Raw genomic sequence first — 72,089 nt, 5'->3', positions numbered from 1 at the left:
TAAATTAACTTCACCTATTTTTGCATAAACTTCGTGCAACACCTATTCCCTTCTCAATCTCCCTGCTCACACCCCATCCATAGTATTGCATCCATAGCATTGTGCTCTAAATTAGTTCAAATGTATTCTCTATGGCTTGTCAAGTTGATCGTGTTAGTGCACTTATTTGTGCACTTTTTTTTATCAATCATGTGATCAGTGTGTCAGTGAGTCTATTGAGCCCTTGGAAGTTGAAGACGGAAGACACATGGAGACAACAAGGGGTGAAAAATAAATAAATCATGAGTTGCCTTTGTGATACTAACCGTAAGCCCAAAACAACCCTAACCTTTAAAGAATCATTCCCAAATAGGTAAACCTTTAATTGGCCATCCCTTTGCCTTAGGAGTTCATTTAAAACATGATAAATAGGCTAAAAAGGCTAAAAGAGGTTCAAAGCTATTGTAAACTAAATTTTCCAAAATAGCAAACTTTCGAGCAAAGCTCCATCGATCGAAGGACGAGCTTGATCAATCGAAGGATGAGCTTGATCGATCAAGGATGACTAAAACTATCCAGTGAGTTTTCTAGCCTATTTCAATGAAGTTAGATCGATTGAAGGCCCTCGGTCGATTAATCGAACATGTCATTTTCTAACCATTTTATAGCCGTTGCAAATTGATTTATATATAAAAGCCATTCGAGTTTGGGGCATGTGGATGAATTTTTGCTACCATTAGAGCTTAGATGATTCCCCACTCATATCTTTCATCCTAAGCCTCTAAATTTATGCAATTCAAGTCATCTTCTTAAGCTTTACCACTCAAGTGAGGATTCCAACCTCCATTATGAAGATGCACTTGATCTCTACCATTTTTTACATATTAGACACTAAGTTTATAGGTATATCCTTGTTTATATCCTCTAGAATACCCATCTAAGTGAATCCCTATTAAGAACCAAATATAATCTTTAGTTGTAAGAGATTCAACCCAACTCTCACCACCTTGGTCATCTCATTGGGGCATCATATGCAAGACGGTTAATCATAAAAGTTGAAGCATCCACTTGAACAATCGTGGAAGTAAATAAGAAGCTGATTCAAGTATGTGAGAGCATTGAATAAGTATATCAAGTAGGCGTTACAACGGGGCTCAATTCGACAAGTAACTTGTTAATTATATAGTCAATACACTCCTTCCTTATGTAGGATTGAGTGTAGATTTTGTAACCAAAACTTCAATAGGTCCTTGTGTAAGACTGAATTCACCGGACACAGGTGTGTACATATTAATCTCCATTAGGAGCCTTCGGTGAAAGTGTACATAGGGCCTTGGATTAGGACCATTACTGGTTTTTTATTAGCCAATAGAAAACCAAATAAGTCTCCGTAGGAGCTACCAACATGGGTGGAAATGTGTTCTTTCGACACTGGAGTGTACGTGTAAGTTATAGAAACCATTGTAAAGGTTAAAGGTAAACCACACTTAAAATCTTCAATAGTGAAATACTAGTATACTTGAGGAGAGTGTGTCCATCAGGAGTGTAGGCAAGTAGCCTAACCACTATATATGCTTGTGTTAGTAATTGTCATTTGAGCAAATTTTTATTCATGCTTATAAGTTTAATTGGTTAAAGTATATGAATGCTTGAATGGATTGAATGATAGGCATCTAATTGATCTCATACACACAAGATTACTGTCTCCCTTATAGATTATTTTCTTATAGTGTTTCATCTTTTGTAGTCTAGGACCCACTTAGTTTGAAAGCCTAAGTGTCATTTACCTTCCTAGTTTAAATTGATAAATCATTTTAATTAGGCAAGAATTTTTAAGTAGTCCTATTCACCCCCCTCCCTATAGGACTTAGCCATAATTTTAAGCTACATTAAGCTTCCATGTGCCATGGTAGACAATCCATATAGTTTCAGATCGGACCATGCCTACTAAATACTTAGAGTGACTTGTTATCACTTTGGCAAGTGGGAGAGTTAAGGTGGATTTATCTTACCTAAACTACAACTTGTCATAGGTGTTGCACATAAGACTACTTCACATACACGACATTGTATAACTCCGCATATGTAGCATTGCATACATAGCACGCAATACCCAATATGTTCAAATGTATACTCTGTGGCTTGACAAGATAATCGGACCCTACCCATAAAAAATTTGGACTAGTTGGTTATCGCTTTGGCAAGTGGGAAAGTCAACGCAAATTTATCTAGCATAAGCTACAAGTTGTCATACGCGTTGCACCTAACATGGCATTACACACACTTTGCAACACTAGTGCTTAATAATCAATCATAATCCTTAATAGTCCATTTGATCCTGTGAAGTAGAGATCATATATTTGTATGGGTAGAGTGGGAACCTAACCCCTTCTCTCTTTATAATCGTAGTCCCTTACATGAAATCTTCAGTCACAGATCAAGGAGTCATTTTAGGACTGAGATCCTTTGGATTCTCACTCCTAATATTTCTATAAGGTCTAGCTAACTATGGGAAACGAATAACTGGATAGTAGCAACTCCAATCAAATATAACACCCTTCTTACATAAGCAAAAAGCCTTTAAAAAGGCCCACATGAGTTTGGTCCACCTGGGATCCAAAATCCATAGAATGGCGACTCCACTAAGGATGTGTTAGTCCCACTAGTTGCGACCCAAGTTGAAAAACATGATATCGCAAATCTTTAAGGATCAACAGTTCACCTGCGATTGCATTTACATTTAGTATTCATTCTAAATCCCAAAAAGCCCAAAAGGGGCACCTATTCGAGTCGGACGTCCTCGAACCAAAACCTTCTTCTACAACCCTGTCCGTACCCGATCCTGGGCAACCAGGGCGGATCACAAAGAAGTTCATCCCTTTACCGCCCTCGAATTGCCAGAAGTCCACCCTCCCTTATAGCAATAAGTAGAATTGACACCAACATCATGCATCCAAGACCTAGCATGAAGCATAAAGGCAATGCAAGAAACAACAAAGGTGCTCCTTCGAATTGTGCAAGCCACCTCAGCCAACAACCATGTTGGCTTAGCTCAGCAACAACAATCACCAGCTCTAGTTTTCCTTCTGACATCCAATTCAATTAAACAAAACTGTCGGATTCTGCACAGGACTTCTAACGCCAGTTAGTGTAATCCTCGACTATGGGCATTTCTTTTAATATCCTCTCATAAATTGTAGTCAATTTCTAAACAATCCCATGGTAGGGTTTCAAGTCAACTGCCAACCAATCCCACGGTTGAGATTTTTAATCAGTTTCCAGTAACAACAACTTCCTTGACTGGAAGCCAAGACAAGCACTGGCGAATGCCCACAATGGGGTCAGTGTTGAGTCCAATTCAATCAACAAGTAGTGGCAAATACCCACCAAGGGAGCCACTTCCCAATGTCTCAACCTCCTCCAACCAGGAGTGCTTTTCAATTCTAGCAATTTCCTGCAGTTGGAAACATAATCACTTTTCAATAAGCTCCCCCTCACGAGAGCCATAAGGTCGAAGAAGTCAACCACTTTGCCGAATAAGCGGAGTAGGCCTTACCCCGAGAAACGTTGGTTTCTCAAACGAGCCGAACAGAAATGAAAGAGTTGCGGGAGCAACTGCAGATAATGTAAAACCAACTTCAATGACAACAAGGGATAGAATTACCCTCGATAAAGTTTAAAGACCCTTGTCCCTTTCCAGATGCATGAGTGCCTCAAAACTTTGAGATATCCAAGTTCAAGTGACAGACGGTGGCAGCGACTACCCCACGTCACACCTCAAGGCCTTCTGTTGGGAGCTAAATGCAATGGTGGGGAATGACGAAACTTGTAAGTGCTAAGATGTTGAGCACACTTTAGTTGTCAAATTTTATAAAAACAAAACAACTTGATAAAAGATCTTCAAGAACGGCCTATGTCAAGAGAAGATCAAGCTCAATATCAAGAGAAGATTAAGCGCAAGATGGATCTATTTCAAGGGAAGATTAAGCTCAAGACGAATCTATATTCAAGAGAAGATTAAGCTCAAGATCGGCTAATGTTCAAGAAAAGATCAAGCTCAAGTTCAAGATGAAGTCTGAGACTAAGTTCAAGTCAAAGAAGAACAAATATTTGATATATCTCAGGTGGTATAAAACCCTAGAAAGACCTTAGGACAAGGTGCTTTCAAAATATTTAAATTTTGGGTTTTTATGCTTATTTTTTCTGGAATTCGCCCAGCCTAATATTTGGTTCGGCTAGCCCAACTTCAAGCAGGAATCAACAACTAATTTTTGTTGCAAATTAGGCTAGCCCAAGTTTTGGTACGACTAGCCCGAGAAAGTTCGAGTCAATTCCAACAACCTCATCTTTTGGAAATTGGCCAGCCAAAGGGCAAATTCGGCTAGTCGAACTATGCTATTCGGCCAGCCAAAGTTGACCTCGGCCCAACCAAACTTTGGATAAATCTTATCCTACACAATCCGAAACCCGTTGAACTGAATCCAATCTGCTTAGGCTAGCCGAAGTTCCAACTTATTTGCCTATAAATTAAATTATCCTCTCATTCCAAATTACACAAGTTAATTATCAAAATCCTTCCATAAGAGAGAGAAGCTCAAGCTATTAGCAAACTATTGAATGGTATTTATAATTTAATTTATATAGATTTTTTTAATTCCCTTTATCTCAGATCTTTCAAGTTTGATTCTAAAGAGAGTAAACTATACTCATCTTTTGAGATCTAAGAGAATTGATTTAAGTAGACTTTGGGTTTAACTTAATTAAAATCAATAGAACCCTAGACCCTTTCTATTTGACTAAACAAGGAACAATCTACATTCAAGAAAGAGGTTCTTCGGCTACAATCATTTGATACGTCTTCTACGGTGAAAATAAGTATACCTTCTAAACTCTTTTAGGTTTTTCTAAGATAGCCTGTTAAAATCTCAGTTAAGGTTTTGTCCGAGATAACCTATAAAATCTCAGTTTGGTTTTGATTGTGATAACTCGTGAAAATCACAAGAATTATATAAGGTTGTTAAGGTGAACCTGAGAATACCTTTTCATAGTGAAAACCAAAATTACGAGGGAAGTAATTTTGGGAGTGGAGTAGGTGTGGCTGATTTAAAGCACCGAACCACTATAATCCTTTATGCCAAGTGGTGAATGCCTTCTATTTTATTTGTAGTGGATTGACGGTATTTAATTTCAGTTGAGTCGTGAATGTTGTAATACTTTATATTTACTCTTGTAAGTTTGACGTTTTGATTTTAAAGAAATTCGTGAAATAAGGTTGTCCTACGAATTATTTGGAATCAACGTTTCAATACTTAAGTAATTAAGATCTTTTCTTTATTTACATATTTAACATTTATTTCGATTATTTGGCATTATCCTATTCACCCCCCTTCTAGGACATCTTAAGCTCTCCTTTTCAAGTGTTATCGGAGAGGGTTGCTCTTTTTTTTTTTTTTGGATTTACCTCCTTGAGCTAGATCCAGAGCTTTATTATGTTAAATTTCGATAGCTTGTCCATTACCAGGCCACCTCCTTTTGATGGATCTAACTATTCATATTAGAAAGCCAGGATGTGGATTTTTTTCAAATCCTTAGATGAAAGTATGTAGCAAGCCATTGTATCTAAATGGATCCCTCTGATGGAAGTAGTAGCCGATGATGGAACTATATTAATTAAAGAGACTGCATTTATTTTTTGGACTATAGTTCAGAAAAGTGAAAGCAGTGTAAATGCAAAGGCCTTAAATGATATAACTTGTACTCTATCGCCTGATGAATTCAAAAGAATTATTTCTTGCGATATAGCTAAATAAGCATGAGATATTCTCGAAATGACACATGAAGGAACTACTATAGTCAAAAAAATTTAAAATTCGAATCTTCACAAACAAATTTGAGGAGATCCGTATGGAAGAAAATGAGTCTTTTATGGACTTCTATACAAAATTGAATGACATAGTAAATTCCATGTGGGGTCTTGGAAATAGAATACCTGAAAGCAAGGTTTGCACAAAAATATTGCGATCACTACCTGATAAGTTTAATTCAAAGATTGCTGCTATACAGGAGTTAAGGGATACAAATGTTATGAAAGTTAAGGAGTTAGTTGGTTCTCTTCAAACTTATGAGCTGAATTTCAAAGCTCCTAAAGTTAAGTCCATTGCTCTTAAATCTTCTAAATCTAATTCAAAAGAAACTAACGCAAATTCTAATTTTGAAGAAAACAAAGATATTATGGTAATATTAGCAAAGAAATTTTATAGAATTTTCAAAAATAAGAAAAGAACAAATTTTCAAAAATCATTTGATAAAAGAAAAGGAAAATCAAAATTTTGAAAATCTAAAACAAAAGACAGTCAATGTTTCAACTACTATGAATATGGGCACTTAGCTTCTAAATGTCCTAAAAAGGATAAATCTAAAAGAAAAGGCATGATAGCTACTTGGGATGAGTCGTCGACGTCTGAAACTAACTCTGAATCTGATGAATCAGACCAAGAAAATGGAAACGATGTGAAAGCCTATATGACAATAGCAAAAGTCACTTCTTCAGACAGCTGTGATATGTCTGACTATGAAACTCTAAAAAGTGACCCTGAAAATAAGGATGATCTTTACGATGCTTATAATGCCTTATACAGAGAGAGTTGTAAAATAGCTGTTAAATTGAAATTTTAAAAAGAAAATTATGCTAAACTAAAATTAGAACTTGAAAAACTTGTTTTAGAAAAATCTCATTTTTTCAATTGTTTTGAAAAAATAAAATTAGATTTGAGTTTTAAGTCTTCTGAATTGTAAAAACTTAAAACAGAAAATGAGAAACTAAAACTTGAAATTTTTTACTTTCAGAGTTCAAAGGACACTTGAAAATATGCCCTTGGTGACCAAAAACTTAAAAAACTGTTAAACTTATCGAGGCAATATGGTGACAAGTTTGATCTGGGTTATATTAAAAATAACTCTTTAAAAACCAAGGATTCTGCTCCTATCTTTGTAAGAGGAAAAACTTTAAACTCTAAAGGAAAGACTCAGAGAGATTTTAACTGTATAAGGAATGACTTCAAAAACTCAAAACATTTTCAAGTCTCTAAAATAAATGATAATACCATCAGCTATAAATATAGAAAGAATAATAAACCTCCCTTAGCTAAAAATAAATAAATTGTGGACTTGCTTAAAGAGCTATTGAAATCCAACTCGGATAAGACAAGAGTATATAGAAAAAGGAGATATTCTAACTTCCAAATACAGCAAAAAACAAGAGATCCTCCTAAACCTAGAATCGTAAAGAAATAGGTTTCAAAGGTTAAGTGTCTTGTCGCTCATGCAGCTTTCAAAGCTATTTGCCATTTAGGATGGTACCTGGATAATGGATGTTCGAGACACATGACAGGTGATAAGGCGATATTCTCAAACATCAACAAAGTAAATGGCGGCTTAGTTACATTCAGAGATAGAAGCAACTACAAGATTATTGGCCAAGGTAATGTACAACTTCATAACTTGCCTCTCTTTGAAAATGTGCTATATGTTGAATGATTAAAACATAATCTTTTAAGTATATCTCAGATTTGTGATAATAAGCATAGTGTAAAATTTTCAGATCACGGATGTGAGATTATAAATGAGAAAGGAAATGTAATATTAAATGGTCGCAGAACATCTGAAAATTGATATATAATTGATAACTCTTACTCAACAAACCATTCATGTTACATGGTCCAAACAGATGAGACTGAACTATGGCATAAACATCTTGGACATGTAAACTATAGATATCTATATAAATTAAGCAAAAGCGAACACTTATATGGCCTACCAAAACTAAAAAAGATAGAAAAAGTTTGTAACGCATATCAAATTGGCAAATAAATTAGGAGTAGTCACAAGAAAGTGAAATCCTTAGCCACGGCTAGACCTCCTGAACTTCTCCATATGGATTTAGTCGGAATAACTAAAACGGAGAGTAGAGGCGAAAAGAAATATTTTCTGATTGTAGTTGATGACTACACTAGATATACTTGGGTAGTCTTTTTGAGAGAAAAATCAGATATTCTTGATGAGGTCAGAAAAATTTAAAACGTATCTAGATTAAAAAAGAGTTATCTGTGGTCAAAATTAGAAGTGATCATGGTACCGAATTCAAAAATATCAATTTTGAGAAGTACTGCAATGATAATGTTATATCGCATGAATTCTCTGCTCCGAAAACACCTCAACAAAATGGAATTGTTGAAAGAAAAAATAGAATTCTTCAAGAGACGGCTAGTGTAATGCTAAATGGCATGAATCTACTAAAAAATATATGGGTTGAAGTTGTTACTACTACATGCTAATAAACCATGTTTATATTAGAAAAGCTAAAAACAAAACAGCGTATGAATTATGATTTATTAAAAAGGCTATAGTTAAATATTTTTAAACTTTTGGAAGCAAATGTCTTATTTTATCTGACCGAGAAAATTTGGAAAAATTTAAAGCTAAGAATGATGAGAAAATATTTCTAGGCTATGCTCTAAATAGTCGAATATATTGTGTTCTTAACAAAAGAACTGGGGTAATACAAGAATCTATAAATGTTGTGATAGATGATCAACATATCACACCCAGTCGTCCTATTGAGGATGATGATGATAATGTCAATGTGATTAATATACCTGATTCTTCATCTAAATTGGACAAGACTGAGTTAAGGTTAGTTAAAGACTATTCGACTAATCAAATACTCGATAACCCTCACACTGGCATTCAGACAAGAAGACAACTAGAAAATATATGTAATCATGTTTGTTTTACTTCCCAAATTGAATTAGGCAATGTGAATGAAGCACTTACTGATGAAAGTTGGATTAATGTCATGTAAGAAGAACTAAATTAATTCATTAGAAATGATGTATGGTATTTGGTTGGATTAATGTCATGTAAGAAGAACTAAATTAATTCATTAGAAATGATGTATGGTATTTGGTTGGATTAATGTCATGTAAGAAGAACTAAATTAATTCATTAGAAATGATGTATTGTATTTGGTTAGATTAATGTCATGTAAGAAGAACTAAATTAATTCATTAGAAATGATGTATGGTATTTGGTTTTCAGACCTACTAATAAACATGTGATTGGAACCAAGTTAATTTTTAAGAATAAAACTGATGAAATAGGAAACATTATCAGAAATAAGGCATGACTGGTTTTATAAGGGTATACTCAAATAGAAGGTATTGATTACGATAAAACCTTTGCACCAGTTGCAGGCCTTAAATCAATCAGGTTATTTATTTCCATTGCATGTAATAAAAAATTTTAAATTTATCAAATGGATGTCAAAAGTGTATTTTTAAACAGTGACTTGAATGAGGAAGTATATGTTGAATAACCAAAGGGTTTTGAAGATCCCAAACTTCTAAATCATATTTACCGTATTAAAAAGACTCTTAATGAGTTGAAACAAACTCCCAGAGCATGGTATGAAAAATTGACTAAATTTTTACTTAGTCATAATTTTGTTATGGCCAGTGTTAATAAAAATCTATTCGTCAAGAAATATAATGATTATATCCTGATAGTTCAAATCTATGTTGACGATATTATTTATGGATCTATGTACGCTAACTTATCTATTGAGTTTACAAATCTAATGAAATTCAAGTTTGAAATGATTATGGTTGGTAAACTAAATTATTTCCTTGGATTACAAGTTAAACAACTTGAATTCGACCAATGCATCTTCCAAACTTGTTAGTAAGTGATTTCTTTTCAAATTTTTTCTAGTATTTAGTGGTCTTTTGCTAGAAAAACATATTTGAGTAGTTATTTCATCATTTGAAACCCTATTTGTTGTGGGTTTTGATCCAAATCTGATCTACTTATTTTCTTTGATATTTTTCTTATGCAAATTTCTATGGAATATAGATCTAAGAAAACGGGTCATAAGAATCGTGCCGGTTCATCGTCTAGATCAACCCATCTTGGCATACGGACCCTACGGTTGCAGAGAATGATCCGGACTATGTTTGGGATTTCCGCACAAAAGATATCATCATTGAAAAATCTATTAACTTAGACTACATTGCTCGATTTAGTCTTGTTCCTATTCTCTTAGAGGTTGGATGGGAACGCATCTTGGGTTGGGGTGGAATGGCATATCAATGCTAACTGATTATGAAATTATGTAAGATACAATGACTTTATATTGCGATAATTCAAGTGCAATTAATTTCTCTAAAAATTCAATTCAACATTCTCGTACGAAACATATCAACATACGATACCATTATATTCGAAAATTAGTTAAAGACAAGCCTATCATGCTGGAATGCATTCAAACAGAGAAGCAGCTTGTAGATATACTGACTAAGCCACTTGACAAATCTAAATTGTCAAACTTGAAGCATGATATTGAATTATATATCATTAAGTAATTATTTTATTTCTTTTTATGCACTTACATTTATGTTTATTTTTAATAATGAAATGCATTAATTGAAAATAAAATGTTAATAAGAAAATTAAATGTCAAAAAATCACAATTTTTGAGATTTTTAGACTAGCCGAGCACATGCTCGGGCTAGCCGAAAATCGTGCGGATTTGACTCTAAATGGGTAAATCCCCAAATTTCTTTCATTCTTTCTCTTCTTCCTCGGCTAGTCGGTGTGTCATTCGACCAATGCATCTTCCAAACTTGTTAGTAAGTGATTTCTTTTCAAATTTTTTCTAGTATTTAGTGGTCTTTTGCTAGAAAAACATATTTGAGTAGTTATTTCATCATTTGAAACCCTATTTGTTGTGGGTTTTGATCCAAATCTGATCTACTTATTTTCTTTGATATTTTTCTTATGCAAATTTCTATGGAATATAGATCTAAGAAAACGGGTCATAAGAATCGTGCCGGTTCATCGTCTAGATCAACCCATCTTGGCATACGGACCCTACGGTTGCAGAGAATGATCCGGACTATGTTTGGGATTTCCGCACAAAAGATATCATCATTGAAAAATCTATTAACTTAGACTACATTGCTCGATTTAGTCTTGTTCCTATTCTCTTAGAGGTTGGATGGGAACGCATCTTGGGTTGGGGTGGAATGGCATATCGATCTATTATGCAGGGCATGTATGCGTTCATTTGTGATGTCTCACTTGAGAATTTATCATTCTCAATAAAATTTGTTGAAGGGACATTCACAATAACATCGCAAGTTATTTCAGCATTAATGGAGATAGTTTGTACGGATGATGCAATACCTATTGCCACATTATCAGAGAAAATGTCGAATTCGGAAAAATAAACCATCACATGTAAACTATGTCGCTTTAATGTAGAATGACGATCGGGTAATGCCCTCCTCGCAAACCAAATGCTCCTAAAATACTATGTTTTGCATCGAATTTTCACATCCAATGTTTTTCCTTGAGCCAGGTATAAAACAGATCTTACTCCCTTCATGGTTAGAGTTTTTCCCTTCGCTGTTTCTGGTATGCATGTCTGTCTGTCGTCCCTAGTATGTTACATCATCATTCAGTTTCGCTTACATCCCAAGCACAGTTCAATTCTATTTGCTCATCTTATGACTTGCCTTGCATTTCATTACAATATTCAAATTCCTTCATTTCAGGCACCAGAATTCGAACTCCCATTTAATAACTCCAATCTGAATATGATGACCATCAAACCTCTTCCTGGCCAAAATGAAGAAAAAGAGGAAGCACAGCCAGCTGCATACACCACCATGGAAGACATCATTAATGAGTTGGATGATGATTCAGATGATCCAGTTGTTTCCGACTACCAGCCCTCTCAGGTTAATGAACGACTTAAAGCACTAGAGGAGAAAGTGGAAGCCTTGCATGTATCGCAAGCCTCATTGGCACAAACCCAGAAGTCTACAATGAAGTACTTTCATCGCATCACCCAGAGTTTTGTTGAGGGTCAAATATTGCATATTAGACCCCAGTTATTACCTGATTTTACGAACATAATATTATTTAACGTCCTCTTTTAATCATGTTTTTATTGCAAGGTGAATTTAAGAGCTTGGACTGAAAAAGGGTACTAAAGGGATGTATTTGATGCTCACAAATTACCATGGCAAGGGACGGATCTTAGGGGACCGAGATTGAAGAATTCACATGCCAAAGATCCGAGAAAATCGAGTGATTCATGATAAAGAGACCTGAAAGTCGCCCTGAATGCAAGATCATAGGGTTCCCACCATCCGTTTGGCTCGAAACTTTACATCTGGCCTAAGGACCCTAAATTAACCCTACACGTCAAAATTCAGTCCTTGGATCCCTATGAAAGTGGCCCAACGGATAGATTAGCCCATAAATCACTAATTTGGGGCCCACCTGATATCTAGATATGTTTCAATTTTGGTATCAATCCCTTAAATCGGATGAGAGGGATGATGGACGAAGCAGATTTCTCATAAGCATCATAGTGGACCCCACATGGGGGCACGAGAGTGCACCCGATCCGTTTCTCCTTACACACAGCGTCCATAATTAACGGATGCTGTGATGATCAGTGGCCCACCATCGGGGCCCACATGGCCAATCCAGACCGTCCATTCGACTCAGGGGGTGGGGCCGACCGTACTCATGCTCTCCTTTTGGTCCCATGCATGCCTACACACGCAGATCGCCATCAAACGAAGGATGAACGATGGGGTGATTTGATACAGTGAGCCAACCAAAATCACTCTTTTCCAATCAAAATTTCACCAGGAATCCAATGAACGAGGTGGATTTCTCTGAAAACATCACTGTGGGGCCCACCGAACACGTCGGTGCAGGTTTTTTTCGCAACTTTCCCACATCTGAAAAATCGGACATTGCGAGGAGTTGTATGGCCCAGATCACGATCGGATCTCTGATCCAAACTGTTCAAAAGTCTGAAAAGGGGGTCTTTACCCTAACCATGAAGAAAAATCAAACTGTGGGATAATTTTTTGCCCAAAATTCCAAGCCAAACACAACTCGATTTTGCATTTCGTGGCTGCACATGCCGCCTTCTGTTGCGCAAGGAGTTCTCCACCAACTCCCAGCCTTCCAACCACCGCCCTTCATGCCTATAAGAGGAGGAGGAGAAACGTGGAGAGATTCATTCATCTGGGGACGTGAGCAAGGAGAAGAAAGAGAAGAGAGAAAGGGAGATCGTGGTTGGCCATCCATCTTCCTTCCTCTTTGGTTTGCTTTGTTTATGTTTTTCCTTTAAGAGTCTTTAGCGTCATCATGTCGATGACAAGCTAAACCTCTTAGCTAGGGCTAAGAGGTGAAGCTTGTAGTGTGATGGGGCATTTTCTACGGCTTTAATTCATGTTCAATGAACTCTCTTGGATTATAGTTTGATTATAAGGAATGTTTTTAGTTATTTATGGTTTATTGTGACTGAAATTACAATGGATCTGCGATAGCTTTGATCATGTCCTTTTCATTATTATGAGTGTGAAGTTATGAAGCCATGTTGTTCACCATCATCTCATGGACATGGTTGGATGATGGAATCCTTACTAACGTTCATAACTCTCTCAGATTGGATATGGATTGGTTAAATTTTGTTGTTTACTTTGTCACATAGGCATGGTTTTGTGATGGAATTAATTTTAATTCTCATAACTCTCATCTCTTGAAAACTGGATTAAAGGAAGTTCAGATTTGATTTTTAATGTTATATCCTCCAACTAGATGAAGATGGGACTCTGATTCCAGTTGCATCATTGAATCAAGCATAGATCTCCCCGATCTTTACAAGTGGATCCTTGACACCCTAGTTTCCCACATTTAAATTTACAAGTTTTAGTTACTTAAATCAAAATTACTTTCTCAATTATTCCAGATTTAGATTTCATCTTTTTCTAGTTCTAAGTTCTAGTTACTTTCAGAATATGTACAAGGTGCAATCCCTATGGATTCGACCTTAGTCTTACCTAGATTATTACTATATCCAACCATACACTTGGGGTTGTGAACAAGTTCGAGCTAACATGATCCATTGATGCCTGCTCCTTCCTCTGGGTCAGATTGAACTAGATTTTCTTTCTTTTTTCAAACCAATCATGGTTCTATAACTTAACTATATTTTCTCTCTTAGTAGTTGGATGATTTCACTGACACTTAAACTTTAATCACCTTCATATTCTTTCCCTTATGATTTATTGTTATTAGCACTTTCATACGTTTTCCCTTATGATTTACTGTTATTAACACTTTCATATGCTTAATACTATTCTCTTTCTACATGTTCCTTAGTATTGGAAATTATTTCATATGCTTAATTCTACATGCTTCTAGGTATTGATAATTTCATATGATTTGTGAGAATTATCTTATTCTGCCTTTGTCAACTTGTGACAAAAGGGGGGCGAGTAGTTATCAATGCTATTATTACTATGTTTATATGGGGGAAATTGAATAGAATGAGTGAGAATTATATGGAAGGAATGGCATGAATGCTAAGTATATGGAATGCTATGTATGATATGTGTATGGAATGCCATATATCTATATATATATATATATATATATATATATATATATATATATATATATATATATATATATATATATATATATATCACGGCGGGGCCCACAAATATAAACCAGTTCTTTTGAAGATTATAAGAAGATCCTTTACAAGACTTACTTTTGATTTCAAGACTTCAGTGATTACATATTTGTAATGATAATTATTTTTTCACGAAATTGACAAAGGGGGAGATTGTAAGTGTTAATATGTTGAGCACACTTTAATTGTCAAATTTTGAAAAGACAAAAAACCTAATAAAAGATCTTCAAGAATGGCCTATGTCAAGAGAAGATCAAGCTCAAGATAAAGAGAAGATCAAGCTCAAGACGGATCTATATTCAAGAGAAGAATAAGCTTAAGATCAGCTAATGTTCAAGAAAAGATCAAGCTCAAGCTCAAGATAAAGTTTGAGAATAAGTTCTAATTATCGTCCTTCTATTTTTTTATGAGTGTTTATCTGCTCTGAAGCATCGAATGGGTCTCTACACAGAGCACATTACGTCCATGATATAATAATTGAATCACTAGTTGTGATACCTTTACACATCACTTGCATCAAAGAGAATATAAACTAAATCATGAAAGTTCTGAAATATTAAGACACATGCCCAAGCCTTATAGGTAAATAGCACAAGGCTAATAAAGAGGAGAGTGGTAATGGACAACTCAATAAAGAGGAGAGTAGGAATGGCTAATTCAACAAAGAGGAGAGTGGCAATGGCCAACTCAATAAAGAAGAGAGTAACAAGGGCTAACTCAACAAATTAATAAAGGTAAGGGCAAGGCCTGTATCCATCGTCCCATATAAATTCATAAAGATCACTCGTAATTAACCTCATACCATAATTTCAAAGGATAAATAACAGTTGGTAGTAAATTAAACAATTGCAAAGAGAAAATCATGAGAACAAATGAACGGCATGATAATTCATATCGACTTAAATTAATGTAAGCGTAAAGAAATAACTCAAACCTTTCAATCTCGATCTCTCCCTAACATTGTTAGTTTTGTGTCATCATGTTCCAATTCTAGCATATTTAATATGATGCATTAAGTTAGGCCATTATAGTACCCAACTTAACATGGTTAGGATCATTCTTAAGTCATGATTCAGGCTAGGATCAGAATGAACTTAGAATGAACTTCTGATTTAATTGATCCGCAAGATTCTTCAGTTCGACCAAGCCCCACTTTAACAGCTCGGATTGGTCAACTTTAAACCTATTAATACAATGCCTTAATCTTCATAAGAAACTAGGGATTTGGATGATCTTACTTACCAATTACAGGTCTCGAACCTGTGCGTGATCCTTCACAACACTCCCTAGCAGCCGATTCCTCTCCTTCTCTTTTGGAAGGGTCGTTTTCCTTCTATCTCTCTCTTTCTCTTGTTGGAACTTATTTGCCTGAACCCATCTTTATTCCTTCTTCTCTCTCATTTCCTTCTTTCTTTCTCTGTTGTGTGCTTCCCTTAGCAAAAGATGGTTGGCTTTATAGGATTTTGCTTGGTTCTAAGAAGTTTTTGCGTGATTTGTACGCCAGACAGGTTGTGCGAGAGAAAGGAGGTGCGAGTGGCACATCTTCATGGAAATCAGTGGAATGTCGATCCTTCTGTTCCTTTTCTTCCTTTTTTGTCAAAGGGATCCGACATCTCCTCACCAAGGTTTGGATGGTTCAGATCGGAGCTAGGCATCCGGTCTCCTGTGCGTGAGGGTTTGGAACGCATCTATTTCCTTCGCTAGCATTATTTGCTGAATGAGTTTGTCTAACCAATTGTCATGGGATTCTCCTGGCTTCCCTGGGATTCTAGGTTGGAGTTGGAACTCTTAGTGTTAGAGAATGAACGACCCATATCTGGTGGATTTGACGTGGCCAGATCTCCTAGACAAAGGAAGTTTCCCTGTTCAAGTTTCTTTTTGACGGTGTAATAGTGTTTAACTCTACTCGTCTTGAGGATGAATGGGCCCATTGGTTTGGCTTTTGTGGTGTGATCCAACTCGGCCATTAGTCTTATCTCGTCAATTTAGGGCATGGGTTCAAGTTTGGAGTGGATTCGTTGATCAGGTGGCCCACACATAGAGTAGGAAGGTGGGGTGAAACCCATCATTTTGTCCCGTTTCGTCATTGTTGTTACAGCATGCAAGAAGGTGTCGACCTTGATTGTTAGCTGGTTTAGGTGGGGTCTACTCATGATGTCCTTTGTGAGATCTACTCCGTTCATTGGTTTGGCAGGGTCATGTTAGGCCAGGGGCTAGAATATGGGGTGGATCCAAGATTTGGGTGGACCACACTATTAGTCCACGTAGGGACTGCGTTCACCGTTAAATCAATAAGTCAATTACGACGTGAACTTCTTGGTTTTATTTTCATGTGATAGGTGGGGTCCACTATGGCGATCTTTCGAAAATCCGCTCCTTTCACCGACTTTAGCTCGCTGTGTGGGCCCACAGGCCCAAGTTTGAAGTAGATTCGAGCTCTAGGTGGACCGCAGGATTGGATAATACTTAGAATAATGTTCACTGTTAAACCTTTATAGTTAAACAGTGCAATGGATTTGGCATCCCTTAATTACAAAATTTCCATCTATTCCTTGACCATCTTCTGACGTCCGTTATGTCAGAGTGTACCGTCCAAATGCCCTAAGATTTGGCGGGTACCCTTTATTTTTCATGCTCTTTCTATGGTTCAAGTTTGGGCCCCAATCTCCAAAGGATGTCCAAGATGCTTTTTTAAATGGCTAACACACTCTGTACTTCAGAACAGTGGTTGTACACGTCTAATTGAAACATTACCTAGTGGTTTGGACACATGACCTAAGATCTTCATAATGACTGGATTATCCTAATTTTTTAATGGCCTGTTTGGGGATCCAAATGCAATGGACAGTCAGATGACATGCTAAAAATATGAAGACTTGATGGTTGGTACTCTAACAGTGTATATAAGTATATGTACGATCAGTTTTATAAACGGAAAAACACAAGGCAGGTTTCTGGAGTGATTAAGGGGTAGGGCATGTATATCATTATATTCAAGTGTCTTGTTAACATGTGTAAGTTTCTCGGATTGTATTTTTGATGGTAGGTTAAGCATATTCATAGGTGATGAAAAAAATGAATGGATTAGAATCTCAACTTGATAAGTGTACGAGCAGATGTAAAGATCAAGTAGTTAGTTTACTACGATTGGGTCATCCAAAATCAAAGTGGATGGTCAGATGTCTTTACCTAGCAGTGCATATTTGACTAAGTGGTTGGTTATGATGAACACGCGAGGATACTTAGGTATATGATGGTCCTGCCATAAAATCAATGGTCGGATGACTTGATCCATGGACGAAGATCGTTCCCAGCGGTCAAATTCATGTTGTAGAATAGATGTAAGGTTAGGATATTTAGATTGGTATCATATACATGCACATATTTAATTAAATTTCATGATAACACTCGAGAACTTTCAATACTCGAGTATTGAAAAGTTCAAGGTGTTACACATACGATCAGAAAAATGTACCCCTAATCTTATAAGGGGCACCTCTGGCACCTCCCTTCGCGACAGAACTAGTGGTCCTCCAAGGGGCACATATCATTCATCCTTCTTCGTTTCCCCCATCCAAACAAGGGCACCAAGTAAAAGTCAGAGTTGGGAGCCTATGGTCCTAGAAGGTGCATTCTCTGACTTCGAGTCTGTCATCCTATAAGGGGTAGCACTGGCTCCCGAACTAGTAATCCTACAAGGGGTAGCACCGGCTCCTGAACTAGTAATCCTAGAAGGGGCCTTCTTGTTACACCCCTGTAAATACCCCACCCAAGCTAGCAACTTAATGAAGCATGGTCCTTAAGAACTAAACCTAAACCCTAAACCCTACCTAAAACATAAGCTATTTCTAAGCCTAAGCCAAACCCTGGTTGAACCCTAGCCATTATCTAAGTCAAGCTATTACCTAAGTCGATCCATACCCAAGCCGAGCCATACCTGAGTTGTTTCCAAGCCAAAACCTCAAACCTCAGCCTTTATCCACTCTCCAGGCAAGAACGAGCCAACTAGATGAGTTTCGAAGAAGAATAGTAAGATGCAGTAATCCAATTACCGCCTCCTCTTAAAAAATGTGCCCTAAAGAGAGGCGGTAATTCGATTACTGATGTTTTATTTAAACCAACACGATTTAAATGATATTTAAACTCGCAAGTATACGAATCAGATGCAGATACGGTACGTATTACGAGATCGTTCCCACGAGGACTGGTCGTCACAATTTAAATCTATGATTCTCCTTAACTAATCCAACAAATAATGGAATGAATTACTAAGCACAATTTTATGAAAAAACAATTAATTAAGAACAGGGAAGAAAATTCAATCAGAGAGAGAACACTAGGACTTTCGAATCCACCCCTAATTATCCTAACCCTTGTTTTGTCTGTTGATTCACCTTGATCTAGATTGATACCACTTAAATAGAGAAAGCACAATCTGTGTCGTTAATCGGGCATACAAACTGTCTAATTCCTTTAAGCAATGCCATGAATGACATATCCCATATCCTTGGTCGGGTACATGGAATGTACATTCATTAAAGCACCCTGTTTCTTCCTCTATAGGAAACTTGTTCTTGATCAGACACAAGCACCTATAATAAGCATCCAAACAACATCCATATATATACTTTAATCAAGTTCATAGATGGAGAAGTATAGAATTTAAACCCATAAAGCCCACTTAAAGAAAGAAACAAATTAATTGAAATTCAAAGTAAATCAACCAATACAAGAGCTAATCAAATTAGGGGCTTCATCTCAGCCCTAGCTGAGAGATTAGTGACCCATAAAATCCATAAAAAATATTAAATAAAATTCATAAAAGAAACGTCAAACCAAACAATCTCTCTCTCTCTTCTTTCTTCTCTTTCTTCTCTTTCTTCTCTCCCTTGCTCCAGATCTGGAATCCCCTGGTTCTGAATGCCTTTCCCACGTCCAAAACTCCCCTTTTATAGCTGCTGGATGGCTGGAGTCGGTGGCAGAGTCGTAGAAGGACTCGAAGTGCAATTTTTTACAGCCGTGATCGGTGGGCCCCACAGAGGCATTTTCTGGAAAATCTACCCCGTCCATTGGGTTCAGGACGAAATTTCAGTCAAGAATAGGTGGTTTTGAAGGTCCATTAGCGCGGCCCACAGAAGAAATCTCAAAAAAACTCAGTTTTGAACGTCCCGGGGCAGTCTACTTTTGGCTTCTGTACCGCACACGTGTGTACGCATGGGCGAGGAATGTCAACATGGTTTTGAAGCTTTCGAATCCTTCTACACGATGGACGGATCAGATCTTCCATCTGATCGAAGATGGTGGGCCACAACCGCCCGGAAGTCAGCTCTTCGCGGACGTGCGTAAGCCTTCGCACGTCCGGCGCTGCGATGCTCGGTGGGCCCCACATAAGCATTTTCGGGGAAATCCACCCCGTCCATTGGATAGAGGACGAGATTTCGTTCAAAGATGGATGGTTTTGAACTTGCGTGGACGCGGCCCAAAGAAGGAATCATGTTGTTTTCATTCTGGACGTCATGGGGCAGCTTGCTTGTGTCCTCTGTACCGAACACGTGTGCACATATGGGAGTGGAACATCAGCATGGTTTTGTAGTTCTCGAACCCATCTACACGATGGACGGCTCGGATCGGCCGTACGTGTTACCGGTGGGGCCCACAGCGGTCCGTAAAAAATGCCTTTCCGCCTGTTGCGGCGTTGGAAACGGAAAATTCCGTTTTTTTGAAGGGATGAAGTCGGGTCAGCGCTGCTGACCGACTTATGCTCGTTCGGTGCACATGCAGTGCACATGTGCACCATGCACATGTCACCCAAGGTGGGGTCCACTGTGATACTTTTGAGAAATCTGCACTGTCCATCCTTTTTATCATATTATTTCCACCGTCAGGACCAAAATTAATGTATATCCAGATATCCAGCGGGCCCCACTTAATGAATTAAGGGGCTGATCTGGCCGTTAGACCACTTCCCGAGATCTTCAATGGCTGAAATTTAATATGTACGGTTAAATTATGGTCCCCATCACGTGTATGAAGTTTCGAGTTGATCGGATGGCGGGAAACATGTGATCTTGCATTCTGGACCATTTTCGAACCCCTTTTGCCTTCCTTTCCTCAATCCCAGGCGTGTAAAATCTTCACTATTGGTTTTCTGGAGTCCATCCCCTGCTCTGGTAATTTTGGAGTACCAAATCCATGTTCTTAACATCATCTTTCAGTTAACGCTCCTGACTTCATCCTGTAACAAAAATACAATTAAAATACTCCATTAAGCATTATCATATACATAAAATCTGGTAATTACTGGGGTCTGATATGCAATATTTGACCCTGATCAATTACCGTCAACAGTAATTCAATTATCGCCTCCACTCAAAAGATCTGCCCAGAGCTACAGTTGTGGCTCCCCTCGAAAGTCAATTATGCTAAACCTATTTGACCTTGGAGTTCCTACTATTTATCATTTTACCAAGCCATTAACTCATAAGAAAGTGTCATGTCGCATCTCCCTTCCCTCCACCAATCTTAAACTGTCACATTATCATTTACCCTCCATGATCCTTAGAATTACCAAAAAACCATCCCAAGGGGCTATAAATACCCCTCCTCTCTTTATTTCACATCAACACCTACCAACCAACAAAGAGAAGGAGAGAGAGAGAGAGAGAGAGAGAGAGAGAGAGAGAGAGAGAGCCTGAGTTCTCAAGATCCCATCTTTTTCAGCCCTCCCTCTAGCCTCATCCAGCCATCTCTTAGCCTCTCAGTCTCACTTAGGTCAATCCTTCCAACTATGATACACCTAAACCTCCAAGCCATATTAAGTGCAAGCCAAAGATCGTGTCATTATCACTAGCATTTATACTTCATTAGTCACATCATTACTTTCCTTCTCAACCCCCATGCTTCCCTAGGTTGCTATTGAATTTATGCTCTATGACTTTCTAGAACTCCAGACCCTGTCACATCAAAAACTCATGGGAGCCTAGTCCTCTTACACAATATTCTAAGTTATGCTCTATGACTTTTTGGAACTCAGTACCCTATCACATCAGAAACTCATGGTAGTATAGTCCTCTTACACAATATTCTGAGCATCATCACATCTCCTCTTAACCGCATTTCTCCTCTAGACATTCTCTAGACGTATGCCCTATGGCTTGCCAGAATTCCAGACCCTGCCACATTAGAAATCCGAGTCCGCCCAGTCTCATTTTAATGCTTTACATCCTACCATGATCCCCTAAGATCAGTTTATGACACAAAGTAGAGACCTTATACCTGTATGGGACATAGAGGGTGCTTAACACCTTCCCTCTTTGTAATTGATGTCCCTTACTCAGAATCCCAGGTCGCAGATCAGAAGTCAACTTAAAGAAAGAAAGGCCCCGGATTCTTTGGCTTTTATAGATTCTCCAGGTTCTAGCCAACTGCGGGATTTTTAAACCACTTGGCTAGTGGCGACTCCAAGTTTATTGCATCATCAATCCAAATCAGCCCATACAACCTTAAACCAAAGATAATCAGTGTGGGTGTCAATTTCTAGCGTTCATAAAATGGAGAGTTTATTGGGGATTTGCTAGCTCACACTAGTTGAAACCCAAATTGAAAAAGTGTGATAATCCAATCTTAGGGGATATTCTACATACAAACATTTGCATTCATACTTGGTATTTTTAAAAAAAGAAAAAAAGATGAGCATTGATCTTCGTCTTACACACATTCAAGGCTTTTGCTTACGCCATGGTTACCTGGTCTAGAGTTGCCATGGAAAACTAAGAAGAAGAAACCATTACGCCTAGAAGGCATGCCCCGGATCACCTGAACTCATGGCTGGTAATACCGTAACTACCGCATCCATGGACGATATGTCCCAAAATCTTAAAGCTTTGCAAGACCTTCTTGCCCAATATATTCAAAGAGGGGCTACCCAAACTATACAGGTATCATCGCCTAGTGCCCCAATCATCTCAACTTTTCATCATCCTCCCCACAACAGGAGTCACCTTCAAGGCCAATTTTTTTACAGCTAAGAATCCTTTCCAGTAGCATCTCACTAATGAGAACTGCTACCAAAATCAACCTCCCTCCACCAGGAATCCCAGCCAATTCCAACATCCTCTTCCTAGTGGGAGATTTAATCAATTCCAAAGGGAAAAACCCCTCCCATTTGGTCCCTTCAAAATTAAAGAGCTCCGAGAGCAATTACGAGAAACGGAGAGGAAGTTACGGAAGCAGCGGGGGGTGGAACTTCCATCCACCAAGTTCAAGGATCTTTGTTATTTCCCTGATGCAAAGATATGTCAAGACTTAAAGGCACCACAATTCAAAAGATATGATGGTACAAGTGTCCTATGGACCACTTAAGAGTATTCTGTGAAGAGCTTAATAATGTGGTAAGTAACGATGGAGCGTTGATCCATTTGTTTTAAAAATCCTTAAAAGGTGATATGTTAGATTGGTATACGTCATTAGACTACCATCAAATTAAAACTTGGGAACAACTTTCTCAAGCATTCATTGATCGCTTCATATACAATCTTAATGTAGCGCCCAGAAGGGCGGATCTTGCTGACTTAAAGCAAAGGAATGATAAGTCATTATCAACTTACGTTGGATGGTGGTGAGCCATGGTCGCCAAAATGAAAATACCCATTAATGATGAGGAGCAAATCTCCATGATTATCCACTCGGCAAACCCGAGTATCTCTGGATACCTCGTCTCGTATCCATATGCCAACTTTACCCAACTCGTCCGCGCTGGTGAACAAGTCGAAGCTAGAATAAGGGCTGGGATGATCTCTCCTTGGTGACTTCATCATGCTTCCTCGATACAGGAGATAGTGGATGGAAGTCTTACTGGATATGAGAACAGTAACGGAAGTGTTCTTAACCTCCATCTAACATAAGAAGACAATCTTGTCGCCTCTACCCAAGGCACTCCATTCGCCCCTCAAGAGGGGCAATGACAACAACAGCATCAAAGGGCAATTCCTCAGTACCCCAACTAGGGTTAGCATATGGGGATGGCCCGAGAGCCTAAGCAGTTCACATCAATAACCCAAACTTACAGCGAGATACTAGCTACGCTAGTCCAAAAGCAAATACTTACCCCACTATTGCCTAGGCCCTAACCAAACCTTCCACCACCAAACTATAATGAGAATGAGTATTGTGCATACCACCAATCCCGACGCCACATAACGGACCGTTGCATCACCCTAAAGCATGCAGTCCAAGATTTAATTGACAACCAAAGGATTGTGGTTACCTCTCCCAGTATTGTCACCACTAACTACTCAATCCAGAATCCCCTGCCACTACATCAAGTAAGCCCCAGCTCATCGGGCACCCCCACCACCAATATTATTCAGAGAGAATCACCTTACCATCTAGTCCAATCTATCAATGCAATCATCATTAGCCCAACACCAATACTCCTGATTTTGCAAGGGGCACACCCAACCAGTCCAATCTATGCGCCCTTAAATATGCAAGAGGTATCTCCAACCAATCCAATCTTTATGCCCCCAAGTCTATAAGAGGCACGCCCAGTCAGTCCAGTCCATACATCCTCTGTTTTACAAGGGGCACCATCTACCTATCCGCCTCCTACTCCAATTGTCATGCTCCAAGGAAATCCCCTTCCCCGATCAACATGTCGCATCCCATGACAAAATCAGGGCCCAGCTTTAATCATGCGGTGACTTTTTAGAAAGGATAAATATTCTGCTACTTAAAGGGATTTTCCTAGCTCTACTGATTCTTTGATCCTTCAAGAGAAGAGTTTAAGACAGGTGATTCCCACCTCTAGGAGACAGGTCGAGGAAGAGATTGAAGTCAAGATTCTGATTAGTCCTAAAACATCAACCATCACTTTTCATATCTTCAACATCACAACTTCATTTCATCTCCTCCCTGATCAATCTTGGATCCACAGAGTCGAAACTATCTCTTCAACTCTTCACCAAAAGGTCAAGTACATTTTCAAAGACAAGGCATTGACCATTCTTGATGATCCCAAACAAATTTTCCTAATAGAAGCAACCAACCATGAAGCATTACATATCCCAATTATAGACATACAATACTCCGGTGAGGACATCCCATACCATAGTCTCGAGATTGAGACTGTGAATTACATTCCTCTTGCATGTCCCATCGGATCAAACTATGTCTTCCCTCTAGTTGAGTGCCAACCTTTTTATTATCAGCTCAAATATCAAGAGAATGCAAGCATGAGAAGATTAGAATATCATCCTTCTATTGGTGAGATACCAAATCACAAATGTATCAAGGGAGGGCAAAGTCAGGAAGAGGAGGACGATCCCTTCAGCCACACATCAATCAATTCATCAAAGAAGGGATCATCTATTTGGTTGGCAAGCTGGGATCCACCATAGAGGATCAAATGAGTGGAATGAGCCTAAATGAGCTTTTTGAAGAGGACTCAGGAAAGAGGCAAGAATTACCCCTAATTGACTGGACCACGGTCTGGGTCCCACATGAGCTGGAAGAATCCAAAGAATTGCAATGCATTAGGGATGAGCTGAGAAAAATGACATCCAATACTAACTTAGAGCCCAATCCCGAATACATCATGACATTTGGACACGACGATAAGGGTCCACCTACTGACCCCTCTGGCCCTGCCTCCTAAGGGGAGGGAGTGCAGGGCAGTAGCTAGTTCGCAGTCCCCATGATAGGACAATAAAAGCAAATAGTTCTTAGCTCCCTGAGCTGAATTAGGCAAACCTTGGTTCACATCGTTGTCTTGCTCGGGTCCCTTAAAAAAAAAAAAAAAAACCTTAAAAAATCAGAAAATTCAAAATACCAAAAAAAAAAAAAAAAATCCAAATATTTCCAAAATACCAAAAATCTAGATAATTCAAAAGTGCCAAAAAATTCAGATATTTGCCTAAATCCAAAAACAACGAAAATTTCTCAAAACACCAAAAATCTTTCAAAAATCACAAGTAATATTGTGTCAAGTTTGTTCGTTAAATTGTTTGAGTATGAAGTCAACTTATATGATTTCGATCTAGATTTAGACTTTAAACTCATGGTTTTGAATGAAACCATAATGGGAAAAATGATGATCCAACTCTTGAGCCAGATGATTTCCTCAAGAAGTTCGAAACAAAGGCTAATGTTGTTGCAGATTATATCAAAATTGTGAACTTAGGATCCCTCAAGCTCCTTAAAAAATTACGCATTAAGAGATCCTCGCCTCTTGAATACAAGCAAGGGATGACAGAATTCTTGAGGCTAGGGCTATCCAACATTGCATTCTCCTATGAAGCCTTATCCAGAGCTAATGAAGAGTTACTCATACACCACCTTTTATGAAGCCGCAAGTCAAGCCCATCAAGCAGAAGCTGTCGAGATCATGTCTGAAGTCCACGATGGAGTAGGCGGCTTGTGCATAAATGAAGAACTTGTGACTAGACTATTACTGATGAATGATGGAGACGAACTATTGTAGCATAGTAGGAAGTGCTTCAAGTATTTGAAGCTTGCATAACAGATCCATGTGCATACTTCAATTCTTTATAACCTGGCAAACTCTAGCCCTTTATTATTGTGGAGTGTTTACACCGTTGGAAGAGTGAACCCAAAGACATTTGATGGTCATGAGTACATTCTCGTGGCAAACAAAAGTGGGTGACAACAACATTCTACACCATGGGTACAAATGAAAAGAGGAGTCAACAAAAGTGAGTGGTGGTAAGCTCAATATGACAACTGCATCTCATAGACATAAAGTGCATGACGCACTAAGCCACTCGCGACTCTATCAAAAGAGGATCGCTATAACCAATGACAAGCAGGTCTGAAAAAGAATGTCAACAACATGGTAATAATGCATATCTTATCACTGTACCTACTAAATCCAATGGGCAAGTCCAAGCCATCCTGGGATGATTCGCTGATCATTCGCGAAGTTCTTCCTGGAGGTGCCCTTCGTCTCACCATCATTGGGGGCAAAGATCTTCCACAGCCCATCAAGCCAACAACGTAAAAATCTATCACGGGTAATTCTACCTGATTATGTCAACAACTATAATCGTAAAGCTAAGGCCAAATGACAAGAGGTCAGCATCCTAAGGTACATTTTAATGTCATTCCTTCCCTCCAATAAGTGTTCCAAAAAATAAAGGGTTCAGGAAAAAAAATGGATGAATAAAAGCACGCAGTCCAAAAAAAAAGAAAAAAAAAGTAGAACCCAATGAGTGAGAACACAAGTCACCATACTACTTCCCATTAGGATAGTTTACCCCAATGTCAATAGCTTCATGGTCGTGATTGAGGACAAAGTCAAGTAGCTCAGTAGTCGACCGGAAAGGAATGGAATCTAGCATCCCACCTCTATATAAGAAAAAGAGAAATCAAAAGAAAAGTAGAATGCTTAAGCAAAATAGGCGAGGTGAAAACCCGAAAGGGCTCCTCGAGTAAAAGCAGCAGGCACTTAACGGACTTAGTGAAAACCTGAAAGGGCGCCAAAGGTAAGAAAGCATAACTGCCAAGGGGTAGGTAAGAGCAAAAACCCGGGCCGTGGTGAAAATTCAAAAGGGCGACATGAGCAAAAATGATGGGAAAGTCAGTCGTGGTTAAAACTCGAAAAGGCGCTACGAGCAATAATGGTTAGAAAAAACAAAAAATAAAAAAAAAAAGTTAGGTATAAAAGAAGCTAAGGCAACAAGCAAAATGGAGAAGCACAAGGAAAAGATAAGTCCTGAATTATAATTATGTTGAACTCTACCCAAATCCAAGGGGAATGATCTTATTATGCGCTACTCTCAGGGAACCGAGATCCTTAGAAAACAACTCAGAATACTGGATTCAATGTGGGCTGAGTCCAATGTTCTGATTCCACTATCTAGGCACAAGTTCAGACACAAGCACACACAGGCATATATGGCACAAAAATTTTCATTTAATTTTCATTTTTCGTATATAATCTCATCCCTTCAAAAAAAGATTTTAAAAAAAATTTATAAAAAAAAAAAAAAACAAGTTTTCCTTTTTTGGTCGTTCATGTATGAAAGACAAAGGTACGTATGGCTCTCCATAAATAAAATCTCTAATTTTTCAATCCTCTCTTGATCACTTCCTATGGGTGACTTTCTTCCGATCACCATCACTTAAAAGGTAAATATTTCTCCCGATACTCTAACTCCCTGATTTATTGACTGATTCTCTCTTCTTCTTTTTTATTGCAGGCACCGGAGTTCTTCTCACGAAACACAAGCCACAAAGCAAAAAGGGTCTAACCTTTCTAATGGTAGGTTAGATTTGATATTCAAGATGGACAAGTGGGGGGCACCACTCATCATGGCCAGCCCATCACCCAAGTCCACATCAACCAACGTGGCCGGCCCACCACCTAAATCCATACCATCCATCATAGCCATCCCATCATATAAATCCATACTGCCAATCATAGCCGGCCCGCCACCTAAATCCATACTACCCATCATAACCATCCCATCATACAAATACATGTTATCCATCATAACCATCCCATCATACAAATTCGTACCGCCCATCATAGCCATCCCATCAACCACCCACTCATTCCCAAATCCATCCCCCAATGCCTCTTCAATACCCATCACTCCTCCATCAATGGTGGTTGGATCTCCTCCATTAATGACATTCACTTCCTTAAAAGGCCTCACCAAACCGCCATAATGCCCTCATTCAAGAAGAGAGTTTTCTCTTCCCTCCAAGCTCATCACAAATAATTCCCAATAAAAATTGGCCTTGACCATCCCCATTATCCTTAATGGAAAGGGCTAGACTCATTCAAAATTCTTTTTTAGAAGAAGACAATAGGAAGAAGACAAGGAAAAATGAAGATGAGAAATGTGAGAATAATGGAGAAAGGAGACAAAAGAGAATGTTCGGAGAGCAACACAGAGCACGGAGGAGACACCAATTTCAAAGAATATGGAAGAAAGCTTGTCGCTAAACGCGATCAGGGGTGGTAATCCGATTATCGCCCCATCTCGACATATGTGCCCCGTCTATCTGCACATGAAAATGCTATTGAAAAGTCAATGGTCAATTAGATGACGTGGTAGGCAGTAATCCAATTACCGCTCCAGCACTAATTAAGCCAAAATTTGCCAACAATTCTCCCTTGGCCATCAAAAGATGAAAAGAACTATTTTTGTGAGAAGAAAGGATCTGTTGTGTGGTACGATCATCATGGGCCCACCAAAAGCCCATCAGTAGAAAATGAACACAAGAGTAATACAAGCAAAGGAAGATTTCATGAAAAAGAGTTCAGTACATAATATGTCATAGAAAGAAAGGACAAAAGAGAGCAAGACTACCCCTAGTCTAGTATGTACTCATCTAGATTCTTTGGTTGCTCTTAGTGGTATGATGGAAGAGGACTAACCAATGAGTAATAAAAACAAAAAAGGGAAAAGAAAGGTGAGATTTTCATGAGATGAAAAAATCTCGCGAGAAACTCCATCAATGGTGGTTGGATCTCCTCCATTAATGACATTCACTTCCTTAAAAGGCCTCACCAAACCGCCATAATGCCCTCATTCAAGAAGAGAGTTTTCTCTTCCCTCCAAGCTCATCACAAATAATTCCCAATAAAAATTGGCCTTGACCATCCCCATTATCCTTAATGGAAAGGGCTAGACTCATTCAAAATTCTTTTTTAAAAAATTGAACACTAAAATAAAAACCAAATGAAGATGCCCACCTGTGAAATTGGACCGATCTCTTTGACAACTAAGAAACTTTTCAAAAAACCATTGCAATAAAACCCCTAGTGAGTGTAGCTCCTTATGTGAGATAGTTTCAAAAGAAAGTTTTCAAAAAAAAAAAAAAAATTAACTCTCAGTATCCAAGGTACTAGGAGGTCTTCTATACCTCTCAATGGCATCCAGTGCAACAACAAAATAAGATTCAACCTCTTCTATTTTCCCTAGGAATTGTCAAATCCGTAAGCGATACAATCATGGTCGGCCTGGATTTATATGTCAAGATGGTCGTGTAACGATGAAGTTCAATGCAAGTGATGGTGAACTGAATCCAACTCTAGTCAGAGTGATCGTTTCAAAAGAACGGAAAAGATCAATTGTAACAAAAGTATCAAAATCAGAAGACTGCATGGAACAAAAGACCACTAGCACATACCTAGTCTAGGATGCTTAGAAAGTATGATCAAGTCCAAGTAGGCGTAGTGAGTTCCCGGTAAGGCTGCAGAAAGCCCAGGGCAGCTAACCACTTTGACAATTAAATGAAACAAGTACTCCTATGGTGATCGTATAGCAAAGGAACACCAAAGATCTAGACAGTAGTGATCCCTGTAAGGCTGTAAAGTGTTGATGCACTACTTTTCAGATTTACCCTCCGATGTTATTACCGATTTGATGTGAAAGGGTTGTGATTCTTGGCCTGTAATGCTGCAGAAAACGCAGAAAAAATCGCAACGTTTTTTTCAAACCCTCATGATATGTGCAAGTTATCCCTTTTTCAAACAGTAAGCTGACAATGATACTATGGCAGGCAACAGGTCTAGACCATAATCTTTTCTTATCAGAGAGGTGGGGTGTCCACCCACATTGGCATTTAGTCGCATGCAACCTTTACTAAAGAGGGGCATTTGTAGACACCCCACCTAGGCTAACAACTTGATGAAGATTGGATGATCCTTAGGAACTAAACCTAAACCCTAAACCCTACCTCAAAACTAAGTCAAATGCAAGCCTAAGTCAAACCCTAGCTGAACCCAAGCCATTACCTAAGCCGAGCCATACCCAAGGCACTGCCCAAGTTGAGCCATACCCGAGTCGTTTCCAAGAAAACCTCAAACCCAAGCCTTTAGCCGCTCTCTAGGTCAGAACAAGCCAGCTAGGTGAGTTTCGGAGAACAACAGTAAAAGGCGGTAATCCAATTATCGTCATCAGTAATTTGGTTACCGCCTCCTCTCGAAAGATGTGCCCGGAGCTACAGGTTTGGCTCCCCTCGAAAGTCAACTATGTTGAACCTATTTAACCTTGGAGTTCCTATTATTTACTCTTTTACCAAGCCTTTTAACCCGTAAGAAGTGTCATGCGGTATCTCCCTTCCCTCCACCAATCCTAGGCTGCCACATCATCATTTACCCTCCATAATGCCTAGAATTACCAGAAAACCATCCCAATGGGATATAAATAGCCCCTATCTCTTCATTTCACATCAACAACTATCAACCAACAAAGAGAATGAGAGTGAGGGAGAGAGAAAGTGAGTGAGAGTGAGAGGGAGTACTTGAGTTCTCAAGCTCCCATCTTTTATAGCCCCTTCTCTAGCCTCATCCATCCATCTCTTGGGTCCCACTTAGGTCAATCTTTCCAACCATGATGCACCTAAACCTCCAAGCTATATCAAGTGCAATCCAAAAATCGTGCCATTATCACTACCATTATTCTTCATCAATTGTTCATAACCCCAAGTGTAGGGTCGTGATGTAGTAATAATCTCAGTAAGTCCAAGGTCGAATCCACAGGGACTAATCTCGTGAGTATTCTAAAAGCAACTAGAACTAGAACTAGAAAAAGATGAAAACCTAAATCTGGAATATTTGAGAGTAATTGTGAGAAATTTAATGAAAAACTTAAGAAATTCAAAGGTGGGAAACTAGGGTTTCCAAGGATCCACTTGTAGAGATCAGGGAGATCTAAGCTTGATTCAAGTCACATGATTGGAATCGGAGTCCCATCCCACCTAATTAAAAGATATCTCAGTAAAATCAAATCTAAAATTCCTTTAACCTAGTTCTCAATAGATGAAAGATGTGAGAACTGAAAGTGATTCCATCACAAAACCATGCCCATGAGACAAAGTAAACAATAGGATTTACCAATCCCATAACCATCTGGGAGAATTGTGAAAGTTAGGGATGATTCCATCATCCAACCATGCCCAAGGGATGATGGTGAACAACAAGATTTTCTAATTTCACAATCTCAATACATGAAAAGAACATACTCAAAGCTATCGCTGATTCATTATAATTTAAGACACAACAAACCATTAAAACTGAAAGTATTCCTTATAATCAAATTAGAATCAAAGAGAGTTCAATATAAACATGAATCAAAGTAATAGAAACATCCCATCATGGTATAAGCGTCACCTCTTAGCCCTAGCTAAGAGGTTTAGCCAACCATAGACATGATTAAATTAGAATCTCTTAAGAATAACATAAAAACTACTAAGGAAAGGGAAGAAAAACACTTGGTGACGGCTTCTCCACGCATTTGCTCCACTCCACAAACCCTAAATGATGCCTTGGAGTGCCCTAGGGACCCCTATTTATAGTTTTAGGCCTTAACCTTTCGCACCGAGTGGAAATTTTCAAACACCGTCTCAAATTTATGCAATCTGCGCAAAAATTGTGTAACCCTCGACTAGTCTTGGGCCATACTCGACCGGTCGTGGGCCATCCTCGACTGGTCGTGGACCACCCTCGACTGGTCGAAGATCGTGCAAATTTAGAAGCCGATGTTGCTGGAGTTCGAGTCGAAGTTTCCTCAACTAGTCGAGCAGGAGCCAGGACTGGTCCTGTGAAAGGCAGGACTGGTCGAGCATAAGTCAGGACTGGTCCTGTGGAAGTCAGGATTGGTCGAGCAAAGGCCAGGACTAGTCGAGCGTAAGCAGAACTGGTCGAACCGGAGCTAAGACTAGTCGAGGATCATCGAATTTCGCTTCAAAACTCCAATTTTCTTCATTCTTGACTTAATTTTCTTGGATCTTTAGCATGTGAATTCTTCATTCTTGGTCTTCTCAGATCTAATCCTTGGCTTGGTGATTCTTGAGTGTTAAATCCATACTTTTAGCATCCCTTTCAATCCAAGCTCTTAAATTTACCTTGCAACACAAACATGATTAAAATAGAATATTAAGCATTATCATGTTCATAAAACCAAGTAATAAATAGGGTCCAATATGCAATATTTGACCCTTAACACAATCCCCAACCAGCATTTTGCTAGTCCCGAGCAAAGTATGCGAAAAATATTTCAAGAACCATAGGACAATTTCTATAAGCTCAAGTGGTTTTTGAAAAATAATCCAGATAATAGAATTCTAAGATACATCAATGTTGAGCATCACCTTCTCCTCAGCTCCAGCACTCAGTAAATTTCACAATCTAGTTCAAAGTATTAATCCACAAATTAGAACAATTCTAAATATTGAGTTCCATGAGTGTATAATGAAGCTTAGACTTTTCATAATAAAAGGTTCAATTCTCCATTTTCATGATAACATTGATAATCAAAATAGCATTCGGGCCAACCAAAACTTGCCTTACAATTCATCTTTTCATTCTTCCAACTTTTGATTTTTCCATCGATGGATTTCACGCTATGTCAACCTTTTTAATAGGTAGTCGTTTTCGACGACAACTGTTTTTTAGCTGGGTAGATATATATATATATATATATTCAATTCTTCTCATTGAACATGATGAACAAATTCCCCGAGTTGGTTCCTTCCATGCTTAATAATCACCAAGTTAACAATTCAATATCAAACTAAAACCTTAATGTGTAAGCTAGATGTGACATATGAAATCATGACTCAATCAATGTTTAAAATTTCTAATCATGGATTAATAATTCGAACTTAACTGTGAAATCTAACAAGTAACTAAATCCAAGAGTCATAAATCACTAACATTAAGTATTATATACTTCTAAATCATGGATGAACTTCAAAATCACTTGAATTTACAAAATTTTCAGAAAAAATTTCACAATTTTTTCTCAAAGATTAAAAAAATACTGATTAGCTTACTTAATCCACACCCCCCAACCTAAAATCTAGATTGTACTCAATGTAGAAGATATAAGTATGCAATGCACATGAGACAATAAAAGTAAAGGAGAAGTGATGGAAAGGTAGTACCTGAAGAAGTAATTTTGAGGTGTTTCCAATGATCTTAGTGTGAAAATGAGTTAGTATAAAAGATTCAAACAGACAATAAACAAACTATCCTAAACAGCATAAAGCCGACTATCCTAAACATAACAAGAAAGCAATAAACTAATCATAAACTATAAAAGCAAGGGAAAAACTATTCAGTCATGCAGCAAGGTTCCTCCTTCGGCTAATACCTTGATAAATTTCTCAGTAGGTTTCTCAATAAGATCATCCAAAAACCCTTTTTACAATAGGCTTGGATGCCCTGGAGCATAAATTTCCAGAGAAATTTATACACTTCAGTAAAAAATTATTGTTGAATCGCCTGTGATAGAAAAAGTTTCAATATTTGTACTCCATGGCGAATCAGAGACTACAAGTAGATAGAATTCAGAAAAATTCTCAGCAAATGATGTAGTCTCAACACATTCCGAAGTTTCAGACTCCGATTCAATTTTCAGCTTTCCCTCCTATGATAGTAAACATCCAGGATCTATGGAGGGAAGGGTTTTAGAATAAGGGTTCTCTCGGTCAGTAACAACTACCGAGTTATTGTCTTACAAGACATTCACTATTTCTTTTATCATAGGATCATTTGAATATGCAAAGTGTGTCAAGCAATCATCTAAAGAGTTGAAAAATTCAGCTGAGAGTGACTCATTTTCCTCATTGAAGTTTATGATGATCTGCCGAAGGATTCCATCGTTTCTGGAAGTGGATGGACACATGCTCTCTTGCTCTTGCCTTGCACAGACAGATTGAAGATCAATAGGTGAAGCATTAATGTGAAAACTTTGTTCATCGATGCCACTCAGTAAAGGCATTGTATTGTCAAAGGTTGACAACTTAGATGATGACTTTAACTAGATGGTATCAAATTCCAAAGTCATATCGAGCAACTCGTTCATCTCCTATATCTTATCGTCATTCAATTCAGGGGAGTGCTCTAACCATACCTCACAAAAGTTGGAAGGGTTAGTTAAAAATGGTTTATCCTCCACATTTAAATCGGTCATGCCAGATAGGTAGAGTAGATCATTATGGTTGGCAACTTCCTGAACCTCTTGATCATTGACCTGGACCAAACTTGAGATCGATTCTAGTGGAATTTGGGCTGAACATTCATAATTGTCATCCCAATACTCATCATCTTTCAATTCAGTAATGTATACACTTGGAATGGGATCGCTTTCCTCACATTATATTCCTAAATTGAGTTGAGGTTCGAATAGACTAACCTCTCCCTCATCATTGAAACCAAGTGTGTCATGTGAGTGAAGTGTGTCATTATCATTATATTTGACAGACACCCACGTCTCTTGATCATTCCTTTGGACCGTCATCGAGATCGACTCTTCAGGAAATTGAACTGTATACTCATTAACAGAATCCAACTCCTCATTCCAAATTCCAGAGTTCTCCATAAACGAGTTAGGATCACTTTTCTCGTATTGTGTTTCTGAATTGAGTTGTGGCTGGGACGAACGAGCCTCCAATGTCTTATCAATGCGCAATGCAAGTGCTTCTATCGTTCTTCGGATGTCAGCAAAATCATATATGTTACCCTGAAGTGACTCTTCTTAGATCGTTTCTGATTGGGTTTCAAAGGTAGAGGACCCAAGAGAATGTTCACTAGGGTATATTGCTAGTTCATCTTCCTAACATTGATGTTTCCATTGATTATACTCACACGAATCATAGGTGGAAGAATCTTATTGTTGTTGATACATATTATCACCCATAATATAATCTCTCATTGTTTTCTTCTTGTTTGATGGATGATAATAATTCTCACTCCCATAGTTATGATAACCCCAACACTCACGTACTATTTTATTAATCTATGGGGTGTAATTGTTCTCCCGCATATGATCACGTAAGGACTTCTTAACCGGTGGAGTATTATATTCCGGTCGGTTCTCGATGATGATTTCAGAAAAATTTTGAGACATAAGTTTATTTCTATCATAATCATCATACATCCCTTCCCAATATCTCTTATCCATCTCAGCATATTGACGTACCCACTCTTCAATGTTGAAACCCTAACTCTGAATCTACTCCTAAAATAGAATAAAAGAAAATTCATACAGCAATATGGAAAGTAAGTAGAGGGAAGAAGTTAGAAAGACGTTACCGGATTGGAGAGTTTTATGTTAGGATCCTACAAAATAGAAAATAATGTTAGTTTCTAAAAAATACAAGAAAAAATCCTAAAAATAAAATTCTAAAATTAGAAAGTTTCTAAACCTAGAGAGCAAACCCTAATCGAGAAATAGAAAGAGAGAAATTAGAAAGAAGTTACCGAATTAGAAAGTTTTATGTTAGACTCCTACAAAAAAGGAAATGAATTAATTTCTAAAACAAATCAGGAAAATTCCTAAAAACAGAAAATAGAAAGTTTCTAAAAAGAGAGAAAGTGAGTTTTTAAAAACAGAAAACCCTAATCCTAAAAATAGAAACTAGAAAAACTCTAATCTTAAACTAATTTCAAAACTAGATAATCTCAGAAAAACGTAACCATTAGTCCCCGGCAATGGCGCCAAAAACTTGTTCACAACCCCGGCCCAAGTGTAAGGTCGCGATGTAGTAATAATCTCGGTAAGACCGAGGTCGAATGAACATGGACTAATCTCGTGAGTATTCTGAAAACAACTAGAACTAGAACTAGAAAAAGATGAAAACCTAAATATAGAATATTTAAGAGTAATTGTGAGAAATTTAATGAAAAACTTAAGAAATTCAAAGGTGGGAAACTAGGGTTTCCAAGGATCCACTTGTAGAGATTAAGGAGATTTATGCTTGATTCAAGTCACACGATTGGAATCAGAGTCCCAACCTATCCAATTGAAAGATATGTCAGTAAAATCAAATCTGAAATTCCTTTGACCTAGTTCTCACTAGATGAAAGGTGTGAGACAAGGCAAACAATAAGATTTACCAATCCGATAACCAATCTGGGAGAATTGTGAAAGTTAGGGATGATTCCATCATCCAACCATGCCCAAGGGACGATGGTAAATAATAGGATTTCCTAATTTCGCAATCTCAATACATGAAAAGAACATACTCAAAGCTATCGCTGATTCATTGTAATTTGAATCACAACAAACCACTAAAACTGAAAGTATTCCTTATAATCAAACTAGAATTAAAGAGAGTTCAATATAAACATGAATTAAAGCAATAGAAACATCTCATCACGCTACAAGCTTCACCTCTTAGCCCTAGCTAAGAGGTTTAGCCAATCATAGACATGATTAAACTAAAATTTCTTAAGAAAAGCATAAAAACTACTAAGGAAAGGGAAGAAAAACTCTTGGCAACGGCTTCTCCACACATTTGCTCCACTCCACAAACGCTAGATGATGCCTAGGAGTTCCCTAGGGACCCCTATTTATAGTTTTAGGCCTTAACCTTTCGCACCGAGTGAAAATTTTCGAAAACCATCTCAAATTTACGCAATCCACGCAAAAATTGTGTAACCCTCGACCGGTCGTGGGCCATCCTCGACCGGTCGTGGACCACCCTCGACTGGTAGAAGATCGCACGAATTTAGAAGCCAATGTTGCTGGAGTTCGAGTTGAAGTTTCCTCGACTAATCAAGCAAGAGCCAAGACTGGTTGAGCGTAAGTCAGGACTGGTCCTACGGAAGTCAGGACTAGTCGAGCAGAGGCCAAGACTGGTCAAGCGTAAGCAGAATTAGTTGAACCGGAGCCAGGACTAGTCGAGAATCACCGAATTTCACTTCAAAACTCTGATTTTCTTCATTCTTGACTTAATTTTCTTAGATCTTTGGTATGTGAATTCTTCATTCTTGGTCTTCTGAGATCCAATCCTTGGCTTGGTGATTCTTGAGCGTTAAATCCATGCTTTTAGCATCCTCTTCAATCCAAGCTCTTAAATTCACCTTGCAATACAAATATGATTAAAATAGAACATTAAGCATTATCATGTTCATAAAACCAAGTAATAAATAGGGTCCAATATGCAATATTTGACAATCAACGTCAATCGCATCATTACTTCCCTTCTCAACCCCCCTGCTTTCCTAGGTTGCTATTGAATGTATGCTTCGTGACTTGTCGGAACTCTGGACCCTATCACATCATAAACTCATGGTAGCCTAGTCCTCTTACAGAATATTCTAAGCATCATCACATCTCCTCTTAACCACCTTTCTCCTCTAGACATTCCCTGAATATATGCTCTATGACTTGCCGGAATTCCAAATGCTGCCACATCAGAAATTCGAGTCCGCCTAGTCTCATTTTGATGCTTTACATCCTGTCATTATCCCCTAAGATCAGCTTGCTATACAAAGTAGAGACCGTATGTCGTACGGGCAGAGTTCTCTGTTACTAAGGTCCCTTACTAGGAATCATATGACACAGATCAAGAGTCAACTTAAAGCAAGAAAGTCCCTGGATTCTCTAGCTTTTATAGATTCTGAAGGTTCTAGCCGACTGCAAAATTTTTGAGCTAATTGGCTAGTGGCGACTCCAAGTTTACTACATCATCAATCCAAATCAGCCCATATAGCCTAAAACCAAAGATAATCAGTATGGGCGCCGATTTCCAGCATTCACAACCCCTCATCACTCCTACCGACCATGCAAGGGGCATCTCATGATGGACCGAATTGGGAATTGGTGGTCCTGGAAAGCGCCTTCTCCGCATTCAAGCCAGTCATCCTATAAGGAGCCGCCCTAGCACCTAGGAAGAGAGGCTCGTGGGGAACACTTCCTCTCCTGCCACATGAGTTAGCCCATGCTGAAAACCCATCGATCAACAATTAGAAGTAGCAAGGAGGTGCTACACTGGGCCAATATTCATTCATGTCGGACCTCCCGCACCTAGAATGGCTAACCAAGAGATGCAAGGTCACATCCCATACAACACTAACAACAAGGTAGTCTTACGAGTAATAGACCCACGAGAGGGCTCATAGGCCTCTATAGCACAACCACCCGCTTCTAAGGTGCCAGTGATTCTAGAAGGGAAGATGGCTCCTTTCTACAATGCAGTCCCTTAACACTACCTAGAATGTGTTGAGGTGAGGAATATGAACCCCAATGGACGATGCATCCAAAGAGATAACCTAAACAGAGGAGACTCCAAAGGTGCCCTCTTGGGTCTTGGCAACAAGACAAAAGATGCTTACCATGTGGTAGTTCAGCTCAAGACAATTTCTACACAAATTGCTGTCTAGGAATTACTCTGCATATCATGCATTCATAGAGAACTATTCGCTAAGGCCTTGCGAAGTACATATCTCTTCAGACACTCCTCCCAGCATAAGTGGGCAACTTCTCACTCCCCGAGCAATCACATTTATCGATGAGGAGCTACCTCTAAAAAGACGTAACCATGGGCATTCGTTGAACATATCCATATGTCATAAGGACCTCTGGATCCCACTGGTCTACATTGATAATGGCTCAAGCCTAAACATGTGCCAACTTAGGACTACTACTTGCCTTGAGATTGAGCTATCCTCTTTTCGGCCCAACAATATGAACATGAGGGAATTCGACAACTCCTATAGATTTGTGGGAGAGAGATACATTGAAGTGTATATTGGTCTAGATATCTCAACCATAACCTTCTAGGTCCTAGACATATCTACCTCTTTCAACCTGTTGCTAGGAAGGCCTTGGCTTCACAGTGTCAAAGTCATCCCCTCTACCCTCCACCAGAGAGTCAAGTATATCTAGGAGAATCAGGTGATCTCTATCCTCGCTGAGCAAAAATTTATCCTCCCTACCAAAATCACTACTCCCAAGCCAGATGTCCCGGTCATCGACATCCAACACTTAAGAGGATGACATTTCCTACCATAGTTTTAAATTCAAGACTATGAAAATTGCAAATCCAAGTCCTCTCAAAGCTAATATGTTTTCCCACCAGCTAAACGATTAAGCCTCATGTATTGCACAAAGAATCTTTCTAAGACCATGGTAGTTGAGACATTCGCAAATACAAAAAGGTGAGGGCTAGGATATCGGTTGACCTTTAAGGAGCGAGGGAGAAGAAAGAGGTTTAAGTGCACTCCAATCCATTTCATGAAGTCGGGTACCCCCTGTAAGGACGCAGGACCCGCCCAAGAAGAGTTGACAGACAAGGGGAGCAGTCTCCCTCCATATCTAAGATGGGCTTTATGGCCTCCCATCGGATGGGAGAGGATCATGGGACCTCTTTCTTCTACCTATGTAAGAAGAAGAGGAGGTGCCTGATCATGGGCAGGACCAGGGGCAGAATCCCATAGCTTACCAAGATGCCCTGGTACCTGTCCTAATCGCATCGCCAATCCACCGAGAGCACAACTTGCCCGTCTCAGCACCAGCATCAATCAATCAGAGGCACAACTTCCCCGTTGCATTAACATCCAACCAAGGGGATAACCTCCCCTTCGTAGTAGCATCAATCAGCTAAGGGCACAACTTGTCTGCTACATAAGCGTCCACCCAGGAGCATAACCTGCCCACAGTAGTCACTTGCTAGGGACGAAAGGGCCCCACTAACGAATCGCACTAACAAAGTGCAAAAAGAGCCTATCCATTAGACCATGAAAGGGAAATTACCAGCCCTGGACTTGTCTGATGTCCAGATCCCTCAAATTGAGGAACTAGAAGAGCTCCAATGTTTGATAAGCGACCCTGGAGGGACTAAATAAAACTCAAATCCAAAACCCGGTCAAGCAAAGCTCATGTACATTGGGTCGGACCATGATCCTCCGCCTATCTCGTCAACCCCCGCCTTTCTAGGGGAAGGAATGCAGGGTCTTAACTGGTCGATTATTCCCCTAACCATTGAATCAGCTAGTGAGCAGTCTAAGGGCACCAACCTAAAAAATGCCTGATTTAAGTAGCATTTGGCACCCTAAGACAGGTCAGGACCAGTCATTGTTTATAGTGTCGGCTTTCTCAGGGTCCCTTGAAATCTTTAAAAAAAAAAAAAAAAAAAAAAAAACAAAATTCAAAAACATTTTAAAAATTTTGACTTTTCAAAGCTTGCATGTAATAATGTATCAAGTTCGTTTGTCTGTCATGAGGTAGAAGTTGACTCATACGATTTTGATATTGAGTTAGATTTCAAACTCATGGGTCTGGAACGAAGTCCAAGATGGGCAAGATGATGACTAGCTCCCAAACTAAAGGATCTACTCAAAAAGTTTAAAACTAATGTTAATGTTGTCATAGATGACTTTGAGATCGTAAACCTAGAAAACCCTGAAGTTCTTCGAGAAATACGCATTGGAAAATCCATCTTTAGAATACAAGTAAAAAATTATAGACTTCCTGAATCCAAGGTTGTCCAACGACGCATTCTCCTGCGAAGAAATGTCTGGGGTCGCTCAAGAACTCGTTGTACACCATCAACCAACAAAACCAGAAATGAAGCCTGTTAAGCAGAAGCTGAGAAGAATGAAGCCAGAATGAGCCCTGAAAGAGGTTATCAAGCAATACAATGTGAGATTCTTGATAGTCGTCAACTACCCTAAATGGGTCGCACACATCGTGCTGGTACCAAAGAAGGACGGTAAGGTCCGGATGTACATCGACTTCCAAGACCTCAACAAAGCCAGTCATAAAAATGACTTCCCCCTACTGCACATTAACACTTTGGTCAACAACACTGCAGGACACAAGATCTTCTTGTTCATGGATGGCTTTTTGGATAAAACCACATCAAGATAGCTATATAAGACTGCGAGAAGACTTCATTCATCACGCCATGGAGATCATTCTATTATACGATTATGCCAAACTTTGTGGGTAAACAATGCAATTTACAATACCAATAGCTCGCACAACATCCTCTTTTACAATCGTGGCAGTAGCAAGCCAACACTGGAGTATTTGGGAACCTTTGCTTCAAAATACAGACTCTGGACGAAATACAACATAAACTTAAGTTCAACTTCTATAATTTACTGTAATCAATTTCTATAATCGAGTTTGGAAACTCAAACCTGAAAATCTGGTCTAAAATCATGCCCCTATTGGCTTACACAACAGGCCTAAACAATAACAATCCTAGCGAGGAATCAACATGCATGCAAACTCTTCAAGTGTCTTAATAAAATATCGCTTCTGCAATCAAATCAAGATGTTTGTACAAGGAGGATGATTAACCTGAATGGTGCCTAGAAGTAGAACCAGATCAAGTTATGAAGACAGAAGAAGTATAATTTATTCATGATAGCTGTAATGAGATTTCTCAAATACCAAGTCTATCCCATCCCTGTGCTGTGTGAATTCGCGTGTGTTGATGTCAGCAAGTTCAGTCCAAATGTGGTTTCAAAGTGAAACCAGAATTTAAATTTTCAACACCGTGTCCACAAAAAATCAGATCATTGTAACTCTACACAGGCCCTTGTGCAAGAAAAAAAAAAAAACAAAACAAAACAAAACAAAACAAAATGCACTCTCAGATCCACCACAATCAGCAGTGCACCTGGAGGCAGAACGAGAGACATGATCAGCACAACACAGGAATGTGTATAATTACACTCGCGAATTCAAAGACATGTTTCTTTTCTTTTCTTTATTCAAAGACAAGTTTCTCAAGGGACTAAAAAACCACCAAGTTTTGCAAACTTACCGGTAGATATCTGATGGTTTGTAGTCAAATGCATATTTAAATGTTGTAGCAGTGTATATCATATACCCCCTATTGTATGCGGAACACCCTGCATATAGACATGCAAATCGAACGTGAAATGCATGCAGGCACAAAAAAGACATCAAATTGACTATAATTAAGAGAACTTCAAGGAGATCACCTTCGGCTTTTCAGTGCTCCCACTGGTACACAAGAGAAAAAGAACATCATCTGCATCAACCCACACCACTTCAGACGTCGTTGGATATTGTGGGACAGTATCCTGGAACACAATTCTTGAGCATTAAATGTGAAATTATCATACCACTTGTAGCAACTTTTTCCCTAAATCATGCATGCATAACAGGTTCAAGCCAAAGGAACATAATACTTGTGTTACTTAATTCTTAAAGGAAAAAAAAAGAGTATATTACTTTCAATCGAGTCAGGCCAGTCCTTTAATAGATATGTATGCATTAACTTTGCTGTTTGTTCCAAGACTACCAAGTTATAGCTTATGCACTCTACCAATATTGTTGAAATCATTATCCAAATTAAGAACATGAGTGTTATGCTTCAGCTTTAAGAAATGTCACCAAACTAAGAGGGAATCAATTCTATTGACCTACCACCAGATATCTCTCCCGTCCTGCCATTTTGTTGCTTCCTTCTTTATTGCTGACTTGTTTTCACAAGTTAAACATATACCTGCTCAATGAAAAGATAATGATAAACATAGAGCATGTAACCTAAGACCTACGTTTGTTGTTGATTAAAAACTAGGAAAAGATACTAAAGAAAACACAGGAAAAAGTTACAATTTTTTTCATTCTCATGCATTGAGTACAATGCTCCAAAGGACAAACAGAGAACATACATTTTAAGTTTATCATACACGAAGATATTACCAAGAAGTTTGAGAATATCATTTGATAACCACTTTGAATTGTTAGGATTGTCCAATGGACCCCACAATATGGAGCAGTTTGGATTGATATATGCATGTCTGTCATATCAAATATGTATAGCGGCATGTCACCACCATTAAATCACATTGGTAGAGTAGCCCATATGGGAAATAATGGAAAGAATATTTTGACCAAATGGAACCATTATGGTGGAAGTGCATTTTAGCAGTGCATCTACTACTGAAGAACACACTTTTGCGCCTCTTAGTCGAAAGACCTTTTTTCTACCAAGATTTGCATCTGTACAAACAATTTATTCTAATTGCTAGGTAAGCATGACGACTTGAAAAATATTTTCTAAATGTGATCAATACATACCATTAGACCCAGAACTCCAATCACAACCACACAGGCGATCCAAAAATGTATAGAGTACATTTTGATGCAGGGTCCATTCAAAGGCCACATACTTGAAAATAACTAAACCTTGATTCCAAGACAAATAAAAATTCACCTTCAACTAACAACCAGAAGCAAAAGCAGCTAAAAAATAAAAACCCATTAAACCACTTCATTTGTGTCCTGATCATGGGAGCCACTTCATTTGTTTGTCTCATCGACAGGTGACCCCTCTGCACACCACACACACCATGATGCATGTACAGTCCTGATCATGGGAGCCATTCTATGCACCACTGCACCTGGTTGCATTGAGACACGGTGCCAATTGCTAATTTCGTGTGAATGGCCCCATCTTGTATTGAATGATTTTTTGTGCTATACACTATGATACCTAGGCAGTTGGCATAGGTGTGTGTCAAAGTGTTGGGGACAAGAAACTCTAAAAATCTAAGTGACACTTCCATCCACAAATAAATAATTTATAATAGAAATAAATCGATAAAAGGTGAATAATTAATGAAAACTATGAAAACATAAAAAATCAAAGTTAAAAAGAATATTTGTGTAGTTCTAATTAAAACCATTTAATATCTAAACTAACAAATAATCAATTGACAAGCATAAAAATAATATGCTATACTCATCTCAAGTAATTGTAGCTTCTATGAACATCTCTTGCTCTTTTAAAAACATTCCAAGAACCCAGCACGGAACTGTCTCTAAGAAATTGTATTGCATTTACTATTTCAAAAGTTCTAAATTATATAGAAAATAATTGAATTTTTCCTCAGAATAAGAAAGTTTTATGTTTCATAAAGAAAAGTAGAAAGAAAACAATAAAAAAATATTGAAATCAAGATGAGCCAATTCAAGAATGAAAAGGTACCTTCACAGTGCGTCTACAACTTCTCCTCTGCCAATATGCTGCTTAAGCAAAGCCAGGACATCATTTGGAGTGGCATACCCATACCTAAGAAAAACAGAACCAGAGAGAGAGAGAGAGAGAGAGAGAGAGAGAGAGAGAGAGAGAGATTCTTAAAATACAAGGATCATTTGTTGAGATATTTGCAATGCTGTATATGTGAGGCCCATATTCCAATGATATTGATTACAGACATTTTTACAATGTTGTATGAACCCTTTAGTGTTTCAGGTGTTCCAGGAAGCCATTCAGTGTCTTTCACGAGTACTTTCACAAATGTGTCAATCCCTGTAACCTTGCACAGGTTTAAAATCAGTGGCACAAATCTAGAAAATTAAAAGGAGAAATGCTACTTGCAGGTACGCATCTGCATGTTATTAGATCCATTCGAGGACATCACTTTAGATGGGTCATAAACCAAAGATCTGCTCAAACAGTTCTCATAATAATGGTGATCATTCGGTTCCACTCTACAATATCAAGTCACTTAGCTCACTGAGATAACATAATTGGTAAAAAAAAAAAAAAAAAAAAAAAAAAAGCTTAGGGAACTTTAGACCAAAAGCACCTCCCAAAAGCCTAATCGTGACAAAAAATAGATTTTCCATCCGTAGTTATTTAGAAAGATGTGCTTGGATAAAGCTTTTGCAGTGGCAATAATCCATTTACAACCTGAAAATCAATTTTATCATACAATCAATGTAGTCATATGAAAAAGCTATGCCCTGAAACTGAAGAACTAAATTATAGAGAAAGACGATGACGAGATGACATAGAAAAGAAAGACAATACTAGGGAGCATACACCGATCTTCTCAATTCTGAACAAAGCAAAATCTACTATAGCCAAAGACAAAATAAACATCCAGCTATTCATAATACCAACTAATATAGGTATAGCAATACCAATTAAATTTGTGGAAATAGAATAGATCAACCATTTCAGCTAAATTAAGATTTGACTCAACCTATGATTTGTCAGTTCACTTGATGGATCAAAGTTCAACAGAATTTGAATGCAGATATGCAAACTTGACACTTTGATGAGGTATGAAATGCATGCACAGAGACAATTGACACATTGCCTACATATACCTAAGTAAAACCAAATCTCCCTATATTGTTCAACAAGCATCATGAACAATATTATCGTCATCTTTAGTATCATGACACTGCCATCTCTCTTGGTGTATTCTACATTGGAACAATGTTCCTTTCAAATACATTGGTGGTTCAATGCCCTTAAAAATATTTCATGCATTAAAGACAAACAAAATGCACAGATTTGGATTTTGGAAGAATCATAACATTCATTTATTAGTTAAACATCACTACCAGAAGTTTAGAACTCACAAAAGATACTGGGGCCTGGGATGATCCTCTGTTGATATAGAAATGTGTTGGAAGAATTTACATAATGTACCTCATGACACTCTTCCATGTAAATGAAAGCAGAGGATGATCCATATTCGCTTTCTAGCTTTAAGCATCACGTTCTTGACATCATTTAACAAATAGTAAACAAATAATATCTTTCAAAACATGAGACAACAGACGACATATCCAATAATCAAAATAGATAATTGGTTCACATAAAGGACTTCAATGGAAGTATGCATCTTGAAATATATGAAATCTGACACTGATAATGCACTAAATGATGAAAAAATCTTGAAAGAAAACTAACCTGCATCTTGGAGCCTGCAGGGATTGTTTTACTATGACTATATATTTTGGTAATGACAATAGTAAAAAATGATCACGCTGGTAACAGAGTTTTGTAAAAATTAACAACTTTAGAATTACCCAGCTAAATATAAATCCAAGTTTAGACTAATGTATTTGGGATGGCAACGCATTAAATGCCATTTTGGGTCCTTGAGTTTTTTTAGGATGAATATTATTGAAAGAAAACAAACAGAACCACAAACCAAAGGGGCCTGAGAGGGGCAAAAACAAGGAAAAACAAAAAGTAACAAGACTATCCATAGAGATTGGCAGATATGATTGACGAAATTGAGGATTAATATTTTTAGATGCTGAGTTCAGAAATGTGTTGACAAAGTAGCAGCTAATCTTGCTTAATGAGTTATTAGGTCTTACTTATGATTGAGCAGTCCCAGCTCCCTACATAGCTGTGGTGAGAAACTAGTGGATTTATTGGGGTTTTTTTACATGAATTGGGAAGCTTTATTTCCAGATATTTTCCAACATGGATTGTCAAGATCTGTTTATGATCACCATCCGTTCTTACGAAAGTCGAGTGAGCAGTCACGGGGTCTGAAGTCTTTCGAATTTGAACTAGCCTGGTTAGAAGAGAGATTTTATCTCCAGTCGCCAGCATTAATGTGGAAGGATGGGCAGGCTAAATACTTATGTTCAAGCTCCAATTGCTTAGGGCCTATTTGGGATCAAGAAAATGAGAATGTGAATTTGATAATTCATGAACTTGTCAAATTCATGAATTTGCATTGGATCTGGATTTTTCAAATTCCAAAGTCCACTATTTGGAGATCAAACTACAAATTCGTGGATTCGTGGAACATTTACTATCGTGGTACAATACTACAGCAAACCTACAAGAATTGACATGCAAACCCGCCCATCAGGATAAGCTGAAGTTCAAACATAAATCAAAACAGAATTAAACAGTGCTTCATTAAAAATAGAAGCAAAAAATGGGGAAGAAATAAAAAAGCTCTATCAACAAAAGGTAAGTAACCAACCATTAAGATGCCACATCTCCAATGTAAACCTCACTGATGGAGGACTATTCGGGTAATTTTCCGGGAACCTCATGATGGCATTAAAATAGCCTCCATCGCTGCAATTAGATGATTGTCATTCAAGCAGGGTTGGTGCCAAAGAAAATATAAATATACAGTGAGCATCGATAATTTAATACCAAACTTTAAATTATCTCACGTGAATGTCAATGTTAAGTTTTAAAACATTGCAAACATCTCCCCCAAATGAACATTTATCAAGTAACTAAATGTGAAAACCAATGAATGTAGTGATTCAACAACAGCAGAAACCAGTAGAATGTGAACAAGATGTTACATTAAGAAAGAAACTTACAAAAGACGGATCATCATATCAATTCAATGATCAAGTGTCAAGACTAAAATTTGTACAACAAATAAGACAGCAATGAATCCTTGCCTATATTACAATAGATCTCGCCAAATGACTCAGAAAACAAAGCCCTTTCAGACTCAGGAAAAAAAAAAAAAAAAAAAAACAGAGGGAAAAAGTCACAAAAAGTGTGCATTGTTCGGCCTAGCAACCATACAGGTGGGGTCCACATCTTGTTGATCCAGACCATTCATTATGTGTTTCATCATTATGCCACGTCCTGATTTCCCCAAATTTCCTCCATCAACAATTAAACTTTCAGATCAGTACCCCTCCAAAGAATGATCCATCAAAAAAAGAATGGTAGGCCTGCCCTTCCAATTGAGGAAGAGCGAATAACCAATTTGGTATGTCCCAACCATTCGTCACACCTCCATTTATTATAATATAGACCAAAAAAAAAAAAAAAAAAAAAAAAAGAAAAAAAAGAAAAAAAAGAAAAAAAAAACAAAACAAAACAAAAACAAAAACAATAGTGAAAAAAGTTCAAAATTACATCCCTATGTAGAAATTATAGGTCTCAATGGAACCCCTAAATGACAAGAACAACCCTATCATAATTCCCAAATTCCAAACAAACCACTACCAAGACTTGAAGACATCAACCAATTCCAGTATCCCAACCAAAAAAAGCAATCACATGAATACTAAGGGCTTGTTTGGATGCCTGTAACTTTTTTAAGTTGTAAGAAAGTTACATGTAACTTACAGGTGTAAGTAAGTTACAAGTAATCCTGTTTGGATGTAAGTTGTAACTTACTTACAGGTAACTTTGTTTTTGTGTTTGGATAACCTGTAACTTTGTTACAAGTAATAAGTTGGATATTCACACTAGATAGAGTTGAAATAGAGAATCGTTGAAAAATTAGATTGACACACAAAAAAGATGGGATAAAATTATTCCATTTTATTAAGCCCATGTAAATGAATAGTTTGGCCGATTCTTAGGCTAAACTAATCAACAAGTGGGCCATAAAAGTGGGCCCATGTTTTCAAAATGCTAGTAATGTGAGCAAAAAACTTGAAGTAACATATCCAAACAAAAATTTTCATTTTCTTCACAAGATATGTTTACAATGCTGTAAGGGAAAAAAAAGTAAAAAACAAATAACATCAAACTAAAGTAATCTATTTAGGAACCATGTTCTCCAACCATACATGCCTTTATGCAGGGTACATCTGCTGTTCCATGGATTGTGGGATCTGATAATCCATGCATTCACAAATTATGGGAGGAATGTATATTCCATCCACGAAAACTTGGATGGCATGGGCTGCTGACATGTTATGTGGGCCCACTATGATGTATTTGTTTCATCCACACCATCTATCCATTATTCCAGATCATTTTAAGTCATCAGCCCAAAAATAAGGTACATCAAAATTTCGTGTGGACCACATCACTGGAAACAATGTTGATTGAACACCCACCATTAAAAACTTTTGGTGGGCCACCAATGTTTTCGATCAAATTGATATTTGTTTTGCTCCTTTCATCCAGGTCTTTATGACCTAATCAACAACTTGGATATGAAACAAACATTACAGTGGGCCCTAGTAGTTTTTTAATGGTGGACTTTCAATCATTATTGTTTTCAGTGGTGTGGTCCACCTGAGATTTAGATATCCCTCGTTTTTGGCATCAAGCCCTAAAATGATCTAAAAGAATGGATGGACGGCATGGATAAAACAAATACAATATGGTGGGCCCCACAGATCATCAGCCATTATCCACGCCACCTCACCAAGCTGCGTCCGTCAACGCGGAAGCAAGGGAGAAGGAGACTTGAGAGAGAGGAAGAAGCATCCGTCACTCCGTCTGAAGGTAGGTACGTTCTTCAATGCAGGTGCGATTATTTCCAAAGATTTTCATTTCAAATTTTCCAACTGTTACCTGTATCAAAGATACAGGTAGCTTGAAAAACGACTCAAGTGCCTATAAGATTTTCGCCTCTTTCTCCTGTAAGAAAGTCACGGGTTGAGAGAAAGTTACCTGTGACTTTCCTCCCCCAAACATCAACTATAACAAAGTCACCTGTAACTTTGTTATGTTTTAGAAAAGTGACAGGCATCCAAACAGGCCCTTAGAATTACGAAAAATACACGCATCAAAATCTAAAATCACATACAAACATCCACAAAATGAAACCACCAACCAATGCAATCCGATCGAAATTAAGAAATCCAAAACTAAAAAAATAAGAAACCCTAGAAATCCAAAAGCAAGCATGAAAATCCAGTCTTATAACGAAAAGAACACAAGATAGAAAAATTAAAATACTCACTAGATAATATCGGGTTGGACCTATGATCATGACATTCCATTCAAAGAAGTCATCAATCAAACCAGCCAATAATCTATCCACCGGATACTTGTTGAGATCTGCATGTAGAAGAGAGATCGACCGTCCAATTGGTACTTACATCACCAGATCTCATAATAAAAGAAACCTTATAAATTGCTATACAGAGAGAGGTGGGGATTGGATCTGTGTACCTCTGAGCTGCTTAGAGAGAAGGAGCCTTGCTTGAGTCATTGTAGCCCTAAGAGAGAGAGGAGGGATAGAGAAAGGGAAGAGAACCCGCGAGAATTATTTCATTATCGCGGGCTCTTTTTTGGGCATGGATTGGGTACTACCCCCACACGTATATAGAGATGAATGCTCTTGTTAGGGGCTCGTGGCGCCACCATGATGTATGTGGTTTATCCACTACGTCCATCCATTTTTTATAGTTCATTTTAGGGCATGGTCAAAAAAAAAAGGCAGGTGGAAGCCCAAAGTGGACCACGCCACATATCAATGGTAGAAAATCTCCATTGTTTACTACAGTGTGGTCCACTTGGGCCTTCGATCTACCTCTTTTTTTTTTGCTCATGCCCTAAAATGAGTTATCAAAATGAATGGATGGCTTAGATAAAACACACACATTGTGGTGGACCCCATAGAGAACCTTTTTTGGTAGTGAACTCACAATAAGGGTTTAATTCGCATTCGTCGACAGCTTATTGTGATTAGCCAATGGAAAAAAGCTGTCGGTGACTCTGAGGGCTAAAAGTCGTCGAGGAAACTACCATGCGACCATTGGCTTTGGTCAATTTTTTTGTAGTGGATTGAAAGGCACTTCAAAGACCTGAAGAAGCTCTTCAGCTTGTTGGAAAAGTTTAAACTTCGCCTTAACCTATAAAAATGTGTCTTCAGTGCAACTAAAGGCAAACTTCTTAGCTTCATAGTAAGTGTGGAAGGCATCAGAGTTGACGAAACAAAGACAAAAGCCATCATTGAGATGCCTCCAAAGACAAAAAGTAATTTGGGGCTTCCTAGGTAAAATCCAATACATCAGTCGCTTCATTGCACAGCTCACTCCTATCTGTGAGCCAATATTCAAATTCTTTCACAAGAATTTGCCAAAAGAATGGAATGATTATTGTCAAGTTTCCTTTAATAAAATTAAGACATACCTAATGAATCTGTCAATTCTAGTGCCGCTAACTCCAGGATGCCTCCTATTGTTATACATCTCGGTCGCGACGGACACAATCAGTTACGTCCTCGATTACCATGATGAAATAGGAAGGAATGAACAAGCAATATACTATTTGAGCCGCAAGTTCACTAATTATGCGACTTGTTATTTAGCACTCAAGAAGACATGTCTCACCTCAATCTGGGCAACCCAGCAACTCCTGCAATACATGATTGTGTTTCCCATCCTTTTACTCGCTCGCATGGACCCCCTTAAGTACATGTTCGAGAAGCCAGCACTCACTGGAAAGAACAAATTGGCAGTTACTTATATCTAAGTTCGACATCACCTATGTCACTCAGAAGGCAATCAAGAGGCAAGCACTGGCCGACCACCTAGCAGCCCATTCCCTACCGGCTACCGGACTACCAGCCACTGAAGACCTTCCTAGACAAGGATCTCCTTATTGAGGAAGAAGAAAAGAAGACAAGGGAGTGGACACTTTTCTTCGATGGTGCTGCAAACTCCAAGGGAAGTGGGATCGGAGCAATCCTCTACTCCCCCGACAACATCCCCATCCCAATCTCAAGGCGATTAGGGTCTGTTTGGTACGTGGGCTTATATGGGATTAGGGGAGATGGAATTGCATTTAGTCCCATGCAAAATCCAACCAACATTTAGGGAGGACGAGAAGGGTTGGGATTATGTGGGATGGAATTGCATTTGGTCCCATGTGGGATATTCAGTGGATTTTGAAATCCACTCCACATGTGGGCTCCACATTGATGCATGTGTTTTATCTATGTCGTCCATCAATATACGCCCTTTACACATGACATTCTAGTTATATACATGTACAAGTGACCGACATACGTTGTGAATTTGGTTCGTTGATTACAATTCTATGGTCCACCAAACGGGGTTTTGCTTAATCTAGTGTTTTTCCCATAGCAAGAATTTTATCCCAAACATGAGATTAGATGGTCAAACTACCATGGTATTTCTAGACATGTAATCATTGTTCAATAATGGTGCTAATCCTATTTAGTACAATTCCATACCATTTAATCCCACGGACCAAACAGGCCCCTTAGCATTCAATTGCACCAATAATGTGACGGAATACGAAGTTTGTATTGACGGTCTAAAGGAAACCATAATCTTAGGTGTAAAGAAACTACGGTTTTTTAAGACCCACAGCTTTTAATCAAACTAATGGTGTTTGAAAGACTAAAGATGAGAAGTTGATCCTATATCATGTATATCTCAAAAATCTGACCGAAGAGTTCGAAGAAATCACATTCTCATGCATGCCACGAGCTAATAATATATAAGTTCGCAAATGCTCTCACCACCTTAGCATCAATGCTAGATATTTCAAAAGGAGTTTCCGAATGGGAGCTCACAGTCAAGATACAAGATGAATCAATCTTCTACTTGCAAATTGAAGAGGCTAAAGCCGCTCCCAGCAACAAGCCCCCAAATACCGACATCAAGCGCTACCTAGAAAGCCAGGAATACCTAGAAGAAGCTACAACGACAGACTGCCGAACCATCCATCGTTTGGCGGGACAATTCATTATCAGCAGTGAAGTTCTATACAAGTGATCATTTAATCAAGTCCTCCTTCGGTGCATGGATGAAGCCGAAGATGCAAAATCATGGACGAAATCAACGGTGGAGTATGTGGCCCACACATGAATGGGTACATGATGGCAAAGAAGATTCTATGACTTGGCTACTATTTGTTAACTATAGAGGCAGACTATTGCCGACACGTCAGAAAGTGTTTCAAGTGTAAGGAGCATGTAAATCAAATCCATGCCCCTGCGTCGGAACTATACAATTTGACTACACCCTGGCCTTTCTCTATATGGGGACTCGACATCATTGGGAAGGTAAACTCAAATGCTTCAAATGGCCACGAAGTGGGTATAAGTAACATCCTACACCACTATAGTAGTGTCTCATGTGGTGAAATTCATAAAGATCAACATCATCTACCAGTATGGTTCTCACACGCCATCATCACCGACAACAAGCCACCCTCATCAACAAAGAAGATAAACGATTTTCACGAAAGGTACAAAATTTAACACCATTGGTCGAACCCCTACCGCTTCCAAATGAATGTGGGGTCAAAGCCGTCAACAAGACAATCATCAGAATACTCAAGATGATGGTCAAGACATATCAGGATAGGTTAGAAATGCTTCCATATGCACTCTGGATCGAACATCCATACGATCTACTACGAGTGCAACTACTTTCGAGCTTACATACGAAATGGAGGCAGTCCTATTAGTCAAGGTGGAAATCTGCCTCGATGATTACTGCTAGAAAGTGAAGTTGAGGAAGGGGAATGGTAGTGAGCCAGATACAATTGGCTACATCTCAAAGACAAAAAGCACATGTGTGCAGTAAGTCATTACCATTGCTATCAGAAAATGATCACTCGAGCTTACATATGAGAGTTCGAAAGAGGAGCTTAAAGGTGGGTGACATGGTCATGAAGTATATTCTACCATCGCACCAACCATAACTCTGAGGAAAGTTCAAACCCTCATGGGAAGGACCACTGATCATACGAGAAGTTCTTTTGGGAGGCGCCCTCTGTCTCACCAATATGACGGGAGAGAGGATCTTCCAAAGCCCATCAATGCCAATAACGTGAAAATCTTTCACGGATAAGTTAATATAGCCCTGTTTAAAGTTACATTAACAAAGCTGAAGTCTATTAGCCAAAGCTGGTCATCTTAAAAACCATCATCACGTCCCCCAATAAGTGCCACAAAATCAAAGGCAAAGAAAAAAGCCAACGAGGAGAGAAAAAGCAAAGAGAAAAAGGAGAAAAAAGTAAAGAGAAAAAGAATTAAAGAGGAAAAGAAGAGAGGAAATAAGAACAAAAACATGAAGGGAAAAACAGTAAGAAAGAGAGAGAGAGAGAGAGAGAGAGAGAGAGAGAGAAATTGACCCCATAGGCAGAAACAACCATCCCTTCACCCCTCAAGATGAACCTGGCTTGAGTAAATGGCTTTGCCATGGTAACTTAGGACAAGGTTGGAAAGACTGTCAATCGGTCGGTAAGGATGGAATCCCAACCCTTCCACCGCTATAGAAATCGAAGGAAGAATACAAAAAAGAAAAGGTGTGCCTAAACAAAAGGGGCGGAGTGAAAACCCGTAAAGGCACTCTGAGTAAAAACAATGTGTAGATAGTGGAGGTAGTGAAAACCCAAAAGGGTGCCAATGGTAAAAACAACATAGCTGCCAAGGGACAGGCAAGATCAAACACGTGGGATGTGGTGAAATTTTGAACGAACACCACGGATAAAAATGACGGGAAAAGTCGACTGTAGTGAAAACCCGAAAGAGCGTTACATTAAAAAAAAATAATAATAAAAAATAGAGAAGCAAGTATCAGAAGACAACCCAAGATCACATTAAGGTCAAGAACAAGAGAAAATACAGCCATGGATACGAAATCTATAGGATCTCCTAAAATTTTGGGAAGACAGCAGTCACAGTTGCCTACTCCCTCAGGAAATCCAGGGTCTTTAAGGGGGTTAATCTAAGAGTTAAAGGTCAGAACATAAGTTAAGCCACGGTTCTGAATCCCGCATCCCAACACAAAAATCCAGATATGTATACCTAGATAGCATAAGGCACGAAGATTTCAAAACATAAAAAACTTTTCTTTTATCGTATTTTTCCTTTGCATGTAATGCTTTTTCTTTTCAAAATACAATGCTTTCTATCGTTCACATACCATGTAAAAAAGCATGTATGGACAACCCAATAAATCCGAGAACCAAGCAATAAACTCTCAGTCCTCATCAGAATCCTCCCTAAGTACCTCTCTTGGACTCAAATTTTTTAAATTTTGGCAATCTCTCCCTCAGTCAGCTAACCTCCATCCACAGGTAAGCTAACTCGTCCCTCTCAGATCTCCAACTCCTCCTCATCCTCCTAGTGAGCAACAAACAATCACCGAGACATATCCTCGTAGAGATGCCGAAGTGAAGAAATCTCAAATAATAAATGATCGTGAGTGGATAACAGGAAGTCAAGATCAATGAAAGACCGCTCCTTGAAGGGCTCATACGAACCGGTAGAAGACCCCGCATCGCCAAGAATGTTAAGCTCATCTAAAACATTTGTCAAGTGCCAACTAGGGATGCACCAAAGCAGTGACTGCTCAGCCACTCAACGTTAATATGGAACCGTCGCTAGAGGAAAAGCCCAAGACTTTAAATCCAAGTATGTCGACTGTTAGAAAATTGCTCCAGAGAGCTTGTACTCAAGTCTAAAAGTCGGCGATGAACCGTGGAAAAGGGCGATGTCCGAAACCAGAAAACACAAAAGGCAAAATATCATGTGAGAAGCCAAACTACCATAAGAATCTGATGGGGTGATACGAGAAATACAATTGTAGCATGACAATGATTAATGGAAGCCCACGGGCACTACAAATGACCGGAGAATCAATAAGCCAGGTTGACTCCCAATGGATATCCCAGCTCTACAATCGTGAGAACATCCGTCTGTATAAGGGCTCTCTTATACCCAGCAGTACATGGAGGAGTTTTCATGATATGGCACAGGATATTAGGTTGCCCGAAGTCAAGCCAAGAGACAAAAATCGTCATCGCCAATCTCTCCTAAAGTCATAACTGATAAAACCGAAGGACAAAGGTGTCAACATAGGGGACGCAAAAAATTGAGGCATGCGAAAGCACAAGGATGCGAAGGCAAGAAAAGTACATGTAGGAATGTTCCGCAACCATGAAAAATGCAAGTATGACCTAGGACACAGTCCGACAATCCTTGGAACAGCTCAGCCAAAACCAAAAAGACAATAATCTTCCTATAGTAAGCTTTGTTCAACACTTCGAAAAGCATCGTAGTGGAAGATCTATGCCAACCAGAGAATAGCATCTCGGTAATCAGGCACAATATCAGCGTAGTCTGATAGTATGAAGAGTGTGAAGACCTCTGGAAGCCACGGTCGCCTAAGAACTCGTCATACAATGGATCCAAAGAGAAAACCACGGCATCGCCATCACCATCTGCAACCCGGATGAGGTACGAGATACCAAACTAATGCAGGGGTGTGGCAGTCTTTATCGATTGCTTTCCTAAAACGTGGGGAGAACGGTCCAATGGAAGGCTAGTCAGCCTGGAAAGTTCTTCCAGTGAGGGTCCCATCTCCAAGTCATTGAATATAGAAAGGTTCAACTCAGGGACCCAATTAGTCAGTGTTACACCCAACATCCTCCAATCAACATCCACGCAAGCAAGGTAAACGACTCCCTCAAAGTCAAAGTACTCCAACTCCCCATGCTCAAAGTCGGTCAAGGTGTTGAGACAATGTCGTAAACGCTCAGAACACACTGGTTGTGGGAGCAGGTGTAACACCCCCAAAATCCAGCCCCAAATATAGGGACTGGGCTCTCAAATTCAAAGGTGTTAGATAATTAATGAACAAATGTTTCATAATCACACTTTGCTTTTTCACATTTGCATTCATGAAGGTACCCATTCACGAGAATAAAACCAACCATATTATAAATATTATTCCATTTAAACGTCAAAGTTCAACTACTCATCTAATGCTCACTCAGGCAGGAGCTTATTACAATAATATAAATGTACAGCATGAAACGTAAATAAAACTAAGCTAAAATGTAAGCATCAGCGACGACATCATCGTACATCACTCGTAATAGTCTTCCATAAGGAGATCATCTCCTATATCTTCAACGTGTCCATCACCTACATCATCTATATGGCTGGAGAGGGTCAACGCCCTACACATAATGATCATTATCCTTCAAGATTAACAAACAATTCAAGTAATTCATAAAGCTTCTGATACATCTCGTATTTCACCACTACGAGTGGTATTGGTATACGAAAAACCAATCTACATGAATGCACGCCTAACATAGAGTGTGCAGCTTATCATAAATAGTGACCACCACATTGTGATATATAATTCGCAAAAATTTGGCTCACTCCACATCCCATAACTATGGAAATTCGTCGGCGTATCCGACACTACTGTAGATTTACGTGGACACCTCGAGACGACACAACTCATGGATTAAAAGAAATTACATGCACGATTTGTTCATGGGGCGACTACTTGCGATACCAAATACCGAAAAGTTATATACCACGCGCTCGCAGATTACATACATCGATGCGTGTACCACTAACCAAATCCAAATATTTACGCGTCAACAAGAGGGTTACTACCCAGAGTGCATTACGTCCATGATATATATACAAGTCACTAATTGTAAATCCTTCAACACATCACTTGCATTAATAGAAAATTAAATCAAACCATAAGAGTTTTAGAACTATAAGACAAATGCCCAATCCATAAAAAAAGAATAGTAATAGGCAGTGTTCGAAATATCAGTATTGCGTTACCTATCGCATCCTTATGATACAGATACGTATCAGTTATCGCATGAGATATATCGTTTGTATCGGGTAATTTATCGCACTTTTTGGGAAACATGGGGAAACATTGGGAAAATGGTTGAATTTTTCAATGAAACTTAAGGAATTGTAAACAAAACAAAAAAAAAAAAAAAATGATTTTAACACACTGTTAAATCATAACATCTCAAAAAAGAAATGCACATAATAGATTTCCTTTGTATAGGGTCTTAAGTTATGCTTTGTTTGACTGAACTAATGCAACTATATTCAAATTGAATGCATAACATTAAGAGTATATATGATGATCATTTCATCAAACACTTCAAAATTAGTCTCAATTGATAGTTGGTTGAAGGAAAATTTTGAAAAAAATAATAATATTTTAATAATTTTTAATTAAAAATGATTTTTAGTTTTCAAAAATTGACAAGGACTTATGAAATCAGTAGAGCACCCTCATACATGCTTAGAGCGCAACATTGCAAGAAATTTGGAAGAAAGTGGGAAATTTTCTATTTTTATCCAATTTTTCACAAATCGGACCACCTACACTCAAATTTCAAAACTAGAGGAAATGTGATTCATCAAATACTCCTAAATATTTCGAAATTAGTCTCAATTAACAGTTGGTTGAAGGAAAATTTCAAAAAAAAAAAAAAACACAAAGAACATGAAGAACCAATGGATTTATAACCATTTGACATTGATTTAACATAATTTAAACAAAAAAAGGGATCGGATATTAAAAATGTTCACCGGATCGAACATGTGGCATATATTGGCACTACCTGTGCGTTTCGTATCGCACAGGTGGGATACGAGATATATCGTAGGATATATCGACCAATATCGTTGATATTTAAAACATTGGTAATAGATTAACTCAACAAAAATAAGGAGAGATGAGCAAAAGCCAACTCAATGTGGATGTCCTGAAGAGAGACAAAGGTGTCTCTCCAAGAAGAACACAACGTCCCTTCAATCTTTATATATCCTGGACATCGTAGTCTAGAGAGACAACACCATTCCTCGATTAAGCAATTCATAGCCTTGTGCTCTTATCTCTACCATCTTACAACTATCTTCTTGAGAACAGTTCGTGCGAGGCATATCAATGCCCAACTCTTGGAGATATGTTCAATACTTAGAGGTGCAAATATTTGTGTTGGATTTCAAATCTGTGAATAAATTGTATCATTAATATAGTTTATTAATATAATTTGTCATCTCCCTTTCTTTTACAATTGCTGGAATATCTAGAAAAGAAAAATAAATTTGTCCAGAGAAATTTACTGTTCAAGTCAAGATTTGAATCCACAAATATGATTTTTCTATTTTAAACTTACTCGTTTCTTCCAATTATGCGCTACTTCCCATCTTTGAACCTTCAACACGAGACATGTAAGGTTTAAAGAAAGTAACCAATAGTTTATGTTTAACATCCATGTCCCCCAAATCAGCCAACTGGACAGATTTTTTTTTTTAACCAAGAATCTATAGGGTAGGACGTTCCTTTTTTTTTAGAGAGATAACGATTACTTTATTAAAGAAACAGAAAAACAACAAGGAGGGATACCACCCGCTGAGATAGAGGGACGATTACCCTCCAATACAAAACAGATTACAACCCTTTAAGTTTACAAAAATAGAGGCACACTATACTATAAACTGCTAAATTCTTTGGACCACGGACTCCGCCGAAGTGGAGACACCGTTGAAACACCTCACATTCCTTTCTTCCCATATTGACCACCAAACAGTTAGGAGGGCCATTCTCCAAACTGTTTTTTTTTTTTCTTGCCTAGAGTAGTCCCATGCCAGGCTTTGAGCAACAAAGACAGGCACTTGTGATTATCATTCCCCTTTTACTCAAATTATCTATTGTCAGAACCTTCTTCTTGCCAACCAGCCATCCAAAAGCCGCTATCTTTGGAGGAACTTTTTAATTCCACACCTCATCTGTCATTGTCTCTACTAAGGAAGTGGGATTGCTGCCGAGGGAGCTATATAAGGACCTAATCGAGAATTTCCCAAATTTGTCGAATCTCCACACTAGCATGTCTACACCCGACTGATCTAGCTTACAACTATTGATGCGCCCAAGAAAAGCAATGTATTCTTCAATCTCCCAGTCTTGCAGATTTCTTCAGCAGGTAGGATTCCATATAATTTCTTCCCGAAATATAGAATGGCAATCGGCTACTGAAATGGACCGATTTGGGGCAAGACAAAAGATACTATGAAAATCCTCTTTTAGAGCCACTTCTCCCACCCCAATGTCTTCCCAAAAACGAGTGTTGTCTCCTTTTCCTATTGCAAATCCGATACCTTTGAGAACCTCCTTTTTAATAGATAAGACATCTTTCCAAAGGGTAGAAGCTCTGTATACTAAGGAATCCTTGGTCCACCAACCTCCCACTGAACGACCATACTTACTCTTGATTAACGAATTCCAAAGGGTCCCATTTTCTGATGACAGGCTTTGAATTCGCAGACCCACGTTGGCATGTGCAAGCGGCCGTACTAGAAAACTGCACCGATGCAGTGCACTTCACATTTCCCCTAGCTTATCCGAAAAAACAGATGAATCTCTACTTCCCTTTTTTGCCTTTTTTTTAAAAAATAAAAATAAAAAATCTAAAGATTAATCTCTACTTATTTGAAGATAAATTGTGCACAAACCTCTGTTGGATAAGTGGAAAGAAAGTGGTTTTGGTTTGACCAGCCGAGTCTGTTTGTCCTGCAGCTTTCCGATTCATGGCTGTTGTAGTCCTGTGTTGGTATGTTACAATCTCCTCCGATGGGCTGGATTAAAACTTAACAATGATGGTGCCTTGAGGGATGACCCAAGCAGTGAAAGTGGGAATTTTCTACTTCATGACAGTTCAGTTACATGCATTGGACATGCGCCCATTCCATTAGGAACCCGAACCAGCTCAACAGCCCATATTCTTGCACTCGAGGAAGGCCACCAAATGGTTTTCAAACTTCCCATAGATCACCAATGCACATCTTCTTCTGCAAAAACAGCCAATCACTGGACATTTTTTGCCCCGTTGAACACCATCATATCAATGGTTTAGATCACTGAACCACAAGGACCCATTTGTAGAAACTGAATGCCCAACCACTATTCTACAAACATTCTGCCTGAGAGTTGTGTAATACCTCAACATAATTTAATAATTCTGTCCCGGTTGATCACCAATAATCACTACAAGAACACATCCCACCTCTAAAATGGTGGAAGCGATTCGCATCTCTCACCACAATCTCCCTCCCAATACAATCTGACGCCAATTTCATGAAATTATGGCAATCCAAACATATCCTGATATTTTTCATAATCCTTATAGCACCTGTGCTTCTACTAGCATTCATCAGCCCAAACACCAATGCTAGCTTCTCACTATGATGATACAATTGCTCTTCCTTGTGCTCTTTCTCAACCTCATGCAACACCAAACTAGTCTCTGGCACATACCCCATTTCCTTCAATTGACACACCAGCCGTTCAATCCCTAGATATATGGTCTCTCGCTGTGGGTGCCTCCGCCCACCCGCAGCAAACTCATGAACCTGATTGCCGATCTCAATCCAGCTCAGGCCCACCTCCTTCCTCGTCCCACAATCTTTCATCTCCTTACGTATAAAACCCGCATCTCGAAAGCTACCGCTTGCACAGTATATATTAGACATCATCACGTACCCCACTGATTTCTTGGGCTCCAATTCAATCAGCTTCCGAGCAGCCCGCTCACCCATGATAGTCTCACTGTGTTTTCTACAGGCACCTAGCAATGCACTCCACACGACAGAGTCGGGTGGCATTGGCATTTGATTGATCAGGTCCTCGGCCTCGGTCAGGCGACCGACCCGCCCAAGCATGTCAACCATGCATGCAAAATGATCGCATTGAGGGGCAATGCCGTGATGTTCTACCATAGCATCAAACAGCTCACGGCCTTGGTTTACCATTCCGGCATGAGCACATGCTGACAGAAGGCCCACAAAGGTGGCACCATCTGGTTGAACATCCATGCGGGCGAAAACCTGCAATGCATCATTTCCTCGCCCATGCATGGCATAAGCTTTGATCATAGAGTTCCATGATACCGTATCGCGGGCCTGCATATGGTTGAAAATTTGCTCCGATTGATTGATGCTGCCGCACCGAGCATAGGCATGGATGAGAGCATTTGCAAGCACCATGTCATCCTCAAATCCCACCTTGATGATCAATGCATGGGTGGCCGATCCATGCCGCTCGGTCACTAAGCTGGCACATGCCTTGATGACAATTGAGAAAGTGTACAGATCAGGATCAAAACCATCCCGACGCAACTGACAGAACAGGAGGAGTGCCTCTTCAGGCTGGCATTCGGCACACGACGTTATAATTCCAGTCCAAGATACAATGTCTCGGTTCTTAGTCTCCAAGAACACCTTGTAACAGTCATTGATGTCATGGCTCACCTTCGAGTAGGCCTTCACTAGTGCGGTTGCCACCTCTACTTCTGAAACAAAGCTGGCCTTGATCATGAGAGAATGCAATTGGTGCAACTGCTTGAGACTTGCAAAGTCGTCAACACCACCACAGCAGGAAGAGATGACACTGATGAGCGTCGCATGGTCGAATTGAATACCATCACAGTGCATCCATGCAAAGAGACGAAGCGAGCGGTCAGTGCAACCCGCCATCTTAAATCCTACAATCATTGAATTCCACGTGATGAGATTACGCATGGGCAAGTTCTGGTATACCAACCAAGCGCTGTCACGACCCTCAATGCTGCCACCACAGCATCTTGAATACATGGTAATGAGAGCATTACCCACAAAAACATTGCCATCGAAGGAGGTTTTCAAGGCGAGCGCATGTACCTGCCGACCTCGGTCCCAGTTGCATGAGCTAAGGACACTGGCGATCGCGAATTCGTTAGGAAGGCAGTGGGTGATCATGACCGAAAAGAGTTGAAAGCACTCGTCGGGCCTGTTGCTTTGGTCATAACCAGTGATAAGCGCGGTCCAGGAGACGAGATTTCTCTGAGGCATTTCATCGAACACCTTGTGGGCAGCTTCCAAACAGCCACACTTTGCATACATATTGATAAGATGGTTGGATAGGAAGAGGTCTTGGTGATGGTGATTGGTGAGCATGTGGCGATGGAGGGCTCGACCCTCAGCTAGCGAGCCGTGCCGGGCGCATGTTTTGAGGAGAGAGGCGTAGGTTTGGGAGTTGGGCTGGGATTCGAGGGCGTAGAATAGCGAAAGGGCTTCCTGGAGTTGGCCCTGTGTGCAGAGATGCAGGATAAGATGGGTGGTGGGTTGAGGAGAGATGGTGGGCCTTGGTTGGACGGTAGTGAGCCTTCGGTGAGGAGGGAAGGCCATCTTGAGGGTGGCATGGTGGGCCCCACGCCTCATCAGGCAGGGAAGGGATTGCAATCCCAGACCGTGCCAGGGGATGGCTTATATATTGGGGGCCCTATCACGATGCGGATTGGCTGCAACCGGGGGAAGGCGGATTGCCTGCTGCAGGCTGCAGCCCTAGGGTCCGTGTGGCCTACCTTGATGTATGTGTTATATCTACGCTGTCTGACTGTTTCGCCAGTGTATTTTAGACCATGAGCCCAAACACAAAGTAGATCCAAATCTTAAGTCGACCACATCAGAGGAAACGGTAGGAATAATGATGCCCACCACGGAAACAATTTGCCACTTTAACCCGCTCATGAGATGACTTCAATCTAAATGAAGGGAAAACATCAGCTTGGTCCAGAACTTTTAAGGCTCACAAGAAGTCAATCCCCACTGTTTCCGGTGGCATGGTCTATTTGAGCTTTAAATATTCTCATAATTCATGCCATAGAACGAGGTAAGAAGATGGATGAACTGACTGGATATAACACAGATTGTGGTGGCCCTTAACACCTTAGGGCTGCAGGAATCTTGAGAGTTCAGGTTGCAGCAATTTAAAAATCGCTTGCGCCTTCACATGTCCCCAATTTTTAAGATAAATTTAAAAAAATTTAAAAAAAAAGCATCATATGCGTATGTAACAGGTAAATCCCGTTGTGAAAATGACAAAAGCATTGTTTCATTTATAAGAATCTTTACTTTTTAATGTAAGGTTACATTTGGAGTATTTGAGTATTTGATTGGCTAGGTTAGCTTATACTCTATTTACACTCATTTTTGGCGCCATGACGTGAACCAATGAAAAGCCATCATATGTTAATTGTCACACTCCTAAATTCGGATACAGAGTGTGCACCTTCAGACTCGAGTTTTGATTCATGACTCATACACTAAGTGTACTTATTTCCTTCTTCATATAATTGTATAGAAGCATAATTTGATGAATTCTATGTTTGCATTTAAATTTAACATCTATTCTTCTACGTTTGTGTTACATTCATATAATTTCTATCATCGTATATTGAAAACCACATCATATGAGTACACTCATTTGAAACTTCATTCAAGTAAAAAATCAAATATTGTTCAACATAATCATATTTATAAATAAACAATGATAAATCATATTTATGTACAAATAGATACAATAAAGAAATCAAACTCCTAAACAGTAACTATATAAATAATTCATTAATCTAACATAACAATTTCATCTTCTGCGAATATGGCCATTGGTCCCGCAATCCACCGCCAATCGGTCTTCAATTTTCCGTACTTGATTCGGATTTCCTATTTCATTCATCTCTAAATGGTTGTCAACCACAATGTTAACTAGCCAAGCTAGTGAGTGAACCCATCGTGATTCTTGCACATCATATTTACAATATAAATGTAAGAATATTATGAAATGCATGGATGCGTGAATGCATCAAGTGAGAAGATAAGTCCACTTGCTTGAGTTGGATTCCATCAACCTACATCTTCCCTTCTGGGGTATGCTTCCACTATCCAGGTAAGCTTTCACACATTGTGAGCATCCAGAGATGGTCCATTAGGTCACCCGGTACTGTAAATACCTACAGGTCTTCTAAGGCGAGCCCCAAAAGTCAATATAGGTGTATTATGTATACATAAATGAATGAGAACGATCGATGCATCATATTAGCATATCGTCACATATATCATCATTTTATATCAATAGTATTTTAAAGTTAAACAGATATAATAAAATAGCCAATATAAAAAAAAAATACACTTGCTATAGCAATCAAACAACTACTTTAAGTATAATAAAGAGGAAACATGTTGAGATCACTCACATGTATTTTGGTGATGTAGATTCCGAGATGTTATCCCAAAATCAATTAAGCGACAACCACCTAAATATATAACACAATTAAAACATATTTACATTTCAGCAACTTATATAATTAGCCTCTTGGGTTAATCAAATCTAATTTATGGTCCACATGGAGAATCTAACCTTCGGCTTCAACCTTTTAACTTCCATTCTTAACATGTGATTATGGATGGATATTCTTCACTATGAGGCCCACTTGATTAACCTGAGGTGCTCTAGATTGTTCTAGTATTCTTAGATAATTAAGAGTCATTTATTGCATTAAAATATCAAGTTTTGAAATCAAAATAGTTCTTCTAGAGACCCATCGAATGATCAAGGAACCCTTCAATCAATTGAGGTTTGAACCATCCTGTCGATTAATCGATCGACGCTGCTACGATCCGATTTGACAAGGTTTAGGGTTTTTCTATTTCTTTCCTATTTTTAATGTTCCACTGATCATATGGTCATATCTGAACCATCTGTTGGCTCCCACATTCCCAAATTAGGGATGGGACAATGGATTGCTTAGATCCAGACCGTCTAAGATCGAAAGTTTAAATCAATGTATACATTACACAGGTCTTTCCTTTATCCTCGTGGCCCACCAGATGATCGGATCTACCCATCTTTCTATATTTTAAGATACATTTGTCCCAGATTGTACATGAATGGTGGGATCAAATTCGATCCGTCTGATCATCATCTTAAAATTAAATATACAAATCAATGTCTGTAATTAGATCTGATTGATATGGCCCATCCTATGTTCATATCGATCTGGAAATTATTTTCCTTGTATGTTTTGGCCTTAGGGATCATATGATTCATATAAATCTGATCTGGGACAGCCAGACGACACCAAATCAATCTCTACATCAAAAGATTTCACTTAGATCGAAGCCTTTTCATCGTGTGAATTCACAAACCGATACGATGAACATGCGGCTGATGAGTCTTCAAAGTAAATCGGTGTGGATTTCTATATGAAGTTCACATACGTTGATTATACATCACTCGTTTTATGTTTTACGATCTTCTAAGCTCAAATACAATAAGTTAGCAAACGGACTCACTAGTTACTATGCGAAACGACAAGGTAGATTTAATTGCACTAATGCATAAAGGGATTTACCTTTGTAGTGTTATGGGTGTTCTGCCTAAGCTTTCGATCTCCTCAAACTGAGGTTGAACTTGGAAAATATGGAACAACTCAGTAGGCTGAGTCAATTTGATGGATCAACCCGAGTAAGAGAGAACTCTCTATCGTTGCTCTTTATTCCTTCTCCTTTCTCTTATGTTTCTTTTCTTCTTCTCTTTTCCTTCCTTTCTTCTTTTCTGTTTTTCTTCTCTCTGGTCTCTCATTTCTTTTCTTCTTTCCTTCTTAGGCCTAACAACATGCTTTGTGAATTTGTCACTCTTAATGAGTCGATGAGCAGTGGGTTGAACTGGCACATGGTTTTTATCTCTCTCTGGTTTTCTTGCTCTTTCTTTAATTCTTTCTATCTCTGGAACAAATAGACTTACAAATATATGCTATATAACATAAGATCACATTCGGGTCCAGATATCATGTTCCACAAGGAGTTGGGACATCAGTGTAGCTTCTAACAACATAATGTCCATGTTGTTTGGGTTGGAAGTTCTACGTCAACTCTTCGGACTATTATCTAGCTGAACCTAAAGCATTTAAAGTGTATTAGATGGGTCACACAATCGTTAGTTTAGATTTCAGATTGGAGCTCAAACAAGATTCTATGGCTAGGGTTATATGCTAATGATGATGACGGTTAATCACGGCATATTTATGGCCATTAGATATTTCTTCATTCTAACTCTTATGGATGACTTAGATCAACCTAGGGAAGCTCCTAAATGTTGAAGAATGGAGGTTCAAGGAGGTTTACCTATTGGGTTCATGCACATACGGTGTTCTGTTTGCGCATGTTAGAAACAAGGAGAAATTTTATTTTATTTTTTTTAAAGTAAGGATTCTTGTTGATTGGTGGAAGGCGATGGAATGATGTGGTGCATGGAGAGTTGTTAGATGATGGTTAGATGCCTTAAATATGTAAAGGATTTGATAGAGATGTGACTTGTTTCACAAATATGACAAGAGATCCCATTTTGAACGAGCTTCTGAGGTTGGCATCGAGAATAAAGATTGTGCACAGAACTGCAAGAGGTAGGTGGGGTCCACTGCAAAGTTTAAGAGGAATCCCACTTGTCTATTCAACTCGCCAAATTGAGAAGTGTCAAGAATTCAAAAGCGAGACAGATCAACAACTAAGGTGGGCCGCACTAGGGATTACCAAGCAGAGGAAATTTGAAGGTCAAGGTTCTTGACTTATGGGTCTAAATGGACAAATCAGATCATGCAAGGGGATTGGGTGGTGTGCGATGCTAATGGGTTCAGGGCGTGCGTCTATTGTTACGAATTGAAATTCGAATGAGAAGAATGAGAGGGAAGATTAGAGAGGAAGTTAAGTCTTGTAGTAATGTGCTAGTGCACGCCACTGCATTGTTTTCCTTCTTTCTTTTTTCTTTAACATGATGGGCCCCACAGTAATGAAGTGACAGATCCACTCCATCCATCTATTTTTTCCACCCATATTAGGGCATGGGCCCAAAAATGAGGTCAATCCAAAGCTCAAGTGGGCCACACCAAATAAAATGATGGAATCTAGTTCCCACCAGTAAAAAAACTAGGTTGTTACATTCTACCCTCAACAAAAATTATGTCCTTGAAATTTAATATATGCACTATTACACTTAAGTCCGGAGGTGTGTCTGCGAATCAGCGTGGCTTGCGTTGGCACTTCTTTTAGCCCCGGCTCTTAACCAAGTGTCAACTTTTGTACTCAGGTGTTGAAGCGTGCTCATCTTTTGTGGTGCTATAACAAATCCTTGAGTTATACGACGATGTTCCAAGTGTGGCAAAGATTTATGATATTGTTGTTGCTCAGGTCAAGTACTTGTGGACTTAATAGTTGTGAATGTTGATGTTGACAATGCAGTTGCCGAAATTATTGGGATGGTCCTTGATAATGCAGTTTTTTAGTGTGTTGAGTTCTCGTATTGTAGTGTAATGGCATCACATGTCTGTGTCGCATCATTCTGTGATGGTGTTGGGTTACCATAACCTTAAAACAGATCTTTGTATTGCTAAGGCATGTCTATAAGTGTCCTAGTTTGTCAATTAATGTGAGTTATGAATCTTAGAGTATGGAGAGCCCTAAAGAAGATTCAAGATTAAAGACTCAAAGATCGAAGGCATCCAAAGCACCGAAAAAGTAAGGAAATTGCAAAGTTTTAAGACCTCTTCAAAAACCTATACCAATCTCACAAAACTTAACCTTCCATCTAGCTCAAACTCCATAGGAAAAACCAACTTAAAGAGTGCTAGTAAAAAGTGTGGGAAGAAATTCATTTAAAAAGAAAAACACAAAAATAGATAAGTTGCAATCCCATTGAAGTCCCATTGAACTTTCTTCAATGGAATTGAAGATAGCTCGATGGCATCGAGCTTGGAGCTCAAACTGTTCAGCAAGTTAAACTGAAAATTCTAAATTTTTACGATAGCATCGAAAAGTCCCTTCGATGACATCAAAGCCCTGTTGATGGCATCGAACAAGGGCTCTAAAATGTCCAACAACTTCAAGACAAATTCTAGATTTTCTAATGGCATCAAATGATCCCCTCGATGGCATCGAAGCCCTGTCGATGACATTAAATAGAACTTTCAAACTGTCCAACAACTGCAGGTCAAAAACATTGAATTTATGGCATCGAGAAATCCTTCGATGGCATTGAAGGACCTCTTTGATAACATCGAAGGTCACTGATGGCATCGACAAAACTGTCCAACAACATAATGAAGAAAATCCTAATTTTTCTTTATGACATCGAAGTTCCTTCGATGGCATCAAAGGCACACTTCGATGCCATCAAAGAGAAATCGATGACATCAATTCTAACAGTTTTCTGCCCATTTTTTTACCATTACAAAACTTCTCTACATATATAAAATATGTGTTTCTTGGCAATTTGGTGAAAGATAGAGTTAGCCTTGTATGTGTAAGTAACCTTAGTTAATACCTTACTTCCCAAGCTCTCTTTCCTTATAGAGTTCATCATTCAATACATGTCTTAAAGACATTCATTCAGCATTCAAAGCTTGGATTGAAGAATAAACTCCAACATTCATTAATACTTTAGTAACCATATTTATTGGTAAATCCTTTATGCTAAATTGCATTCAATGCTCGGCCATGGGAATCCTTGACTTGATCATAAAGACTCATAATTACTAAGTTAGGATTGACCAAACCCTTTACCCAAAACCTCAGCATCTTTAAAGGCACATCATCAATATGGTTACGATACAAGGGAGCTGAAGATACTTCACGATTCAAGAAGATCTTCATCAAAAATGCTTTAATGGAGCTCATCCACTTTAGGTAAGAAAGTATTTTTGAGTTCATTGTGTCTAGAAACCATTCCTTGTATAAGATTAGGTTTCAGAGTTTGAAATACCAAACTCAATAAGTCCTTATGTAGGCCTCTGATGGAAGAGTACGTTCATCGTCATTGTGTAGGACTTCATAAGACCATGTGTAGGTCATCAACAGATGAAAAACGTGTAGACCTTATGTAGGTTTTGAAGGTTTATGGTGAACCTGATTTAAAACCATCTGAATAGAGAAATCTGGCACACTTTAGGAGAGAGTGCGTCAGCTGGGAGTAGAGTAGGCAGTAGCTGAACCACTATATATCTTGTGCAATGGACTAAATGATTTAAATTCCAATCTATTATGTTTTGTTAAATAATACACATGAATTATTTACTACAACAAAAATGTTTGACAAAATACATGAATGATTCTTTCACTTGAGTAAACTTTACTTTTACACTTCTTCTTATATGTATTACTTTATATAAGTATTTAAAAGTAAGTGTATGTTAATTATCTAATTATATTTTAAAAAGTACTATTCACCCACCCCCTCTAAAAAATGTCCACGTAAGGTCAAATCGCATTTTTAGAATATAGTGTCATGGCGTAGATGTGTCCCTGAGTCTGTAGTCATAGCGCATGACTTCCTATATTTTTCAATTTATGTGGAGGGTCTAACCTGTTGATGTGGCTGTTGAGGTGTTCTCTAGTGTCCTGGGGATGCTCTTTGTTATTGTGGCCTTGGATAGGTTATGGCATTGCAGAATACATGGTTGAGATGATCTCGAGGATGGTGGTTGTGCTGAAGAGTATGGTGGAAATCGTTGGTGTGTGGATGGCGGCACATACTACGAAGGTGGTTCGTAGTTTAGTAAGGTGGCAGTCCTTGACTCTATGGTTGGTGAAGATGAGGCAATTTGTTGAAGATGATGCACAGATGTCCCTCAAATCCATAGATATAGCAATTTGTCATAGGTGGAGATAAAAAATCATTCTGGTACTAGAGGCAAGACGATTGGCATAGATGTGCAACTTGGTCATTAGATCCTTAGTTATAGTGAGCTTTTAGGAGAAGGGATGTAGGAGCGTGATCTTGGTCAGTTTAACCCTCGCAATATAAAACTATTTTAGGGCTTAACTACTTAAGTTGCCAATACTCCACTCTCAAAGGTACCAAGTCTAAGTGTCTCTTATGGGGGATCGTGACTTGTATCGTTGTAAGGATAATCTATGATTGGTTGAATGGAAAATTAGTATACAGAAAATTTAAAGAGTTGCAAGAGAAGGATTTGGTGACTAGAGTTGATATACATGATAGTTTAAGAGGGACGAAGTTAAGATATGCATCGAGGTTGAATGCATAATATTTCAGGTTCTAATGACACCGGTCATGCTGACTTTATACTTATCTGCGTTCGATTAGGATTTTGAATCATCTCGATTGGAGCAGTAATTTTATAATTGCGAATTTTACAAGTTGGGTGATTCTTATTGCTTATTGTTGTCCAACAGGACTTTGTGGACTAAAAACCCTTAAAATTCATTATAGGTCAAAGTAACCCATCTCAACCTAAAAATATTTAAATCAGAGTATGGGTAACATCCTAACTTAATTTCTAAATTTTTGTTAACATATTAACGAATAAGGAACCTTAATTTTTTATTCTAAGCATTTCACATAACAATCAATTTGGGAATCCTAAGTGTACGATTTTTAATTCAATGGGTCTACCAATTATATAAGCGCGTGGGGGTACATAACCTACCAGTCACAGTAGGTTTCTAACAAAGCCCCTCTCTGATACCATTCTATCACGCCCCAAAATTTAGATACAGAGTGTGCACCCTTAGACCCAAGTTTCAACTCATGACTTATACACTAAGTGTACTAAATTCCTTCTTCATACAGTTACCTGGAGGCATAATTTAGTGAATTCGAAGTTCATATCTAAATTTAGTATCCGTTCATCTATGTTTGTATTAAATTCTTATAATTTTCATCATTGTATATTCAAAACTACATCATCTGAATAGGAATCATCTGAGTCCACTCATTTGAAACTTTGTTCAACTAAAAAAAATCAAATATTGTTCAACATGATCATATTTATGTATAATACATATAATAAAGAAAGTAAACTCCTAAATAGCAACTATATAAATAATTCATTAATCTAACGTAGCAAGTTCATCTTCCACCAAATATGGTCATTGGTCCTGCGATTTATCTGCCAATTAGTCCTCATTTTTCGGTACTTGGTTTGGATTTTTTATTTCATTCGTCTCTGTATGGTTGTCAATCCATATTTATAACTTATTTTATGCCACATCACTTCAAACGATGAGTTGACACACTCCACTTCATCTCTATCATGCATCACGTACAACCCATAATCATTATCCATTCACTAGTCAATGCATGCATAGATTTCATCCACCTTAGTCAATGCATGCATAGCATCATCCACCTCATCCATCCACTACCCATAACATACACCACCTTTCACCTCACTTTTAGCACCAACGAGATCCTTCAAATTTGCCACATCTTCTTGCCACCTCAACCATCATTCTGTATAACAGAGTAAGAGTTCTCTTACACTTATATTTTTACTACAGTTAGAAAATTTCTAAAATTTAGAGAGAGAGAGAGTGGATCCAAGGTATGGCCTACCATCAAACTTAGAGGGAGTGTACCACTCATCACCATTCAGCCGTCCATTCATTTGATAGTGAGTCTACGCCCCCTCTTTCCCTCCTCTTTCTCATCATTCTTTCGTCCTTTTGTGTTTTATTGAGGTGACGTGTTGTTGTACGTCACTGCATTGTTTTCCTACATTCTTTTTTTTAAAAAAAACACGATGGGCCCTACAATAATGGTGTGATAGATCCACTCCGTCCATCCATTTGATGGTGAGTCTATGCCCCCTCCTTCCCTCCTTCTCTTCCTCATCATTCTTTCGTCCTTTTATATTTTATTGAGGTGACGTGCTATTGTAT

At 38.7% G+C, this 72,089-nt stretch overlaps 1 protein-coding gene across 11 annotated transcripts; it reads right to left on the bottom strand.

Moving 5' to 3' along the window:
• Positions 1–41,646: 41,646 nt before the first annotated feature.
• LOC131226755 (pentatricopeptide repeat-containing protein At1g71420) lies at positions 41,647–63,123 on the bottom strand. 11 transcript variants are annotated; one of them, XR_009162006.1, is made up of 8 exons: positions 49,949–54,301; positions 49,737–49,834; positions 47,040–47,137; positions 44,279–44,362; positions 42,712–42,790; positions 42,264–42,365; positions 42,083–42,170; positions 41,647–41,935 (listed from the first exon to the last, which is right to left on the bottom strand). XR_009162006.1 is itself a non-coding variant. In XM_058222459.1 (6 exons), the coding sequence occupies exon 1, from the start codon at positions 62,793–62,795 to the stop codon at positions 60,573–60,575; it is 2,223 nt and encodes a 740-aa protein (XP_058078442.1). In that variant the 5' UTR covers positions 62,796–63,123; the 3' UTR covers positions 41,647–41,935; positions 42,083–42,170; positions 42,264–42,427; positions 42,712–42,790; positions 44,279–44,362; positions 60,054–60,572. The 11 variants fall into 11 exon arrangements, 4 of the variants coding, with proteins under 4 accessions (XP_058078442.1, XP_058078441.1, XP_058078443.1 ...); XR_009162009.1 differs by lacking the exon at positions 47,040–47,137 and having other exon boundaries at positions 49,949–53,855; XR_009162005.1 differs by having other exon boundaries at positions 49,737–53,853.
• Positions 63,124–72,089: the final 8,966 nt, after the last annotated feature.

Source organism: Magnolia sinica, chromosome 15, assembly GCF_029962835.1.
Source record: "Magnolia sinica isolate HGM2019 chromosome 15, MsV1, whole genome shotgun sequence".
NCBI lineage: Eukaryota > Viridiplantae > Streptophyta > Magnoliopsida > Magnoliales > Magnoliaceae > Magnolia > Magnolia sinica.
The sequence above is the reverse complement of the archived record's forward strand: the minus strand, read 5'-3'. Positions and strand labels throughout refer to the sequence as shown.

What these genes read in the sequence shown, in the direction of transcription:
- LOC131226755 (XM_058222459.1), bottom strand. Translation starts at nt 62,795, where the DNA reads ATGAGGCGTGGGGCCCACCATGCCACCCTCAAGATGGCCTTCCCTCCT.